This window comes from Perognathus longimembris, chromosome 1, assembly GCF_023159225.1.
Source record: "Perognathus longimembris pacificus isolate PPM17 chromosome 1, ASM2315922v1, whole genome shotgun sequence".
Classification (NCBI taxonomy): domain Eukaryota; kingdom Metazoa; phylum Chordata; class Mammalia; order Rodentia; family Heteromyidae; genus Perognathus; species Perognathus longimembris.
In genome coordinates, this window is record NC_063161.1 from 123988406 (window position 1) to 124060494 (window position 72089).

General features: G+C 36.1%; 1 protein-coding gene and 1 pseudogene across 1 annotated transcript; both read right to left on the reverse strand.

Annotated features, from left to right (window-relative positions):
- Positions 1–12971: 12971 nt before the first annotated feature.
- LOC125352751 lies at positions 12972–32697 on the reverse strand (annotated as a pseudogene).
- An 8138-nt stretch (positions 32698–40835) lies between these two features.
- Positions 40836–43427, reverse strand: Tusc1 (tumor suppressor candidate 1). Its single transcript, XM_048359084.1, has one exon. It carries the CDS (start codon positions 42080–42082, stop codon positions 41477–41479), a length of 606 nt encoding a protein of 201 aa, XP_048215041.1. The 5' UTR covers positions 42083–43427; the 3' UTR covers positions 40836–41476.
- Between the last annotated feature and the right edge of the window lie 28662 nt (positions 43428–72089).

The following is a 72089-nucleotide window of genomic DNA, read 5'->3' on the forward strand; positions in this document are numbered from 1 at the left end:
AGTCCAAAAAGCCTCCCATGCCCCTAGATTTAAGAGCTAGAAAACCCATCTTAAATCCCAAATATTGGACTTGGTATTTGGGGCCCTACAATCCCGTCCACAAAAGAGAAACCAAAGAAACATGGACTCTATGGTCTCCCTTATAGGGAATAATTAGCACAGGTTTAGGCAAATCACAGCAGAGGTTCACAAGAGCCCAATAGCTATACCCTTATGAACACATAAGATGATGCTAAGTGAAATGAACTCCATATTATGGAAATGATTGTTATATCACTGTTGTAACTACTTTCAATGTGCTATGTGTACCTGTAGCTTCTATTATTGATGATCTTGTATCCCCTTCCTGTGGTTGTACCTACACTATCTCTGTATCTTATCTGAGTATATTGGAAACCATGTATACTGGTATTAGAACTAGGAAATGGAAAGGGAATACCAAAATCGAGAGACACAGGGTAAAAAAAAGACAAACAACTACAAAAGCAATACTTGCAAAACTGTTTGGTATAAATGAACTGAACAATTCATGGAGGGGGAAGGGAAAGGGGAAGGAGGGAATGAGGGACGAGGTAACAAACAGTACAAGAAATGTATCCAATGTCTAATGCATGAAACTTTAACCTCTCTGTACATCAGTTTGATAATAAAAATTTTAAAAAGAGAGAGAGAAACCATTAATTTCCACCATAGGCGAACGTTTCTATGAGACATATATGATAAGAAATAGGATTTGGAAGGCCCCTACAGGAACAGCAGTTAATGGGAAAAGGTTGTTGACCACACTTAGCCTGGAAAGATTTTGAACAGGATATTGTGATTATGAGGGGAAAAGGAAAGTTAGGATGAATGGCAAAACAGTGAGATGCACAAATGTTTCTATGTAGGACAGAATAAGGTGGTTTGGAAAGCCATGGTGCACAAATGACTTAACATAAAAAGTAATAATGGGTAAACAGTTACAATAGTGCTTAAAGAAGGAAATGTGTGCAGGAGAATATCCACAAACAAGGTGTACTTATGCCTATCTTAATCCTGATAGTAAAGTGAAAGAATAATGGATTTTAAAGCACAATTACAAATGAGATTTTACAATTACTAACCATGTTAAATATTTAGTTAATTTACTTGGCATTTGGTAAGATAAAGAATAATTCAGAAACTGCAAGCTTTAATATAAAGACATGTTTCACACTTCTGACCAAAACTTTATTGTGGTTGGAAACCCAATGTCTAGTCAGAGAGGATATGTTAAAATAACTATAGACAGCTGAGCAATATACAATTGGTTAGAGTTTACTGGAAAAGAACAAAGCCTTGGAGTCATTCATGTGTGAAAGATGTTTGCTTTAAATAAATAGATGCTTTTATGTAACCATTTTGCTGCTTAAAAATAGTATAAATAAAGACCTCTAAGCTATTTGGGCCAGAGACTAACTCATCACTTTTGACTCTGCGTCTCTCACGCCTGCGCCGAATCCAAGCTTCTTCTTGGTACCCCAGCCGCAGCAAGAAGTCCTTCACATCTTTGGATATGTTAATTCTTAGATTTCTTTTTTTAGGCTATTAAAAATGGAGTTACTTTCATTATGTCATTCTCAATTACCTTGCACCAGAATCAATTCAAAATGGATCAAATATAAGGCCAGCCACCATTAAAATACTATAAGAATGAGTAGAGAAATTCTAGGGTCCTAGGCACTGATGGAATCTCTAAGTAAAGATAGAATCACAACAAATCAAAGAAAGACCCCATATAAATGTGACTACATCAGACTTCTGCATAGCAAAGGATACAGCTGACAAGATAAATAGAAAACCCGAAAACTGGGAGAAAATTTTCACCAGCATCGCACAAGGGTCTAATATCAAAATATACATAGACCTCAAAAATTAAATCCCTCCCAAATAAACCCTCAAAGAAACAAAACCACAATTCAAAATGGGCTTAGACTTAAAGAGATATTTCTAAGAAGTAGTTAAAATGGCCAGTAGACACGTGCAGAAATCTTCAACATCTCTGGCCATAAAGAAATGCAAATCAAAACAACCATGGGATTTCACCTCACTCCAGTTAGAATGGCCAATATTCAGAAAACTATGAGTAATAAAGTCTTGCAGAGATGTGACCAAAGGGAAATGTATTACCCTGTTGATGAAAATGCAAGCTTGTTCAATTACTCTGGAATGCAGCATGGCTTTTCCTTATAAAACAAAACAAAGAGCTACTTTGTGACCCAGCAATTCCACTCTTGGGCATTTACACCATGGAGCACACACACGCAAAAAAAGCCACACTAAAGCTACCAGCATAACCATGTTCAAGCCCAGAATCCCCTCAATGGATGAATGGATCAAAAAAATGTGGTTTATATACACAGTAGAATTCTACTCATTCATCCAAAGAATTATAGCATACCATGTATAAGTAAATGAAAATATTTGGAAAAATTACATTAAATGAAGTAAGCCAAACCCATAGAAACATAGGTTGTGCATGGTTTCTCTTATTTGTGGCAGCTAGTATGAGCCTCTAAATCTACAAGTGAGCATACTGGGTGGTTAGCAGGAGGGTGTAGGCAAACTAATTTCCTGAAGTGTAATAGACTCTACAAAGAGCACAAATAGTATAATTCTTTCAATAGATTACATCAAGTTCAACAAAATAAGGAAATGGGTATATCTAAGAGGAGATGATGGGACCAAAGGGAGAGAAGTAGAATAAGTAAAGTGGAAAAGGGTAGAATGCAGGCAAAAATTCATTGTATATACCACAGAATTGAAAAATATAAGGGAAAGAGTGGGTTGAAGGAGATTAAGGTATTTAAGTGGTGACACAGATCAAGATGAATGGTACACATAAACTGCTTTGTTAAACTGCAAAATCCAATACATAACCTACAAATAAGCTAAGTAAGGGAAGGGGTGGGTTATGAGGTGTGGGTGAGAACATTGATCACCATGCACTGTATGTATAAACTACTTTGGTGAATGGCAATTCATTGGTACACTACTTAAAGATAGTAAAAAAAAATTTGAAAATAAAATTTAAGGCAAAAAAAATCTATAAAGTTATCCAGTCAGGAAGATCTGCCACTGTCTCCCGCACCTAGTGACACTGTAGCCCTACAAGGACTCCTTCATTTATCCTTCTGTTTTCAAAGGAGCTCTTAATTACTTCCATCTCTATCCAAGCTATAAATGCTTCATTATTGCCATTCTTTCATTAGAGTAAATCCTCCAACCTATTCAAGGACCTGACACTTCTCTGCTGATTTACAAGTGATTCAGTTGTATTAATCAAATGCACATCCTAGCTTTGGGAAACCTGAACTACCTGCTGGTAGCTGTTGATGAAGGATCCTCTTTCCTCCTCCCTGTGTCTCCTAGAAAACATTCAGGGACATGTCTAGTGTTTTCTTTGAGACAGGCTGCAACTTAAAAGAACTAGCAATGGTAGAAAATCTTGATGTTGAAAAAAGAAATTATTTTACACCACTGTCTTTGCAAGCTATAGTGGCCTTGGGGATGTGACCTATAAAGGACTTTCTGAAATTTTCCATTAGAAATTAGTTTTTCGTGGATTTCAAGCTTACTCTGCATATAAGAAAAGTATTCTCTTTAAAATATATTAAAATCACCTGGAAGATTTTAAGAGCTATTATATAAATATTTGTAAATCCTGCATCTATATATATTTTTTTCTCTGTGACTGAGGTATTCCACAAGCCATGTTACATAATAATAATAGAGGTTCATGTAATGTTTCTATTTCTGTTACAAGTTTTTGAACACTTGTGAAATACTAAATTACTGGAAAGATAAATTATGCTGGGCTTTCTCTTTTTATTCCTTTCATTTGTTGTATTGTTTCTGTATTCCTTGGCAGTACTGGATATTGAACTCAGGTCCTATCATTTTTAGGCAGGTGCTCTACCACTTAAGCCTGCTATCCTTTTTACATTGGTTCTCTTTAAGGTGTGGTCTCATTTTATACTTGGTCCAACCTAAGATGTGATCCTCTGATGTATCCTTATACCATTAGGTTAAACATGTGCGTACCACTTCATTCAGCTATTGATTGAGACAGAAACTTATGAACTACTTTTTTTTATGATTGGACTGCCCTCAAAGCACAATTCCCCAATCTACAACTACTACGTAACTGAGATTACATCCTAGAGCCATGACAGATATAATTATATAATATGTTAGTTCTGGTAAGATGTGTTGTCTTTGGTAGAAGTAGGCATCGTTGACTCACTGGAACTAACAAAAGGTCTAATAACTCAGGTATATATTCATAATTAATATGTATGGACACTATAATACGTACATATCGTATACATGCCCTACTTAAATTCATTCTAATATATTATATTTTATAACGTTCACATAAATACCATCATAATCAACATGTCTATAATCAGTAAGCCCTTCTTTTCCATACACTAACCATGATTCACTGTCTATTTGCACAAAATGATCAAAGACTGTCATAAGTGTACTTGATATTTAGTCTAACCAAGACAATATAACTTCATTCATATTATTTATGCACAACTCAGCACAGTGATTTTTATTTTAAACATTTTGTATAGCTCTTGGTAGTCTTTCTGGGTTGAGAAGAGATTTTTGGCCTATAAACAAAAGCAATGCTGATTCTGTATTTCATTACCTAGTGCAATTGTATATGAGATGACTTCTGGAGTACTTGAAATTTTGAATTTAATTCGTAATAATTTGTCCCTTCCAATGAGTATGTAGTATCTTATTCTACATTTTAGTGTATTTGTTCCCCATATTTGTGATAACTTTACTTGTCTTGATGATGTCTGTACATTGCTCTCATGTTTGTTGGTGTTTTGGGGGGAGTGAGGGTATTTTCAAGTTTTAGTCTTCCTTTGTGAAATCTTAAGCTTCTATTAATCTCATTTGCATACTAGTTTCTACCTCAGTTTTTAAAATATATTCTGAGTAATCTCTTAAACATTTCCTCTAATCTACCTCTCTATCTTCTGAAATATTACATATATTATGTGGATTTTCTCAGTGTAGTTTGTTTGTTATTTGTGTAGGCCTTGAAAATACTTATCAAGAAAATCAATCTAATGTTGCAAATAAGCTACTGGCAGCAATGCTCCATGATTTCTGTGAGTTCTCAATTAGTTTTTCTTTTGATCATTGATTTCTCTCTGGACATGGTGACATATTATTTAAGTCTGAGTCTCAGTTTAGATTCTGTATTAGTCCAGATGTTGTGCCTCGAAAAATGTGGTTTCAGAGAAATTGTGAACAATTTGTTCTAGGGGCATATGTCTGAGTCAGGAGACATATCAGCATTAAATTATTTGTAATTGCTCACAAGTATCAGACTTTTCCAAGAATTTTCATGATTCAATTTTTCAATATTTTCATTTCCCTATTGTTGTTGTTTTCTTGCACACTGCCATTGCATCTTGTATCTTACACATTCCTAGTCTTCTCTTGGGTAGAGAGTTTTGTGCTTCTTTAATTGTTGTATTGGACTCCTAAGATTGCTGTAAGAGTATCAAAAAGCTTCTTCTACAAACAGCCTCCTTGGAGGCTGTTGGGGAGAAGTTGTTTCTTCCTTCCTGTTCCAGCTTCGAGAGCCTGTCTTCATTACTTGGAAAGTCCATGGTCCCTCTCTTCATCTTTTTTTTTCTTATTTATTGTCAAAGTGATGTACAGAGAGGTTACAGTTTCATATGTTAGGCCTTGGGTACATTCCTTGTACTGTTTGTTACCTCCTCCCTCATTCCCGCTTTGCCCCTCCCCCTTTTCCTGTCCCCCCATGAATTGTTCAGTTGGTTTACACCAAATGGTTTTTCAAGTATTACTTTTGTAGTCGTTTGTCTTTTTATCCTTTGCCTCTTGGTTTTGATATTCCCTTTCACTTTCCTAGTTCTAATACCAGTATATACAGTTTCCAGTGTACTCAGATAAGATACAGTGATAGTGCGGGTACAAACACAGGAAGGGGATACAAGAGGATCATCAACAATAGAAGCTATGGTTTCACTTGGCATGTTGAAAGTAATTACAACAGTGATATAACAGTGATTTCCATAACATGGAGTTCATTTCACTTAGCATCATCTTATGCATTCATAAGGGCATAGCTATTGGGCTCTTGTGATCCTCTGTTGTGACTAGCCTAAACCTGTGCTAATTATTCCCTATGAGGGAGACCAAAGAGTCCATGTTTCTTTGGGTCTGGCTCACTTCACTTAGTATAATTTTTTCCAAATCCTTCCATTTCCTTTCGGATGGGGCAATGTCATTCTTTCTGATAGAGGCATAAAATTCCATTGTGTATATGTACCACATTTTCCTGATCCATTCGTCTACTGAGGGGCATCTGGATTGGTTCCATATTTTAGCTATTACAAATTGTGCTGCAATGAACATTGTTGTGCTGGTGTCTTCATTTTTAAAGTGAGCTGTGTGCCATTTTCAAGTTCTCCTTCTCTTTTCTGAAATCTAATGCTATCCTTACATCACACCCTTGGACTGTGATCTCCTTGCTCTTATACTAATCAGTGATTACAGTTGAAACAATTGGATAATTCTGGATAATCTCAAAATTTTACCCTAATCACATTTGCAAAGCCTTTTGACAGTAAAAGTAAAATTCACAGGATTCAGCTCTTAGAATGGAGACATCTTTGGGGCTAATTAATTTTACTATAATAAACATTGGTATAGATGTCTTAAATATTCATAATATTTTCTTCTATAGCATCTTATTTTGTCTTTTTTTGTTTGTTTGTTTATTATGACAGAGTCTCAGGGTTACATAATTATCCTCTTGTCTCTGCCTCCTCCAAAGTAGAATTACAGATATGGGCTACTGTCCTCTAGGAATTTGTTTTATTTTGTTTTGCTTTTTGAGAGCAGGTCTCTTTGTGTAGCTAAAGCTGACTTTGAATTTGAATTTCATTGTGTTGGGATTATAACTACAAGCTACCATTTCTCTCTCTCTCTCTCCTCTCTCTCTGTCTCTGTCTCTGTCTCTCCCTCTGTCTCTCTCTCTCTCTTTCCCTCTCTCTCTCCCCTAGAATTGTTTTAAGACATTGGAAAAATTATGTGATTCAATTTTTCTATAAATCAAAATATCCCTTTATATAACTCCTTAATAATAACAAAATTGTTTTTCAAAGAATTAGATCTCAAAATACTATAGGAATGTTTCCATTTTCATATTTCACCTCTTTGCACATCGAAACAGCTGTCTCCTGCTATTACCAAATAATCAGATGCTTGAGAGTGTCTGATAACTCTTACCAATAACCTACTAAGAAAACAGAAGAGGAGTAGGTTATGATGTGGAGCTAGAGCTTCTATAATTAGAGGATAAGTCCTTTAATCTTGTGAGGTTTTACTCTTATTCTAAAATCTTAGCTACTTGGTTATAGACTCGCTTATATATAACAGTATATAGTTGATAAGACGTGCTGTCCTATACTTCCTTCATGAAATGGAGGAAGCATCTCTTTAGTTTGAAGCAGATGATGTGCTATAGTCACAACCAAGATATATCATAGTTTGTGCACACAAAAATTCTAATAAAACCTCTCTCCATGTAGTTCAGCCAGCTCCCCTTCCAAAGTATAGTAGAATCTGTTAATATCTTTCAATGTCCACTATAATTTCCCTCGTTCATATACTACATCTTCATCTTCAGTGTACCTGCAACAGGTCTTTCATCTTTTTCCCTATATTTCTCTGCTCTCATCTCTAGGCTGGACCATCACCAAGTTGTCAGGGTTTTCCATGAACTGTTCTTTATTTTTTCATCAAACTTTACATTTTCCCACTCACATACTTGTGTGTGTCACATGTCACAGTGACTACCTGTCAACTCTCTACACAATGAACTCCTACCCTCAGAAACAACATTTACCATTGCTTTTTTTTCTATCTAAAATTCTATTTTCCAAAAAAATCTAAGCTTAAGAAACACCTCTTTATAGTGAATTTTTCTGACTACCCTTTCTAATTTAGTGTCTCTCTACTATAATTTGTGATTACTTTGTATATTTCCCAATTCCTTCATAAAATATTAATTTCATTATTTCTAGATTTTTTCCTTTTATCACTGTATCTGCATCATATAGCATAGTTTCCAGTATATCATAAGCAATCCATCTATATTTAGAAATAATAAAGAAAGAAATAATAGAAAGAGGTCACAACTATCTTGCTTCTCTCATGCCCTGATTTTTATTTTCATTCTAAATTCCCAAATTTTACAGATGCAAAGCAGTGTCGGAGAATGATAAAGGCAAAATATGAAACAAAAAAGAATGTCCCACAAAGCAGCAAAAAAAACCAAAAAGTAATTTCCAAATACTTTGCCTGCTAGTTATAACATTGCAATGAGAGAAAACTCCTATGCAAATTCAGTCATGCAAGCCCCATTTAGCACAGGAAAATGTGTAGAAATTGATTGAGTGAGCAGCTGGTGATATTGTAGTCAGGCTCTCTGGAAGTTAATTGGGAAGCGTTGTGAAAAATCCTGACATTGTACATGTAGCTCTACTGACTTCCATTGTGCCCGAGACACTCATCACACACAGTTGCTCTCCACTATTACCAAATAACTGGATGCCTCAGAGTCTCTGATGACTCTCATCAATAGCCTGCTAAGAAAACGGAGGAGGAGGAAGTGATGAGCCGAAGCTAGAACTTCTATAATTGGAATGAAAAAGCCCATAATCTTCTGGGCTTTCACTCCTGCCATTAATTTTTTCACCTACAGACAAAGGCAAATTCTTTCTTTCAGGGCCTCTTTTTTATAATAATCTCATGGGGAAAAATAAGACATGAAATTAACTTGTTTTGCTTTCGGGTGTTTTTATTTATGTGTCATTATCAAATAAGGTTGTTATGAAACAAACATAATATTTTTTTCATCTTAACACACCCAGTGGCCATTTATTACTTCCTACAATTGAGCTTAACAGTGTTGTTTTTCCAAAGTGGACTTGCTCTCTTGTCTGATAGGCTGACAGTTTGAACCTTGGTACTAGAGTAGTTTTACCTGAAGTAGTATGACTGGGCACTTCTTACACCTTCAAGTCTATTTCATCCTGGCATTGAGCTCTGCGCCAGAGATGCAGCGACCCATAAAACTCTTTGGCCTTGAAGAGTTTAGGGACAAAAAAAATGTCAATCGATAAATAAACAAATACTATTTGTAAATGCCTTGGGCAAAAAGAGAAAACTTTGTGGCATATAGGAGAGACAGCAGCAAGGAAATAATCCTAGGTAGAGTGAGAAGGAGGAATCAGGAGTGGCTGTGTTAAGATGTTTTTTAATACAAATCCTAAAACGTGAGAAACATTTGCTGGGTCTCTAAGCTAGGAAATAGGATTGTAAGCAGAAAGGGCAGTGGAGCAAAAGCACTGGTGTTTGAAATATGCAATATTTTACTGGAGCAGAAAAGTGTTTGGTATGATTTGTCTATGTGGTTGAGGAACTATGAATTCAAAACTGAGTCTGAATTTATTTTATACATCAAAATGATGATGATGATAATGACAATGATGATGATGATGGTGTTGGTGGTGGTGGTGGTGGTGGTGATAAATTGCCACCAGAGCTTTCTGTGCTTTCACTATGAGCTACAGGTACCACCCTAAATGTTTGTTGTTGTTTTGGCCTTTATGATACAAGTATATTGCTATTTCCATCTGCAAGCATGACTACTAAGTAGCAAAAGATATGGTAAGTGAATTAAATATAAGTAAGTAAAATATGATTTATTCCTGTATTGGCTAGTTTAAATTCATAATCCCTAAGTTTATTTTGCCTCTATGAGAAAGAAAATCATCAGATTTGAATTTTATAAGTGCATCTATTTATAGCACTGAAAGATTATAAGAGATTGGAGCAGAACCATTTAGTCAGCTATGAAAATATTCCTGGTTGGGAATAATGAACATTTGAAGTTAACCATTAGCAGTGCGGACTGAAAAAAAAAAAAGAAAGAAAGGCGGGGGAACCTAATTTCTGTTTAGGGTACATGTGGATATCAGTCAAGATGTATAGCACCTAGGAACTGATTTGTTGAATGGTAACCCTTTTATACAACTACTTAAAAATAAAAATATAATTTAAAAAACAGAGTATGTGGTAGCATATTGTGCTTCATGAGGGAAGGTCCTAAAATAAATTCAACAACTGATTCAATAGAAGTTGCTGATAAGGGAACTTATACAGAATTCAATCACTTTTCAGTCAGAGAGACTACCTGAATATAGCTCTTAGCTCTTCAACCTGGCTAACCTGCCTAAAGAGCAACACTTTCTTCATAGTGTAACAGAGTAACATCTCCCTCAGCAAGATGTTGTGAATAATAAAGTGTTTGGCAACATACTTAGTATAAAATTAAGCTCAATAAAAGAAGCTATGCAGCAGAAATTTGAGAAAAGTGGTGAGTAAAGTCTGTACATGTACAGTATGAAGCTCACCTGGATCAATAGGTCTCTAGGGTGCAGGAGAAAGATCTATGATGAAAAGATAGATTTGGAAGTCATTGGCATACAGGTAATTCTTGGAATCCTGAGTAGTTTGGGGAAAAAAAGAAAAACAATAGGAAGTTGGTATTTAAATGAAGCTATGACTGACATTAGACACCAATAATTGGTGAATAAAGATTTGAACAAAAATGTTTTGATGCGTCTAAATTACTAGACACCATGAAATGCTACAAAGGTTAAGTAAGATGTGAATAGTTAACCTACATAAAAGAAGACCTGATACTTTTCCATCTATTTCACTAGTCTCAGTAAAGGGGACTGTTCTTCCCCCATGGGGTCAGGTGCTAGGCAATACTCTTAATTATTCTTCTTTCTAATTGACTTCTTTCTTTAATTCTGCAGTGATCACGCCTTTGAACATTAAATTAATTATTTTCTTTATTTAATAACCTATACTGCTAATTCCTAGACAATGAAATACATAAATTTTCCATCCTATTTACCAAATACATAATATTAAATAAAGTTGAAAACTTCATGATGAACCCCCAACTTAGCTGTTTGCTTGCTATGCTTCATGGCCTATAATAGAGTGTTGAACTAATAAAAAACATACAGGAAATACTTGCTGAATTTAAATAAGCCAATTTATCTTATCATGATGAGAAATAGTCTTTGTAGCCTAGTTAATTTGAGCCATACAGTATTTTGTGAGTTTTACCATAATGCTAAACATTTCTAGAAGGAAATACAGACTTTGACAGATTCAGCATGCTTCTTAAACATCTTAATTAATTGCTGTGTTTCTGTTTCCATTATACTGAGGATATTTTCTGTCATTCAATACATCCTGATACAACTGATTTATATTTGTTTATATATTTCTTTCCCCTACAGAATATTGTTTCCACTTTATAATAACTTCAGTGTAGTTTTCCCTCTTGATTCTGTCTTCAGATAACTGAAAGATATATGTAAATCTTATTACCTGCATTGACCTATTTTGAAATATGTTTTCTTCACTTTGATGTTATATACTTTATCAATTTATTATAAGGAAACAAATTATTTGCAGAAGAGGCAAGTACATCAAAATATATCAGTTTTAAGTCCAAGAGATTTATTTTTCATGGATCAAGACTGAGACACATGATTGATGGAAGATAATTTTGTGACAGCTCCTTGATAGTTCTGTGGGCAGATAGGCAGTGATCTCATAATTAGTGGAGGGTGCTCAAGGATATCTAAAACGGATAAAGAAAGGACTTCGTTAATGACCAAGAATACTATTAGAATAAAACTAGCACACTATGCTTTGGTGGTGGGAACACGGTGGCATATGAAAGGATGGAGGGAGAGTGAGCAAAAATAGTTTGTACAGTTCTGTATGTTATATAAAAATTGAATGATAGAACCTGAAGGTAGGGATGGGAGGGAGAATAATGGGGGAGAATAAAAAGAAGGAGTGACATAGATCAAGATTCAGTGATCTAATCACCTGATCTAATGGACTGTACCTTCATTGTACAACTAATAAAAATTTAAAATTCTGGTCTGAAAATATTTGTAATAACCACTCCAACTCAGTCTGCAGGGAGCACTAAGACATCCTGAGAAGAAGAGAAGTATGTGATAAAAACTTGTTACAAGTGTCACTACCTAATAAAGAAGCTGAATGACACAATAGAAACCCATGATGTGCAAGTTAGAAAAAGGAGTGAAGAAAAAAAAACCGGGGGGGGGGAGGGGAATGAAGACTTGAAGTAGGAATGAGACAGTGCAGCAATCTATCCAAATAGATTTCTCTCTTTCTCTCTGGGAGACGGACTAAGAGGCCTGTTTAGGAATTGTCTCTAAAGTTTTGTCATTTAAAAGAGGAGTACTAACTCAGCAGAATAAGGGAAAGACCATTAAAACGAGTTTGTGTAGAAAGCAAAAACAGTTAAAGCCTATAGGAGCATTATGAGGATATATAGCAAACCTCTTAGTCCTTAATTTGCATATAATCATTATCCCAGAGCAACCCAGCATTTCTACTTTCCTATGAAAATGTTCTAGTAATGGTCACTAATGGCCTGTTATCATCAAGTTTAATGGATTTTTTCAGTCTTTTATGCAGTTTATTCAACAGATGTTTATGCAATGCTTGCTAAATTCCAGGAAGTATTCTAGGCACCTGTTACATAAACAGTATTTCAGTAGAGAGGTTAGGGAGACAGATAATTGAAATTGTTTTGCATTACTTATTTTCAGTTAGTGGACTTGAGATTCCTAAGTTTCTATAATAAGTATGGATGAGGCTTTTATTTATTTAGTTTTATAGGAGACCTAAAGTTAATTACTTCTAGCACAAACCACATTCACCCCTCTTTATAGAATTCCCAAGTGATATAAATGAGACATGAATAACTATAAATGGAGAATAAGAAACAACTAACCCCTTTCTTTTCTTTTCTTTTTTAACATTTTCCAGGGAATATTTAATAATAAACAAGTTAGGTAACATATGTTTATCTAATAGTAATTTTATACCACTGCGAATCAAAACAAAATATCCTGCTCCTTGGACCTGCTTTATGTGTATGTATTCAGTACAATTTTTAAAATACTGTAACTACAATTTCACAATGTCATAATTTGAATGGGTGTCAAGTATCCATTTTTCAGATTCCTTTGAAAATTATATGAAGCTTGGAAAAATGTTCCATATCTATCTTCATCAGCATCATCCTGTAGTCAAGATTCCGCTATCAGAGGCTTCGATTCAACCTTTTAGAGAGGACATTCCAGCTCGCATGATCTCCTCAACTAGTAGAATGTTGGTGGCAATCACAGTGCAGGAGTGAGGAAGCTGTTTCTTCACACAATAGTTAACCCATATGCCTGCCTCTGCTGCTACCAGTGGTTCACCTGTGTTCAAGTCCACACCTACGAGTTGACCTGAATCTGAATGTTCTGCTTGAATTTTAACTAATGTTTCCTAAAGGTCAAAACCAGAGTTCTGAGCAAGAACCTTGGGAATAATGAGCAATGCATCCGCAAATGCTTGGACTCCAAGCTGGACCCTGCCTTTTACGCTTAGCTTGTATTTCATCAGGGCCTCGGCCATTGCCACTTCCACTGTACCAGTACCCGGGACCACACAGCCATTATCAATAGCATTTTTGATGTCCCTCAAGCCATTTCTTATTGCATCTTTGATTTGAGTGACTGTGTGCTTATTTGGTCCTTTGACCAATAATGTGACAGAACGGGGATTGTTACATTTCTCAATAAAGGTGAACTTCTCTTCTCCCAATGTATACTCATAGACAAGTCCTGCATGTCCCAAACAGTCAAGATTTAGGTCATCAAAAGAACTTAGAGCTACCCCACCACAAGCAAGAGTTAGTCTCTCCATATTTCTTCTTTTAGCTCGGCGCAGAGCAACTATGCCTTCTTTTGCAAAAGCATCTAAGGAAGCATCTAAGCATCTAAGGCGCCATAGCTGCCACCGGGGAGGAACAGGCCGAGAGCAGCGCTCACGGGTCGCAGCCCAGCCACCCCTTTATTTTCATGTAGGTCCATGGCCAATAATTTATTATAAAAACTTCTAATGCTGTGACTCAAACTCAAAGCCCATGTCAGAGAGCTCTCTCTGCACCTAGAACCATAATTCTAAGACATTACTTATTTATAAGGGTGCACTTTTGTTCATTTATGAATGTCATGATTTACATTGTTTTTCCTACTATTAGCTTTCATACTGGTTACATATTATAACAATTATCAGCAATGATATGAAAGACAAGCATTCTATAAGAATCTTTGTATACATTCTTCACTTGTTCATTAGGACAAAATGCATGAGAATTAGAACTAATGGGTCATAACATAAACACATTTCTAACACATAGACAGTCAAGATACGTTCATAAAGTTTGTAAAGATATATAATTCCAGAGGAGAATATGGAAGTTGTGTGCATCCTCTCTATTTTCATAAACTCCAAGACACTAGTTTATGTTATTTTTCTTTGTAGTTTGATTGCTAATTTTTCTGGTACCAGGATTTGTGCTCAGAGCCTCACACTAGCTAAGGTCATAGCTTGCTTTGTGCTGCTCTGCCACTTGCTTCTGTTCTGTTGCTATTGCTATGCCAGCTACTTCCCCAGCTTCCTGGACCTTTCAAGCTGGCCACTGGTGCCTGACTACTACTCTGCATTCCTGTGTTTGTGAGTGGATTAAAATTAGTCTTAAGTCTACAGGAGAGAAGCAAATAAATATTCCAAGACTAGATATACACCTATTTATCTTTTATTTAGAAGAAATTTAAAATTCCCAGCTAAAATATTTTTGTAGGCAACTAGTCTTCTCTACTATTATAGGGACTGTGCTGGTAAGAAATAATTGAAAACAGGTAACATTTTCATTTAAATAAACTTAATATGTCACAGAACAGTAGAGCTAGAAACCCAAATAGTCTCATTCTTATAGGATTTCTCATCCCAGCTTCCTTCTGGCTATTAGTTTTCTCCAATTCTTGAGACTGGAGTTAAGATAAACTGAATTTTCTGATTGCAAATTTAAAAGTTACCATCATGTTTTGAATTTTTAAATGTTCTAATAAATTATGAATAATTGTCCGTGGATTGTATTTGGTTAAAGGAATTGGATACTGCAGTAGGTAGTTTTCACTACAAAACTGATCTAGGGGTCTGGGGATATAGCCTAGTGGCAAGAGTGCCTGCCTCGGATACACGAGGCCCTAGGTTCGATTCCCCAGCACCACATATACAGAAAAAACGGCCAGAAGCGGCGCTATGGCTCACGTGGCAGAGTGCTAGCCTTGAGCGAGAAGAAGCCAGGGACAGTGCTCAGGCCCTGAATCCAAGGCCCAGGACTGGCCAAAAAAAAAAAAAAAAAAAACTGATCTAGGATGATTCTTCCCCCTCAAAAAAAAGATCTTATTTCCAATTGAAAAGAAAAATGGTCTCTATTCCTCCAAAACAAATCCCCAAAGAACCAACTTTCCTCTCAACAAATGGGCTAAAGACCTAAAAAGAGACGTCTCTGAAGAAATGAGAATGGCCAAGAGACACATGAAAAAGTGCTCTTCATCACTGGCCATAAAGGAAATGCAAATCAAAACAACATTGAGATTCCACCTCACCCCAGTAAGAATGTTCATTATCAGGAAAACTAACAATAACAAATGCTGGAGGGGATGTGGCCAAAAGAAAACCCCACTAAATTGTTGGTGTGAATGTAAACTTGTTCAACCACTCTGGAAAGTGATATGGAGGTTCCTCAGAAAGCTAAACATAGAGCAACCCCAGCAGCCCCAGCAACCACACCTAAGCCACCAGCACAACTATGTTCATTGCAGCACAATTTGTCATTGCTAAAATATGGAACCAATGCAGTTGCCCCTCAGTAGACAAGTGGATCAGGAAAATGTGGTAAATTTACACAATGGAATTCTATGCATCTATCAGAAAGAATGACATTGTCCCATTCATAAGGAACTGGAAGGACTTGGAAAAAGCCATACTAAGTGAAATGAGCTGGACCCAAATAAACACAAACGCTATGGTTTTCCTCATAGGGAATACTCAGTACATGTTTAGGTTAGTTATAGCAGAAGATCACAATAGCTATGCCTGTAGGAATACATAGATGATGCTAAGTGAAATGAACTCAACGTTATGGAAACATTGTTATATCATTGCTGTAATTATTTTCAACATGCCATGTGAAACAGAACCCGGTATTTTCTCCCTCCCTCCCCCCAGTATTCCCTTCCTATGGTTTTACCCCTGCTATCACTGTTTCTGGTCCTAGTACCCTGGATACTGTATATGCGTGTACTAGAACTAGGGAAGGGAAAGTGAATACCAAACTAGAGTGACAAAGGATAAAAAGATAAATCATTCCAAAACCAATACTTACAAAACCATTTGGAGTAAACAACTGTACAACTCATGGAGGGAGAAGGAAAGGGGAAAGGGGAGGGAGGAAATGAGGGAGGAGGTAACCATTTGGATAAAAAATGTACTGCCTTACATATGAAACTGTAACCCCTCTGTACTTAACTTTGACAATAAAAAAATTTTAAAAAAGAGAATTGATGCTTAGATAATGAATATGAGGTTTATCTTTCCTCACATTCTCCCTTCTTTCATCTCCTTATCTCCCCTCCAATCTCTTTTTCTTTCTCCATTTCCCTTTCTCTTTCTTCCTGTCTCTCTCTCTCTTCTCTCTCCTTATCTCACTCTTAATTAAAAAACAAACAAACCTGTAAGTACATTTATCCTGATTCAGAAAAAGTCTTCACTTTGTTTCTGTGGAATGACAGACCCTCAAGCAAAGAAACCCATCAGTATGCCCATCAAGTCTTCCCTAGGATGACTTGGCAATGATGCCATGGGCAGGAAAACTTGAATCACAGAAGTTCTACACATATGTACAGCTACACAATCTTACAGCACCTATCTTTCACCTCTAAATCCATAAATACTCTATGCAATTCATTTTATACTTGAAATTTATTTTCTTTGAGCTCTGAACTCACTGCCTCAAAAGTACTCAGCTCACTAATTCCACTAGCACCACACTACTATCTAAGCCATGCCTACATTCCTGCCTGCTGTGGGATTGTTTGTTGTTGTTGTTATCCTTGGGTTTGTATTTTGCTTTTGTTGTTTTATTTGAAAGGGGGTCTTGTGGATTTTGTGGCATTGGCTGACTTTGTACTGTAAATTTCAATCTTCTGGATCTTGACCTTCCGAGTAAGTAGGATTTCAGATGTCATCACCAGCATCTAGTTCTTTAGTAAGCCAAATTTAATGCCTAGTGGACTCTTGTGCACCTTTTTCTTCACATATGCATGGATATTTTCCTAACTGGTCAAAAGAATCAAAGTTGATGTTAAAATTTCATAGGGAAGTTTTCTTTAAGGGATATATGGCACAATGGTTCAGTAAAAGAGCCATAGATGGGCCAGGGGAATAAGATGATTCAGGATATAGTTCTAGCACTAAGATCTGTAAAGATATATACATATATTTGTATGCTCATTGATGACCTAATACACGGATATTTTGTTATAATGTAGGAATTGTAAACCAGGCATGGTGATAAATGCCTGTAATCATAATATTTAGGAAATTAAGGCAAAAGAATCATGAGTTTGATGTCAGCCTAGGTCAAATAGCAAATAGACTGAACTGTGTAATGAAAATTTGTCACCCAAAACTTAAAATAAAGTGGAGAAACTCCAAGTTTATATTTCCAGTATATAACTTTTGGTCTAGGGTTTACAAATTTGGTTCCACCCTATATATGATATCTTGACATTCCACTTTAAGGCCAGTGGAATAAAGTCAACAATGTGGTGGTAGCTTTGAGAGACTCTACTGAAATTTTTCTCTTCTTCATTTAAACATCTGTATAGAGAATGTTTTATCTCTCTTTAACTAAGAATAATCTAATATACTATAGAAAAGGCTTTTTACTGAAGTAATGATCAGCCCTCTCTCTAGAGATCAAATTAGAAATCAGAGAAAGGAACCAAAAACCAGCCCTGCTCTCTGTTCATATAAATACAAATAATTTCACTTATTTTTTTGCCATATGATACTTAGATAGAAAATCTCTTAGTCTGTTTCATGTGTCTATCTGAAAACAGAATAGATTGGATCCATTAAAAAGAAAAGGGGTTAATTTAGCTCACAGTTCTGGAAGTCAGGAAGTTTAAGATTGGGTGACTGTACAAAGGGGAGGATTTCTTGCTGCACTGTAAATTAACAGGTGGCATCATATGGCAAATGCACATATAAGAGCAGTGAATAGCACATATTGAAAAGAAAAGGCAAGAGAGCAAGCTAATGAAAGTAATTTTACAACAACTTGCAGGCATAGTAACCACTGTAGTCCCAAAAGACAGGTATTGATCCTTTCTAAGGTCACTACCCCCACAATAACCTAATAAACTTCCATTAGGCTCCACCCCTTTAAAGTTTCCATATCTCTCAATTCTGCTATATCAAGGACCAAAGTATCAGTACATAATCTTTCAGACGACAAACCATTTCAAGCCATAGCAAACAATAACTCATTTTACCTTATTTATTTACCCATAACCATTGAATATTTCAAATATAAATTATTTCACCACATTAAATAGTTTTCTTAAAGTAATTTACATGTTTTTTAACAAGATTCTTGGAGAAATTTCATTTGAAAACTTATTTCCATTCCATCAAGCATGAGGATACAAATCACAATAGAAGATGTATATACCATAGAGCTCATCATAAAATAAGATTCATAACTAGATAAATAGTTCTAAAAATGTGACTATTTACCATTTGGAGCTATGTAAATGACTTTACTGAGAATAAGTGAACTATTGGGGAAGAATTTTTATTGATCTACTGAATTGAAACACATACTTTCATACTAAATAACATTTTATTTATTGTAAATATCATTTATACAAGGAAGTCTTTGCCCAGTTCCTAATAATTAACAGTAAAGTACTGGTAAACATGGAAATTCACTGATTCTAAGAGTTCCTCTGTTAGCTTCATATGCAGTCATCATCTTTCCTGTTTGTAGTAATAATCCTCAAAGCAGAGTGAATCCAGAAGCTTTATAGATTCTGCTGGAATTTACTCAGAATCACTTTCATACTTGGAATAGATTTTATCTTAAAAACTCTTGATACTCTTCTGAATTTGTTACTCTTAAATGTTACTGTCTACAGATGATATTATTAATTTATGGATTAAGTATACTTGAGAACAAGTTATAATTAGTGTGATAGAGGCTAAGGATGTAAAGAAATGGAGAAATGAAAAGTGGATGCAAAGCAACATTTATACACAGATTATACACGTTAATGAAAAGTTTCCATAATGAACAGGGAGGATGAGAAAAAATTATCTATACATGGAAAATGAAAAATATTTTTGTCTGAGTTCACCCCTTTGGTACTACCTTAGTAGCCTTCATTTTCTCTTGTAGTGTTAGCCTAGTAGTGTTAGGAGGAAGCAAAAATCTGGATTTTCTTTTCTACATAAGGGTGACTTACATCTACAAACTTAGCTACTCAGGAGGCTGAGATATCTGGATCAAGGTTTGAAGTCACCCTACACAGAAAAATCCAAGAGAATCTTATTTCCAATTAACTGTACACATTCTCTCTCTCTCTCTCTCTCTCTCTCTCTCTCTCTCTCTCTCTCTCTCTCTCTCTCTCTCTCTTTCGTTGAAGTATCATTGTGACTCAAGTGCCAGAGAGCCAGTCTTGAGCAAAAAAGCAAAGGGTCAGTGCCTAGGACCTGAGTTTAAGACGTGCCAACACACAAACACAGAGACCGGGGAGAGGGAAGAAGAGAGGGAGGGAGGGAGGGAGAGAGAGAGAGAGAGAAAAACTCATTCTGAACAGTAGATGTGTCATAATCTGCTCCATGCTTACAGATAATGGTATCTAACTGACTATCACATCTCACTCTTTTGCTGTACTACAATTTTCCATTCTAAGTTTTTCTGTGCTAATTATTCTTTTGGTCATGATACAATAGCTTTCCTGCTATGGTACATTGAATATCTAGAAAATGTACACTAAGAATGTCATTGATATTTTCAAGAAAACTTTCTTCATGTTCTTTTATGCTTTCCTTTAAGATCCTGTTCTTTTACATCAGAAGGGAAATTGGGGGGGAAAAAGCATCAAATCTTGTTAAAAGTCTTAGAAACACAAATTCTGCTGCATTCCCAGAACAAAACACATGTATAAAAATTTTAATGTTTTCATGTTTCACCATGTGAAGCTTAGATTGATGGCATTGATTTGAAATGAAGGAAAATTAGTAACCATGTGTAGTATCCTTACTACATTGTGTGCTATCATTTCTAGAGTGAAAAACCATGTCATCAAATTGGAAAGGATATAAATTATACAATATGTATGCACACACATATATTCTTATGAGATATGTGTGTGCTAATATTTAAAATATCACTTCTTAAAAATGTTGTCCACAGGGGCTGGGGATATAGCCCAGTGGCAAGAGTGCCTGCCTCGGATACACGAGGCCCTAGGTTCGATTCCCCAGCACCACATATACAGAAAACGGCCAGAAGCGGCGCTGTGGCTCAAGTGGCAGAGTGCTAGCCTTGAGCGGGAAGAAGCCAGGGACAGTGCTCAGGCCCTGAGTCCAAGGCCCAGGACTGGCCAAAAAAAAAAAAAAAAAAAAAAAAAAATGTTGTCCACAACAATGTTCATCGCAGCGCAAATTGTCATAGCGAGAATCTGGAACCAACCCAGTTGCCCCTCAGTAGATGAATGGATCAGGAAAATGTGGTACATAGACACAATGGAATTTTATGCCTCTATCAGAAAGAATGACATTGCCCCATTTGTAAGGAAATGGAAGGACTTGGAAAAAGTTATACTAAGTGAAGTGAGCCAGACCCAAAGAAACATGGACTCTATGGTCTCCCTTATTGGGAATAATTAGCACAGGTTTAGGCAAGTCACAGCAGAGGATCACAAGAGCCCAATAGCTATACCCTTATGATCACATAAGATGATGCTAAGTGAAATGAACTCCATGTTATGAAAACGATTGTTATATCACAGTTGTAACTACTTTCAAAGTCCCATGTGTAGCTGTAGCTTCTACTATTGATGATGTTCTTGTATTACCTTCCTGTGGTTGTATCTACACTACCTCTGTAATCTTATCTGAGTATATTGGAAACCGTCTATACTGGTATTAGAACTAGGAAATTGAAAAGGAATACCAAAATCGAGAGACACAGGGTAACAAAAGACAAACAACTACGAAAGCAATACTTGCAAAACTGTTTGGTGTAAGTAAACTGAACACCTCATGGGGGAAAGGGAAAGGGGGAGGAGGGAGAGGGGAATGAGGTAGAGGTAACAAACAGTACAAGAAAGGTATCCAATGCCTAACATATGAAACTGTAACCTCTCTGTACATCAGTTTGATAATAAAAACTTGAAAAAAAAATGTTGTCCACAATCAAGTACCCGTGGCTTAACCCTCTGCTACTCAGGAGGCTAAGGCCTGGATAATTTCTGGTTGAAACAGAAGAGTCTCCAATTAATCAGCAAAAAGCTAGATGGGCAGCATCACTCAAGTAGTACAATGCTAGCCAAACAAGCTGATTGAGAATATGAGGCCCTTAGTTCAAGTCCCTTCAAGTTCATAATAATAATATAGTATAAACTGGTTATTGTGTTTTTAATTCTAATTTAAAAATAATATTTATTGTAAAATGCTAAAAACAGGGGTTACAGTTGTGTAAGTCAGACAGAGTATATTTCTAGTGTTAAGAAAATAAAATTGTAAACTGAAGATGGCAATTTTTGCTTTATTTTAAAGGTTATATTTCATATAATGATATTTTGAGAGATAAATTTTGGTCATTATATCTTATTTACTTTTATATTTAAGTAATAAGAAATTTCATCCCATTCCCTACTTCTACTTTTAAAAAAAGTCATAGTTCATAATGATTTTATTATTTTGGTGTAATAATCTTTACTTTGGGAGTGTTTTTATACATCTAGAAACTGTTTTTTCAAGGTACATCTTTAAACATTTCCTTAACAGGTTGTTAGTGGTAGATGCATATAATTTGAAGTTTTAATCTTGTGAGTACACAAGTGCTTTACTGGGAGGTACTTAGTAAACCCTCATTAAAATTTGAAATCAATATATAAAAGTATCAAAACAAATGTAATTTGTGAGTGGAGATGGAGCTCAGTGGTGATGTGCTTACTAAGCATGTTAAAGGCCCTGGAGTTGATTCCTAATATCTGTCAGTGCAAAAATTAGTTTGTACATATCTCTCACCCTATTAACACAAAAATCCAGAATTTAATGGACTAGATAATATCTGGATGAATTGTACTAATATTCTTTCTACATTAACACAAGTAGCCCTTTAGAAGCTAGGATTTCAATTCTCCTAGCTCCTTGGTATATTACTTTTTAACACTTGCTATTAATTTTAATGAAAATGATTGAAAGTAATATTCACTAAATGTTTTGGAAATTTTCCAGTTTATGTTACTACTTAATTGAAATGTGCCTGAGGCACTTAACATATATTAGCTATACACTGATTGCTGTTTGGTTTTGCATAGGAGTAAGAAAAATTGTAAATAACAGCAGTGCCTTTGGGCAAGGAGGCTGGAAATTACAATTCTAAGGTTAATGAAAATGACCTTTATATACAAGTGTTACTGTCAGAGGTATAAAGAATGAGTTATTTGCTATTTATGAAAAATAAACAAAAAATGGAGAGTACTCCCATATCTCATTCCTATTTTGCAATGTCTTGACCTTTTACTTTTTCTTTAGGATGTATTTGTTTTGCACAAATTCTGTTATAACATATAGCACTGCACTTTTATACTCAATTTACTAGTTTTAAATTTCTTTTAGATGTGTATGTAATACAGTCATCTATGAGGATTTATTTGCAAGTAGTCCTGCGAGTCCTGATAAATTCTGTATTATTCTTTATATATAGACAATTAAGAGAAACAGTGATATGTAAAAATGGGTGATTCTCTGTATTCTTAGGAATAAAGTCAATAAATAACCAATTTATTATTTTGTCTAATGTCTAAGGTGTTGGGCTGATAGACTGCTAATTTAAAAACTGATCTCTGACAATAATAATCACATTTTAAAAAGATAAATACAAGATACACATGGAATCAATAAGAATCAGCTAAAATTTTTGAAAAATACATAGCAAAAGACAAGTAGTTTCCATTAAAAGACAAAATTTCTTTCTTGCTTGCTATGACAAGTTGTCTTAAATCCTCTCCTCAAGTTTAATAAGTTAACAAACATAGTATTATAGAAATTAAAACATATGAATTCTATAAGACTTTCTCAATTACCAAAACAAGCTTCCCAACTAAAGATTAAAGTCACAAAGCTCTCATTATTGTAGACATGTGCTGTTTCCTAATTGTAATAGAGGAATTAGGAAGTTTTCTCTGGAAGACACCCGGCATACATTTAATTAGAGATGTTTGGGTTCATTTGAGAAATCAGAACTCTTGTTAGCAAATCTTTTGTGCAAAGAACAACTGTGGTTACAACAGAATATAAAATTGTGTACAAGTCACTTGAGAATGAATTTACAAAGATACATTAAATTTAAAAGGGACACATATGTTGTAGAGTCTCTTTTCTGATATAACCACAAATGACAAGGACAAAGGTATACAAAAAGTGGGAATATATTACACACACTAATTGCACCATTCACTTCCACTGAAGCCTAAGGTAGCAATGGCAAATTTTATGCACAGATATCCTTAATTCCCAGTCCAATTTCTCTCATTCAGAAGCATTTCATTGTCCTCTTCAACACTGCAGTGTTGACCACCTTTATACTTTTTCCCCGTCATGGTTCTAATTTATTCTGCTCTTCTGGCTTTTCTATCCGCTTGCTGTGCGCTCTGCTTCATTGCCTCCCTATACTTCTCAGCTCTTCATTGTAGTTCAACTCTAAGCCTCTGGAATCCTGCACTTCTTTCTTCCTTTTCTTTCCACAGCCCAGTATGTCCTTTCTGTAGCTTCAGTTATCAATCTCTCCTCAGTAGGCGCCAAATCCGCTTTTACAGCTCTGAGTCTATCCTCAAATGTTAAATGGGAATTTTACTTCACTCTCACCTTATCCCTTCACCACATTTTAAGTGAATACTTTCAAGGTCTTTCCCTTGACTCCTTCCTCCATACTCTCTCTTCTGGGGTTAAATGTGACATCCTTCTACCTTCTTGTGCCTTAAAGATAGATAAGTTGGATACCTCTTTTTAGTAGACTAATCATAAGTCTCAGTTATGATTGTAGTTTATTTCTGATTGTTTTGGGGTTTTTTTGTGTGTGTTTTGTTTAGTTTTTTTTGCTAGTCCTGGGCCTTGGACTAAGGGCCTGAGCACTGTCTCTGGCTTCTCTTTGCTCAAGGCTAGAACTCTGCCACTTGAGCCACAGTGCCACTTCAGGCCGTTTTCTATAATGTGGTGCTGAGGAATCGAACCCAGGGCTTCATGTATATGAGTCAAGCACTCTTGCCACTAGGCCATCTTCCCATATTTCTGACTGAAAAGTATTCTCATTCCTTAAACTTCTTCAGAACAATACTGCATTGTAGTTGTTTGTCTTCTATAAGATTTTCTTTTGCTTCTCTCATTTCTCTTCAAGGTATTTGTTCTCTGCTTTTCCAAGGTTAAGATCTTTGAATCAACTCAATTTCTTTTGCTTCCTCATTCTTAGATTGAGTCGCTTACTACTGAAGCTTTTCACTAGCAAGGCTTTTTGGTCCCGTCTTTCAATATTTTATGTTCCCCTTTTCATGCAAAAGGTTCCTCATCTTTCCACAAAACCTCAACCATCAAGGTCTTTCATTGCTATCCATTGCCATCTGTGCCCACATGGTATGTATTGTGATTCAGGATATAATAATGGCACATTTTTTTCATCTCAATTAGCTATAGCAAGACCAACAGTAAAAAGTAAATTATTTAATGGATAATGGAGTATTCCTTTTTAGTTTTTTTAGTATCTGTACCTATACAATTAGGATGAGTATCAATGGCACAGGAATGGACAATGAATAAGATCTATCTGCCTTGTCTGAAAACAGAATAATGAAATCAGCTGAAATTCTGTTAAGAAGCAGAGAAGCATGTAAGGGAGGATGATAGAAGGGGTGGATTTGATTAAGATAAATGGCATGCATGTATAAAAATGTCACAACACACCCTCTCTTGTAGTACTAATATATGTTATAACAAAGTCACAAAAAGAAAATGGCATGTATATAAATTCCCTAATAATATTCTTTTCGTTATACAAGTAACATGTACATTTTTTTAAAAAAAAACCTAGCAAAACTAGGCTGTTTTTCTTTCTGTTGTCTTAGGACTTGGTGAAAATATAAATAGAGGTAAAAATGATTGCATTAAATTATGAAATGATATTTGATAAGAAGGAAATGATTTACCTGTTCTTTGTTTTCCATGGGTAATAGCAGCAATATATTATGAAAAACAAAATAGCATATTATTAAGTATTTGACAAGCTTGAGTTCTAATAAGGCTTGAGTCTATTTTCTTTCATAAAAGGGAAAAAATATGAGCAATTGTAGCAAACACAAAATTTAGGAGAATGCAGACTCTTTGGTTTTCTGTACCATTCTTATTTGCTAGAAGTTAAGAAAAATAAAGATCCTAATCAATCATAATTCCATAATCCAATTCCTTTATCATCTGTGCCTCCCTTAATACATCCTTCAAACCAATGAGTTTGCAAAACTCAGAAATCTCAAGGATAAATAACGTAAGACCCCTAAGACCTTAGAGGACCTTTTGCTTCAATCTATCAACATAAATATAATGTTAATTATTTGACAATAGTCAGTGAAAATTCTATTTTTACTATGTCAGTGAATTTTAAATCTAGTTTGAAAGACAAAAAATAACCCATGACCTTTGTTTATACATGAACCACTGAACAACCTGTCTTGAAACACTGAACAACCTGTCTGCTGACTAAATCAAATCACTCCAAAAAATAAGGTCAAGTCTTGACAGGGTTGGAGTCACAAAGCCTTATGTTAAAAATTCATACACTCAAATCAAATATCTAATTTTTGACCCTGAGAAGTTAAATAAATAAGATCAGAAAAGATTAAAAGAAAGTAGAACTGTTAAACCATGCTGTCATGTTTAATATATTTTACACAGAAGCTGAATCACTAGGTTCTGAAATTTTATTTACTTATAATTTATTTTAAAAGAAGCTTAATTAATATTCATAGCTTTCTTATACTGTCCTTTGTTTCTAAATTTAATACAGCTCTAAAATGGGAACGCTTATGTTTGGGTAAGAGCTTAAATCTATGTTATTTTAAATTAATGCAAAATCAACTGGAAAACTACAGATAATTATCCAAATAAATCAACCAAAAGCAGAGTTCTGCAGCACTCATATTTAATGAATAAATGAAAAAGATATTTTAGGCCAAAAAACTTTACAGATGAAATTTATGTAATTTTTTTATTTGACAGGTTTAAATATGGGCCTGGTACTTAAACTTTAGGAGAACAAGGGTAGTCAGATTAAGAGTCCTTCAAAGAAGTCTACACTTTTAATTCCTAGAATCTGTGAATTAATTATGTTACATGGCCAGGAAGATTAGTGTTATAGTTGAAGTTGAGATTACTAATCAGATGCTCCCGAACTATGGAGATTAGGCCTGATGATAAATTGCATTATTCTCAAGCAATGTATTACCTGTTGTCCTTACACATGAAATAGGGAAATACGTGGATCCATGACAGAGTAACAACCTGAGAAAGACATATTTCTACAATAAATCTATTCTGTGTGTGTCTGTTGTATGTGTGTGTGTGTATGTGTGTGTGTGTGCCAGTCCTACTGGTTGAACTCAGGGACTGTATGCTGTCACTGAGCACTCAATATTCAATAGGAGTACTCTACCACTCGAAGAATTGTTCCACTTCGAGCTTTGGGATGGTTAATTGGAAATAGTCTCACAGGTTCTGCTGCCTGGGCTGGCTTTAAACCATGATCTTTAGATGTCAGCCTCCTGAGCAACTAGGATGATAGGTATAAACAATAAATCTACATTTTAATCAACACAATTTAAGAGTTTCCCATGATTTAGCTTAGCAGGAGAGTACTTCTCTATGGAGTGCACATTCCAACACTTTAAACAATATCTTCACAGGAGATGTGAGAAGATAAAATATCTCAGAACCACTCTCCTTTCCTATGAAGAAATTTCTCATTTCTCACCTATGTTTCTGCCATTTCTGTCAATGCACAGGAATGTTCATTCTTTACACATGTTTAGCATTCATTTCCTCAATTTTCACTAAAAAAAAAATCTGAAGGTACTATCACACCCCCATTTTGCACATGATAAAGCTTAGTTGAAGAGAAATTAAGTGACCTGCCCAAACTCACAAAACAAGTAAGCTGAAATTGACAACGTCTAGCCACCAAGATTTAATCACAATATCCAGATGCCCCATTGGCTTTTTAGGGATCAATTGTCTCATCCAAAGTAGACATCCTGTAAATTTATAACAGAAGTAAATAAGGTTGAAATGTTTTACATGCAAGTAAGAAAATAAAACAATGAAATCTGTTAAAATTACTTGAAGAATGAGGATGAAGGGATGAGGGAGAGGAAGAAGGAATGACTTAATATACACATATGGACAGAACACAATGAAATCTCTTTATACAACTAATAAATGTTAATCAAAATGTAAAATTGAAACATTCTCAACATTAATAAAAATATTTCTAAAGAGCTTGTTCTGAGTGACACTGAAATAGAAAATTCTAAAAATGTTATGCCACAAGTAACAAGAATCAAATATATAATAAGATCTCACCACATTGAATGACACAAAATATTGTGAAAACTAAATCCTTCTCCCTTAATTTGTTGTTAAGATATTTGTGAGGATCTTTTTTTTTTTTTTTTTTTTTTTTTGCCAGTCCTGGGGCTTGAACTCAGGGCCTGAACACTGTTCCTGGCTTCTTTTTGCTCAAGGCTAGCACTCCTTGAGTGACAGCACCACTTCTGGCCTTTTCTATATATATAGTGCTGAGGAATCGAACCCAGGGCTTCATGTATGTGAGGCAAGCACTCTTGACTAGGCCATATTCCCAGCCCATTTATGAGGATCAATAATATACATATCCACTAAAGTTCATATGCTGCTTACATAAATAATTTAGGTCATAACTCCATGCCTATAATCCACTTTGATTTTAGTTCCTTACTGTGCTTTTCACCCAGAGCAACCAGATGAATGGTTTAGAATGAGAAATGAAAAATGCATTGCAAGTGCTCAAAACCATGACTAGATATCATACTCAGAGTAAAATACACACTCCCCCCCCCCCAAACTGTGGGAGAATAACTTCTCTGACCAGTGGGAACTTAGCCTCTGCACAGTTACTCGGATGCCTTATTAGCAAACTAATAGGCCTATGGGGGAAAAAAATCTCCATTAAAGAAGTCTCCTGTGTTTCTTGGCCAAAGGAAGCCACTTTTCTTATGAGACTCTCCCCTCCCCTGTAGAGAGCCTCCCTGGGGAGACTTGCTTGCCCAGCTGCTTTAGCAAAAGCTTTTCACAGTAAATAGAGAAGTCTCTTCTAAGTAAATAGAGAAGCCATGGTCAAAGATAATTAGTATCCAGGAAATAGTAGCTAGGTGATAGAGTTCTGCTTTGATTGGTTTAATCTTTTTAGTATCAACAATCTTTGTAGTAGCTAAGTCCTTTGTAGTAGTCACCCTTTGTAGTAATGGAAACCTTTGTAATAGCCACCTCCCTCAGTAGCTCTGGCAACTTTTGTATTGATATGGATATCATTCTGTATTAATTTTTACTCTTGAAGTTGTGAATTGATTTCTAACCCTATATAAACTCTGGCCCTCCTGAAATAAAGTGTGCATTGGTCCACTTGCCTCTGCATCCCCCGTGTCCTGACTATGGTTGCAGTTACCCTGGTCCAACACCCACCCCCAGTTTAACAAGGCAGAACTAGCTTTCAACTGCCATTCCTACATCAGTTCTAACAACTGTTTTCTCTTACCTTCCCCTACTAACTTAAATGTTAAATTCACCATTTAGATTTCATGAATGCCATTCTGTGTATGTGTATACAATGTCTCATTTCAATAGATAGTTCATGTTGCCTTTTCTTTTTTTTTTTTTTTTGGCCAGTCCTGGGCCTTGGACTCCGGGCCTGAGCACTGTCCCTGGCTTCTTCCCGCTCAAGGCTAGCACTCCGCCACTTGAGCCACAGCGCCGCTTCTGGCCGTTTTCTGTATATGTGGTGCTGGGGACTCGAACCTAGGGCCTCGTGTATCCGAGGCAGGCACTCTTGCCACTAGGCTATATCCCCAGCCCTCATGTTGCCTTTTCAATGGTTAAAATATTAGTTTCTATTTGGACTATAAAATTTTCAACTTAATCTCAAGTTATGATTTTGATTAACTCAATTCCTATGTTCCATTTTTTGAATAATTACTTGTTTATTGTCAAATTGATATACAGAAGGGGTACAGTTTCATACCTAAGGCAGTGGGTACATTTCTTGTACAATTTGTTACCTCTCCCTCATTTCCCCCCTCCCGCCTCCCCCTTTCCCTCTCCCCCCATGAGTTGTTCAGTTAGTTTACACCAAATGGTTTTGTAAGTATTGCTTTTGGAGTTATTTGTCTTTTTATTCTTGTCTGGTGTTCCATTTTTGATCACTTTTAGTATTATGGAACATTCTCTTCCATGACTTTTGAAATACCTTGAGGAATATGATTTTAAAAAATCCCTTTCCATTTTCATATATATCATTGTTTCAGCTCAAAGACACAACTCTACAATTAAGACTACACGTCTTAACTCTGATAATGGCCTACAACACCCTTAGATTCTTCAATCTGATTTCTGTTAACTCATGGGAATTTCTTTACCATTTTTCCTTCACTACACATAAAAATTTAGGGGTAGTATGATTAAAAGTGAGCCTTCTAATAATGGGTAACGCTGAAGTTCATTTTTACTCTACAATGAGTTTCAGATCATGGTTATGCCTTCTTCTCTAATAAATGCATAGCTAAATGACTAATTGATTACAAAAGTTAATTTATCTGAACATTCTATCTATCAAGAGATGATATCTATCTTGTCTTGTTTTGTTACCATTTGATTTCATTTCAGCTGATGAGTTTATATTAATTGTAACAGTTGAAATAAATGTTTTGGAAATAAGTGGAACACATAACTTTTGAGATATAAATAAAATTTTGTGATTTTTTTTAACTGTTTATCAGGAGTTCTCCAAGAGAAGAACTTATAATCAAAGCAGATGAGTTCAATACATACCTAAGCTATGAGGGATACTATCTAAATATCAGTGAATTTAATCTGCCACTAATAAAATGTACTCTACTAAAGGAGAAAAATATCCCAGTTTCCCATAGTTACTACATAGTACTACTTAGTAGAAATACAGGTGAAGCTACATATGTGCTTTTAAATATTATTGTAGTAAGAGTAAGACAGTAAAAGGGAAACAAATGAAATTAATTTTATTGGTATATCTTTTCTAAAAATACATTAATAATTCTATTAATACTTTTATTCCAATGTACCAAAGTGTTTATGATGTCATTAATACAAAAACAATACGATATTTTAATTTTTCTTAGATATTTTAAATCCAATGTGTATTTTACCCATAGGGCTATTTTCCACTCAGACTACACTTCGACTGTGCAAGAGCCACATTTAACTAGATGCCTTCATCTTTCCAGTGTAGTGTAGACCTTATCTGGAATTGAATAACCAGTTGGAGACATGAATGAGTTAAAAAGATATCAGATGCTGGTTCTGTATTCCTGGTCACTTAGGAGGCTGAGATCTAAGGACTGAGATTTGAAGCCAACTCCGGTAAGGAAAGTCCTCGGAGAGACTCCTTCATCTTCAGTTAACCACCAGAAACTGGAAGTGGATCTGTGATTCAAGTGCAGTACAATAACTTTTGTCAGAAAAGCAAAAGGAGATCATCTAGGCCCTGTACTCAAAGTCCAGTACTAGGACACACACACACACACACACACACACACACACACAAATACACACACACAGAAGAGGATATCAGATGAAGTGAAAACCACACTGCCATTATTTAAAATACATAGAAACTTTAAATAATATAAACAGAGAGGAAATACATTCATTTCCTGTGAACACTACTTCAGTAATTCCCCATAATAAAGCATTTTAAATATTTCTATTCAAATCAACATGATTTTGTACTTTACCTCCTGCTGCAACAACTCTAAAATGCTGCATGTAAAAAGCAGCTAAAAATTACAAATTACCACCTAAGCTTCCCTGTCTTCATGATGATAATTAGTCCTATTTTTAAAGGACCACAAATTATTGCCAAACAATTAGATACATCTCTAGGAAAATCCATCTCCTTCCCTTCATGATACATTTTTGGAAGAAGGGAAAAGAAGTCTGTTTCCATTTAGAGATGACTTTGAGATTCTTCAGAATGTCTCTAAAATGAAACGGTTTATGAGAAACTGCAGATCAAGGTAACAAGAGGGGAAGAATTTGTGCGAAGATTTGTGATCCTTATACTATTAGAATACAAACTATGAGGAACATTTTGTTTTTCTTTTCCTGCTTAAGATAGCAGGAAGAACAAATCAATGCTCAAAGATTATGTCGACTAGGTGTCTGCTTCAACAACCATGCAAACCAACAGAGCAAATAATGTTCATCATAAAGGACTTCCAATAGCACAAAAGGGATAACAAAAATAGTTCATATTAGAACTGAATGATAATAATGGTAAAACTAGTAGGGATGTAACTGAATTGAATTTCCTTTGGAGAATGTTGAATACATCTGATGAAAGGATATATTCAAAAATTTTATAGCATGTAACATTCAGGGTATTATTTAATCCTCCTTGACAAAAGTTTTAGATCATTTGAATCATTTTAAGACAGAATCAGTGATTTCTTTAAATCAATAAGACTTAGTCTTTGTATCATTTAAAAGTCAATTTTAATAAAAGTAATCTTGAACGTTGCTGTCTTTAACTGTACAAATTTTCTCTTTCATTTTTGTAGAGTTTTAGGGTTCCAAAGCAATTTTTTCTCAAAAATTGTATAAGTTAACTTTGCTAGGCTGCAAAGACAGTAAGACTCATTGATTTTTTTTTTTTTTTTTTTTTTTTTTTTTTTGCCAGTCCTGGGCCTTGGACTCAGGGCCTGAGCACTGTCCCTGGCTTCTTCCCGCTCAAGACTAGCACTCTGCCACTTGAGCCACAGCGCCGCTTCTGGCCGTTTTCCATATATGTGGTGCTGGGGAATCGAACCTAGGGCCTCGTGTATCCGAGGCAGGCACTCTTGCCGCTAGGCTATATCCCCAGCCCTCATTGATTTTTTTTTTTTCTGACTTCATATTACAGAGTTAAGTCCTAAAATACTGGTGTAAGAGATCAGTCTTCAAGTTTACCTTCACCTCATCTCTTGCCTCTCCCAATGTTTTGGACCAGCATCTTGCAGACACTGAGACAGTTTGCATCGCATCCACTTCACTGTACTAATGTTTGCCTGGTACGAACAAAACAAGAGAGCAGATTGTTTTCATAATACTTCATTTTGGTATCTCATATTTCTCTATCCACTCTAAATCAGGGCCAAAGAGTCTCCACATTGTTTCTCTCCTTGATCTTAAACATTACAAGCTCAAAACCATGAAATTCTTAAATTGCCTCCTACATCATGTCTATTGAGTCTTCCCTATCCTGGAACAGGCAATTCAATATTTATAGGAAATGGAACAACATCTTCAGAACTGACTGATGAATAAATAGACTTAGTGGAAGTCACCTTTAGAAGTAAAGAGCCCTCTGGTGCATCTTCAAATTGTTTTAGGATTGTCTCTGGCATGCTTTGTCTTCGGTAGACAAAGTATAATTTCATCCTTTAGTATTATGTTTCTTGATGTCTAGATTCATTTGAGCCGTCAAGATCACTCAGCCAGCCTTTTACTTATTCCCCATTTGACTGCATTTTCAATCACTTTCATCAAGTCTGAAACTTTTCCCTACCATTAGAACACCAAATCAGCTAACTTAATTCAACATACATTTTCTTGGCTTTATTGAAAAGATATAACACAATCTATTTGTCTTCAATCTATTTTTTTCCTTTATAGCATCACCTGTTCCTTTTTACCTTTCTCTTAAGAATATTTTTTTTTCCATTTCCAAACTCTTCTAAAATCTGTCCTTCAATGTGGTAGTTAATTCTCACTTACTTTTAGATTATTTACGTCTCCCTCAACACAGGCAAATCTACTTCCTAAAAAAAAAAAAAAAACAGAAAGAAGTATACAATAGAAATAATAACACTAACAGAAAACCATCAAAATATTTATTGCTCATTTCCTGGTAGTGTCTTAATAATTTATAAAACCTAAAAAATTGGGCACTGGTGGCTCACACCTATAATCACAGCTAGTCAGGAGGCTAAGAGCTGAAGATCATGATTCAAAGCCAGCATGGGCAAGAAAGTGCATGAGACTTTTATCTACAATGAGCTTCTAAAAAAGCCAGAAGTGGAGCTGAGGCTCGAAGTGGTAGTGTGCTACTCTTAAGCACCAAAGCACAAGGACAATGCCCAGATCCAGAGTTCAAGCCCCAAGACCTGTATACATACACACATGCCCACACATGCATACATGTGCGCACACACACACACACACACACACACACACACACAATCTTACAGCTCGGTTTTTAACATCGCTTTATTGAATCTGCTGTAAGAAAGATTTTTCCTCAGTGGGTTACGTATCACCTTGAAAGAGGCTATCTCAAAATATAGGAACTACTTTTATCAAGAGAGACACTGGTTTATTAAACATATGAAAACTTCTTTTCAGTTTATAGGCAGTCAGATCCATTTTTCTGTATTTTTAAGAAATTCAATATGTGCATCAATAATATGAAGAAAACAAAACTGTAAAAGAGTGGATTCTGAAATATTTTTGATTATAGCTTTCTGCTTGAGTACATAATCAACTTCACAGTGAGATATTTTCAAGTCTTGGAATTATTAGTTATTACTGATGTTCCTTATTAAAAGCATCAAAGTGCTTTTATTCTTCTCAGAAAATGTTATAAAGCACACAAATTCAGTAATATAACCTTTGAGATTTGAAAGTTAATTTGGTAGTTGTCTTATACTTGAGAGGTTCAAACATATTCTAGATTTTCAAATGAAATACATAAAAGTCAAAGCAAAGATATACACCAAAAAATTCTAAGAGATTATTCTCAGGTCCAAGAAGCAAGAAAACAAATAAAAATGCAAAATAAGCTGGGCACTGGTGGATCATGCTTATAATCATAGCTACTCAAGAGGCTGAGATCAGTTCTGAGTATTGCAGTTCAAGGCCAGCCAAGGCAGAAAAGTCCCCCTGAAAGTCTTATCTCCAATAAACTACTCAAAAAAGGCAAAAGTGGTGCTGTGGCTCAGGTGGTAGAACACTAGCTCTGAGCACAAGACACAAAGGGACACAACCCGGGCTCTCAGTTCAAGTCCCAGGACCTGAAAAAATAAAATAAAGTAATTTTACTGACTAATATTTTTGATGCATTATAAAACCAAGGAACCTGTGCAAATTGTCCTTTAGAGAAAAATTTCTTATCTGACAGTGTATTATACATGTAAGCACAAATATAATATCTATTTTGATTTGCAAGACACTATTTGTGAACTCTGTAGGACACAATGTTACCTATTTTCTATGTTCCAAAAACATATGTATCAAAGAAACTCAATAGTATTGTAAAAGTCTCAAATTTTTGAAAGACAATCATAAAACTGGGCTTTCTTTCTAACAGGATTCCTACAACATTGCTAAATACTTTCTAAAAATTAGTATATCATTTACTATACTCAGAACACTATAAAACACATACACAGAATAACTTTTAAGATAACGAGGTTAATATAAATGTAAATTCAAAATCTTATATTTTATACCTGTTCTCCAACATACCTAGATATTTTGAAAATGATTGACGTATAAAATAGTCCTCAGTTTAACCTCTGCATTAAAATAGATTTGCCTTTCTTAATACTCATATTAAAGCAAATCCAGAGGACCAGCCATGCACATTGTCTCATACCCATAATCCTAGCTATTCAAGAGGCAGACATCTGAGGATAGAGGTTTGAAGCCAGCCCAGTCAGGAAAGTCCATGAGACTCTCTTTTTTCCATATCTCGTAAAATGGCATTTCCTCAAACTAAATAACAAGGTCCCACCAAGATTTGAACTTGGATCACTGGATTCAGAGTTAAGAGTGCTCACCATTACACCATGGAACCAACTATGAGACTCTCATCTCCAATAAATGACTCAGAAAAAGCCAGGAGTGGCACAATAGTGGTTTGCACTCAAGTGGTCGAGTGCTGGCCTTGAGCAAAAGAAGTTAAGGCCAGCACCCAAGTCCTGATTTCAAGTCCCAGGACTGGCCAAAAAAAAAAAAAAAAGCCAGAGGACCTCAAACATAACTAGCTGCAAATGATAAAAGAGGAGAAAAAAATTATATACAGAATTTTAATGCAAAATTAAGATTTGATGTTAGATATAAGCACCTCACTAAAGAAAATATTCAAAAGATTTTGAAATACATTCATTTATTTTTGATTCTCTGAATAGGGGACTTAAGACTATTTAAATTATGGAATACAAAAAGTTAACAGGCAAAATTAGTTTTATTTTTTATATTATTATTAATTTATGCATCTTTTTCTATATTTATCATTGATTTTCATCTAATATAGAGGATTTTTAAAGGTTTTTTTTGCTAACCTTTTTCTTAATGGATAGTTTTTCTCTTTATCATTGGCTTATAGGAGATCTCAACCTTTTTTTACATTAATGAGATTTAATTGGTAGACTAATGTGAAGTTCCATTTTATATATTGCTTTATGTACTTCATATATTATATAAAATAAAATGTGTATTATATATTGATAATGCACATATTCATGTGTATTACATAGTATATGTGTATATAAAATATAACATATACTATATACTATATATTAATACATATGTGTATATTTAGATCTCAACCTTTTTGCCCAGTTCTTATTTTCTAATTACCTTCTTCCAGTTAACATATACAAATCAATGTGTGCCTATTTTTTGAGGAAAAAGTTTCTGCTTTTTTTTTTTTTCCAGTCCTGGGCCTTGGACTCAGGGCCTGAGCACTGTCCCTGGCTTCTTTTTGCTCAAGGCTTGCACTCTGCCACTTGAGCCACAGTGCCACTTCTGGCCGTTTTCTATATATGTGGTGCTGGGGAATCGAACCCAGGGCTTCATGTATACTAGGCAAGCACTCTTGCCACTAGGCCATATCCCCAGCCCCTGAGGAAAAAGTTTCTTATTTTAATTAACCAATGCAACAATCTCCTGCTTTCTGCTATTTATTGTTTAAGAAATGTTTTACCATTGTTGGTCATAACTTATTCTCTAAAACTATTTCTTAGAATTGTATAAAATTGAGGGAAAATAGGTCTCAGAAATCCATACCAATAAGCTCAGATCAGTTACCACACTGTGACCTGGGGAGATGGGGAGAGGGTATCTTGTCTGGTTAAAATAAACCAATCATAATTTGACAAATTGCTAAGGGGGGATGGAAAAGAGGGGAGGTACAATATAAAACAACAATCCAGGACCACAAGGTAGAGAACCAGTTTCTGGCTTCCACTGTTCATTCTTATGAGTGGCATTTACTTCCTGCCTTGTTTAACAGACTGCTCCTTCCACAGCTGCCTTCACAGTTACTGACTTTTTTTCTACACCCTCAGAGAACAAGAACCTGCCATGCAATTGTATCAGTTCTAACTTCTTGTATAATAGATACCACCTCCTTGAGCTTCTTTCCTGTCAATGTCTCTATTGAGTAGTAGTATCTAGTTTATAGAAGAGACAAGTTTTTAACTTAAAACTCTGAGGAGTAACAAGTTGGATTAGATGTACTCACTGCCTTACATATGAAACAGTATCCCCTCTGTACTTCACTTTGACAATAAAGTAAAATAAAATAAAATAAAATAATAAAAAAACTTTGTATGAACATTAATAAATTGAATTGCAATGCAAAACATCATCATTATTTGCGCTATTTTGCCAAAGAGGGAAAAACAAAATTGTTCCATGAAACAAATATAATTATAGCCAAGATAAAAACCAAAAATTAAAGAAACTGAAGATTCTCACAACAAAATAAAGCCAGACAATACTATTTCAGTCAACAACAAATTACTTACCACTTACAAGTATTTATTGTAATATTTTCCCTGGAAAGATTACCCAGTGAAATTGAGCAATAACAAATATACAAACCAAAGAAGAAAAAAGTATAAAAATTTGGGGGGCGACTTATAAATTCTTCCATGTGTGGTATGCATGCATTAACATAAATATGTGTTGTGGTACCATGGGAAGCCCCAGGGCTCTGGCTTGTATAGATGCAAGAATGGCTTTGGTCCCTATTAAGCAAGTTATTTTGAAATGCAGGTTTGAAGGCATGGTAATACAGATTTTCATTGCCAGTTGGTGAGATATATTTTAATACTATCTTAGACTCACCATGTTTTTAAAAATAAGTCTAGATGTACTGCATATACCTTGATCTCTTAAGGGGAAAATGAAGATAGAATTTCATTAAATATATTTCCGGTGAGAATAAGTACTTTGTGTACTGCTTAATATCATTCTATACAATAGAGTGATTTTCCCCCTAAAATTCATATACTGACATGCTAATCTGCAATATAAGTGATGCATAAAAGGTCTTTGAGATGCAATATTAGTTCATGAGAATGCAACTTGTATGGAAATAAGTAAAATAGCATTTACAGATACTTTTCATGTTTTCGAGTGCCAATTCTCACTAAATGAACATATATATGTTTTCAAAAAAATTATTTTTTTTTTGGTACTGTGGTTTGAATTGAAGGTCTCAAGCTTGCTAGACAGGCACTCTTCCAACTGAGCCTTCTTGCTTCAGTTATTTTTAAGGTAGGGTCTGGGTCTTTTTATCCAGTTTCGCCTTGGATTGAGAACTCTATCTCTTCCAACCCCTGAGGTAAGATTATAAGTGCACTCCACCACTTCTGGCTTGTTTTTGATCATGCTAAAGGCTTTTGACTCGGTTAGCCCAGAACCACAACCCTATCTTTCTTCTAAGTAGCTAGGATAAAGGGGGAGGCTACTGCACTCAGTTATGTACATATTTTGAAGTAGGCATTTTCTTTATATTAAGCCCTCAACATTTGTACATTTTGAAGTAGCTCTTATGTTCATTGAAATGAGTAGAAAAGTAATGCCTAGAGAAATTGATGTGAACTTTACATTAATTTATACTTTATTCTTTGATTCTTAAATTCTACTGTCTCCTAGAAATGTGTTTTGTTTTTTTAAATTTTTCTCCCTTAAGAAAATGATGCAAAGGGGGCTGGGAATGTGGCCTATTGGGTAGAGTGCTTCCCTCGCATACATGAAGGCCTGGGTTCGATTCCTCAGCACCACATAAACAGAAAAAGCAGGAAGTGATGCTGTAGCCCAAGTGGTAGAGTGCTAGCCTTGAGCAGAAAGAAGCCAGGGAAAAAGTGCTTAGGCCCTGAGTCCAAGCTCCAAGACTGGTAAAGAAAAAAAAAAAGAAAGAAAGAAAATGATGTAAAGTAAGTCAGGATGAATTTCCATACCTTTTCTAATAACAAATTTATTTTCATATTATTTTGGCTACAGGGGAAGATTTCAATATTTACAATTCACGATCAATTACATACAAGCAAAATGGAAAGGCTTTTCAAAACTCAGAACAACATTCTGGATGAGTAGACTGTTTAAAGTCATTTTTGGCTGGGAGATGCAGGTGAAAAAAATTCTCAATGCTTTGTGTAAAAGAAAAGAATAAACTAGAAGAATCAGTATAATACTTTCCTGCAGCCTTGTTTTGTAACGAATATTTGTAATGCATATTTGAAACATTTGTAATGTCATACACACACACAGCCACACAACTACACACACACAAAATCAAAACAATTTTTAATTCTCTAACAACCCAATTCTTTATACTGTTCCCTTGATGTGTTTCCATTACTTAAATGCTTTCTGCAATCCATGATTTCGGGGGACTTATAATAAAACAGTAGTATAAAGAATAGTGCTTTGAAGAACAGTGGAATGGTCTCAGAAGCAATGTCTCTTTCTAACCTTCTCCTGTCCATCTTTCACTACTTTCTCTTTCCCTGAGGCAAGCTGCAGAAACTGGCATTCTCTTTTCCCAAGGTAGATTTTACTAACTAGAGCCCTTTTCCCACAAAGACAGCTATAAAAACTAGAAATATTACTCTAACCTTCCCATGCCTTTCTGTTTAAGAGATAACATAAAAATTTTTCTGCCTTACACTATCTGATAATAGGTTATAAGACCTTCCTTCTAGAAGAGATCCTGCCTTATACAGAAATATATAACCCCAAGGCTTGCTAGGCTTCTTTCCCCTTTCAGTCAATTAGCATTAAGTGATATGCCTTTTAGCCTAGTCACACTTCTTTCTTTTATTTTCATTACATTACTTTTTATTGGTTTATGTCATTTATGTTGGAGGTGAGTACTTCATTGCTACATATCCATACATGTTTACATGTTATTCATCAATTTCACCTCTGTATCACAATCCCTGCAACTAGCCTTCCTTCTAAGAATTAGCAACTCCAACCAGATTAACTTGTTCCAATCACACTTCTACAAGGTGGCTCATTTATATAGCTTACATGCATCACATAAATTTGCTTGTACTTGTGTGCTTAAGTCTTAATTTCCTTTTCAGGGGGAGAAGGGAAGTGCACATATCAAAGTTCCAACTTTAGGTGATCAATTCATGTTGTGTCTCAACTTCCTTGCTTTTTCAGTGCTCTTGCACTTGAACCACACCTCTAGTCTGGTACTCTGATAACTGGAGATGGAATCTCAGTCTTTCCTGCCTAGGGTGGTTTTGAAACAATCCTTCTGGTCTCAGTCACCAGGATAGCAAGGATTACAGGCCTAAACTAAGTTTACCATTTCTGAAGGCTCACATGGAACTGGATGCTTTTCTCTTGTTAACCTGTTTGTTCATGTAAGAGTACTAGCCACCAACCTCGTGATTGGTGAGGAACGATATCACAACTTTCCTCTCCCCCAAGTTTTGTCAGGCACACTGGCATTCTCTTCATTACTTAATAGGCAGATATTTTACCAACAAAATGAAATAAAATAATTTTAAAATACTTGTTAAAACTGGTTACATTTTTCTACCACTAAAATAACATAAATTACTCTGATGGTTTTCCTAGATAAGTGATTTGTAATTTATCGAAAGTTGTTAAAAACAAAGTGAATTAGCTATTCTGCGATAAAGTTTTGTTAATCTAAAATGTAGTACTGGGACAATGTTCAGAGAGATCTTTAGGTGGTTTAAAAGATCACTGACATATAATGCAAACAAACAAACAAAAAAGGCTGCCCAAAAAGGATAACCAAAAGACAGAGATGAAGATACAGATCTCTCATAGCAACATGCAAATCAGACATACTTCAAATTATACCATTGGGAAACTTTTAGGTTACTTTTGATGCACCAGATTTTATTCACCAGTTCAAAACAATCACCTTATGAGCAGATTCCTTAAAAATTCTCCATGGATAAATCAGTATGTATGTATAAGGCGTGTGTGCATTGGAGTTATGAGCAATCATAAGTTATAAATGATCTTCATAAAATAAAGATGGATACTTCATTGGACATCCAATTAATACCAATCTATAAAAAATATGCAAAATGTCTGCCATGACACATAGTAAATAACTGGAAGGACTGAAGAATGTACAATACACTTAAGCAACTCACTTTTCGAGTCAAAACTAGAGAAAACAAAGATAAAGCAGTTTTCACAACACTTAGAAAAGTTGAAGACTGAAAAAGTGCCCATCAGAAGCCAGTTCCGGTTGTAAAACCCACCCTTGCATCATTAGGCCTCTGGTCTGTAGAGCACCACAGTTAGATGCTCCACTTGTGAAGATGCACCAGAAAGAGTCGGCGGGAGGGGCCTGCCGGGAGGTGGGCGTGGCGTACGCAGAATTGGGCGTGGGAACGCCGAAGTGGGCGGGGCGGACACAGCATTCTGATTTTCCTAGACTGAGTGCAGCCTGGTTCTGCGCGCTCAGGGGGCGGGGCCTTCACGAGCCCCGCCTCCAGGCTCCGCCCCCAGCCAAGCTCCAGGGCTACAGCCAAGGCCCAGCGGGTTCTGAGTCCCCAGCATGGAGGTAGGCCTGGGGTTCCCGCGGAGGCGACTCGTCCTGGTACCCGCGCGAGGCCCGAGCCTGCTGCTGTACGTGCAGCTGCAGGAGAACCCGGCGGTACATGGCCTCCAGTTTCTCGAGCCGCTCCCTCAGGGCCCTGGGGCTGCCGGGCTCCTCGTCCTGGCCGCCGCCACTCGCCCCCCGGTTCGTGCCCGCGTCCTCCGGGCCGGGAAGCGCCTCGGCGGGCGGGCAGTCGCCGCCCTCGCCGGGTAGCCGCAAAGCCTGACGGAAGAGGCTGCGGTTCTCGCGCTTCAGCCTCCGGTTCTCCAGCCGCAGTCGGGCGTTCTCCTCGCGCAGCCGCGCGTTCTGCCGGTCTCGCTCGTCCCGCGCGCGGATGGCCTCCAGGTGGCTGGCCGCCAGATCGGCGAAGCGCTCCTCCAGCTGCTGGCGGGAACCGCCCGCGCGGCCTCTCCAGCCCACGCCGCCGCCGCCGCCCTCAGGAGCCCGGCCCTGGCGGACTGGCCTGCGGCCTGCCCCGCCGCCGCCGCAGCTCCCGCGTCGCGTGGTGCCACCACGCATGCGCCACATCCGTCCGGTCCCGGCCGCGCCGCCAGCGCTGGGTGCCTGGGGACCGCGCCTTGGAGCTGCCAAGCTTGAGGCCTGGCGATGGCGGAGCTGGCGAGGTGGCGGACGGCGTCTGGCTGGCGTCAAGCCAGAAGAGGCCGGGTGTTTGCCCAGGCTAAGGCGTGTCCTGTCTTTCCTCGTGGAACTGCCCCCTGAGTCCTGCTGTCCCTGAGGCCGGCTCGCACACAATGCGCCTGGGGGAGCGTCAGGCGGCTCTGCGTCCTGGCCGCCCGCCGCGCGCGGCCTCCAGCGAAGGCCCCCAGCCGGGTCCGCCAGCGAGTCCTCCAGTCTTGGGCGCAGCTCGCTGGCGCAGCCACAGCAGCCACTGTGCCCAGTACGTGGCAGTCTCCCCTACTCATCCAGTGATACATTCTGGGTAGGACACACAGGGCGGGAAGTTGAGCAGAGGTGATGACTGCGGTTTACAACCCACCCCTGTTGAAATGTAACTTTCAAACATTGGATTGCGATGGGCTGAGCACCTTTTCCTGGGGTTCTGGAGCTCCAGACAGGTAATGCTGGAAATAATTTTGGCGAGTCTCAGGAATCCACTTAGTACATTGTCTCAAACTTTATGGAAATTAGTATATTCCCCCCCACCTGCCAACCTGTGAAACTCAAGATGCCGGCATTTGTACCAAGTAAATTCCACAATGTAGGAGCCAGTGGTTATAACTCCTAGAATGAATCGATTGTCTTTTTAGAATCTCAACGGGTAAAATCAGTAGATTATCGAAAAGTAAATTAAGGGTAAGGTACTAGAGCCAGAATCTTGGGGAGAGAGTTGGTAACAAGAATCTCTATCTTCTTGTCAAGAAGGGAGCTATAGACTGCTCGGTAAGCATGCACGAACTCATTGGTTTAATCTCTAACCCTACAAGAAGACAGCCTTAAATTTTAAAGTCCTGGGTAATTCTTATATTTAATAAAGTTTCCAAGCCACTGGAGCAAGTAAATTAATAAACAAGAATTTCTGAGAAACCAGGCTTAAGGATTTAGGACTTGTTATCCACCACACCAAATGGGGAAATACATTTATTACTTTACTTTTGCCAAGTAAGATCCTGAAATACCACAAACACAACAATTGTCACAACTATTGAATGAAGTAAGTCGTGAGAATTTCAAAAAAAAATGTAGTGTAGTATTATGAAAGTCCATGTCATCTTTCATTTCCAAGAAGCTTTATGTAAACTTTGTTGCAGACAGGAACTGAATCCTCTGTGAACTTTTGAACCAAAATACATTGTTTCTCTTTTCCTTACAAGGAAAGATGATTAACTCTCAAGTGCAAGCATCAAATTTTAGAAGCCTGTGAAATAAAAGATGGACATGACTCATAATCTGAGAAACATGTGGCACTAGGCAGTCACCCCTTGAAATAGGAACTGAGTACTATTGTATTTTAGGTTTTTTTCACTCTTTCCTCCACCTCTACAGTTATCACTTTATAGTATTTTTATTGCTTCCTAAGTTAGAGGTATCATTTTTCTTGTAGAATATCTTCTAAAATTTGTAACTGTTGCAATGAATCTGATTTCCTAAAAAAAAAAAATTAGGGCCTAATTGAGGCCCAAGTTCATGCCTTCCTCTCTGTGTTCCACTTAAGTTTCAAATATGTTCTTTCATCTTGATAATGAAGTAGTGTGAAATGTTATATCATGCAGGTACAACTGATTAAGCGAAAAAGATCCAGTAAAATGGCCTGTTTGATGTATTTTAATGGCAAATAAAATCTGCATTTTTTAAAGCAAGGGCCATTAGTACCAGCAGAAGTAAGGCATGTGCCACATGCAACTTTTTATTAAAAAAAGGAAAGGAAGGAATAAAAGAAAAATGATTAGTACAACAAAATGTGTGCAATCTTAGCATTGTTTTAGCAATGAATATTTCTTTAGCACAGTAGTGATAAATTAATATCAATGTCAATAATTTGATAATATAATGAAATTCACTCCTATGTCTCCAGTTGTTGATTTTTCTTAGACAAATAGATAAGCAAATAAACGTGAACTTGACTAATTCTTGGTGTGGGTGTGGGTGTGGGTGTGGTCAGGTGACTAAAGGAAGATGAGGAATGGCAGAAGAAGGGAAGAAGTGAGAGAGGGAGACAGTGGGTTGCTGAGAGACAGGGAGACAGATGCAAATAGTTCTTGAATGAGTGGAATGTTGAAAACGGTTTTCACTTTCTCATATAATCTAAGAGAAACACTTTAACCATGTGAAATTGCTAACATTTAATAGTGAAAGTCTATGTAACAGATGAGCTAAGTCAAAGTCACCAAGAGGACTAGGGATGTAGCTGAAGGCTAAAAGAGTTGCCTAACAGATATGCAAGGCCCTGGGTTTAATCATAGCACTGGAGAGAGAGAGAGAGCGAGGGAGGGAAGGAGGAAGAGGGAGGGAGGGAGGGAGGGAGGGAGGGAGGGAGGGAGGGAGGGAGGGAAAGAGAAAGAGAACCTTGGATAAATAGAATTTTTTTTCAAAACCCACTAAGAAAGGCTTGTAGGATGCTGTCAACCACTTCCTTATTAGCAAACTTTAGTGACTATTCTTAATATTTAGCCAATAGTATATGGTCTTAAAATTTTATGAATAAGAAGTCCAGGTATGGAGTCAGATGTATCTGCAAATTTGACAAATACTACACCCTTCCCAACCCAGACATATGGCTTTATCCAAGCTCTTGAAGTCAAAGTTTACGCATTTGTTTTAAGGAAGTTTACTCATTTATTTTAACTCATTTGTGTTTATTGTCAAAATAGAGTCAGCCAATAAAGTTGATTTTATTTTACATGCAGGCATTTATAAAGTGACTTGTGAATAGCCAGTGCTATTTCAAATTCTCATTTCAGTTATTTGACTAAGGAACCACCAAATAAAAAAAATGTCGTTCCTTTGGGGATATGATTTTTATTTCTTGATAGTTCTCATTAAGTGTCTGGGTTTTAAAATCCATACTTTGTAAGCCCCTTGTGATGAGGAGTTGGTTAATCACATTCTGAACTTTGTGTTTGCTAATATTCTTTCTAAAGCCCTAGATGAATATGGTTTATTTTCTGGAGGCAGATTTATTAGGGCAATGAAGAGCACATATTGATGCTTGGTAGCATGAATATCTCTTTATTGGAATAATTACTAGAGAGTTAGGAATTGAAAATATTGATTGCATTTATTTAGTCTTTTGATATGGACAAAAATATTAAAGGCCATCAAACACTAGCATTGCCCTTTGACAGCATTATTTAATTCTAGCTACAGGGAATATCATAAACAAAAGCAACATGACTTATTTATCTCAATTATGGTTCTTCCTACATGATGGGAGGGCTACCCTCCCTTCAGACATCAAATAAAGTAATGTTTAATATTATACCCCCCTTCCTTCAAAAAGTGTAATACAAGAAGCTATTTGCAAGATAGATTCGTAGAAAACAGTGTACTACACAGAAAAGCTATCCACACAAGATAGACAAGATGCCTAACAAAAATAGTAGCCCAAAGTAAACTGCTTAAGGTAGGATACGTCTTTGTTAGTTCTACAATAGAGTTTCTGCGTGCTGTGTTTTTATACATGCTTTTAGTAGTCATGTGTAGCTTAGAAGCTAGGATGTTGGATTAAAAGAGAGTGCGTTGCTCTCAGCACAAAAGATTTTATAGGACTAAAATGTAAAATTCATATATCACAACGTTAATTATTATTAGGTCTCAGCCTGCAGAAACTATGTTGAAATTGACCATGAAAATCTTCCTGTTTTTTTCCTCCATCCTTTTCTGAATATACCATTTCATCACAATAGAAAATTCTTTCAAGAGCCTTATACATACAGAGCTATCTTACTCTTCAATATATGTAAATTAGTGATTCTCTCACAATTTGAATTTGCATTTATATCATGCATGCTTATAAATTCTGCTAAAAATTAAGTTAAAATTATGAATATGTATAAATATAAATACATATAAAATTTATTTACTGCCTTATTTTTTTTCTAGGTAACGTTCCATAATTTTAACCAGATCAGCCTTGGACTGAGGTCCCCATGTAGCTGAAATCACACTTGGTTTATTGTTTGACATAGAGATTACATGTACATTTTTGGCTAGGCTATCCTCAAATCTAGAATCTACCCATTTCTGCTTCTTCAGTAGCTCAGATTATAGGCACGACCCACCATACTTTGCCTATTCTATTGCTTATTTAAGCAAACTAATATTGATCCATCTCTTTTATTCCCAAGCCTAACAATTCACTTGTGATTATTTAAGTTTTTTATGACAATATGTCTGGATCACTGTCACCCCATTCATCATTCTCGTACATTCCTCTCAACCCACCCCTAAGTTTTCTTGATTTTGTAGGATATACATGAATTTTTACTGCAGTCTCCGCTCTTCTCTTTATTGTCTACCTCTCTCCCCTTGACGCCATTCTACCCCTTTCAAGTATCCATTTCCTTGTTCTTGTTTTGTTGGACTATGATTTTGCCTCTCCAAGGAATTACACTGTTTGAGCTCTCTCCCCTGGATCTATCCAATTTCAATCAACACATTTGTGTATACTTGCATAACGCCTAAGGTATTTACCTACGTATTTATAACCTAATTCTAGTTTCAACATCTGATCACCTTTGCCTCTTTGGAATTCACCTACTTCACTTATTTTTTCACATCTCCTTCCATTGCTTTGCAAATGATGCATTATCATTCTTTCTAACAGGTGAGTAAAATTGTATTGTATATGCATAGAGGTGTATAGGCTAGTGGTGTGGTTTATATGGTCAAGCACCACTTCACATGCAAGAGAAGGAAGCTTGAGGCCCTGAGTTCCAATTCTAATGCCGACAAAATAAAGAAAAAAAGAGTTATCTTTATTTTTTTTTCTCAGCATCTCTTCAGACACATCAGAGTACTTCAAATGACTACTACCCATTGCCTGGTTTTCTAGTGTCTTAATCTTTGCCCCTTCTAATTCATGATATAATGTGGCCAGTGTGATTATTATTGGGTTTTTTTTTTTTTTCTGTTTCTCATGGGGCTTGAACTCTGGCCCTGAGCTCTTCAGCTTATGGCTAGAGCTTTACCACCAACTCTACCATAAACTTTTCAGGCGTTCCCATTATATTTCTAAGAAAATCTCAAACTTTGTTACATACCCTTTTGCAGGGCTACAGATTCTCAATAATATGAATTCTAGGTTGTCTTCTAGGCTATAGTGTGTCTAGCTTCTTGAATACAGAATGTAAAATTTAAAAAGCTAATGTTAGTAATCACTATGGTAGGAACAAGTGTAATGGTGCTCAAATGTGGCCTTCAATAAATAAACTAAGGAGTCTTTTGTTTTGAGGTAGAAACCAGTAAGTTTGTTATGGCACCTAATAGGATAGCTGCCCCTAAATTTATTATTTCAATAGTTGAGTGTGAATCAGTAGAGTACTGATCATTTATTGAGTCATTCTTCCAAACAGTGGGTAAGAATAAAAGGATATAAAGACTTGTTTTTTTAAAATATATATTTCTATCATTTGGTTAAGTCTGAGTTTGTCTAATTATTGTTGAGTAGAGATTAATCAAATTGTTAACTAGATGGTTAGAATAGAAATTAGAGTATTTAGGAATGAGATAATTAATATAATATCATTACTCTTTATAAGTGATGAGAGGCAAATCAATTTTGATTCATTTTTTCATCAAGGGGCTTTATGTTTAATATTTAAGTACTTTTAATGGGACCTAGTAAGTTGAGATTTTAAATTGGAACAGAATAAATAGATAGAAATAGAATTATTTTAACAGTGACAATACATTGTATTAGTAAATATACTGGCATTTCAGTAATAAAGGTATTAATGATATCAGTCTTTAATTTTATAAGTTAATGCTATTTTGTTTCACAGTGATGTAGCACAGGTGGTGATCAGTTTTCAAAGTGTGTCAGTGGAACTATGCCAGCTATAAACAGTATTTAACTATAACTGGATTCACAAATTGCTGAAATATGCCCCTGGTATGGGCATGGGTATGTGAGTTTTGCTATTCAGTTTACATGCCTGGAATTGCATTTGTCTTTGGATATAAAAATGAGACAATCCCTGATTGCATGCTCCTTCAGATAGCAGTGGACATTTCATAGAGCACATCATACTGTCTCCCACCTTGGTGTTTTGAACATTATTTTCAATCTAATTGCAACATATTTTTTTCTTAACTCTGTCTTGGCCCACTACCTTGCTTACAACTCTTTAGAGTATTCTTACCATCATTGCCCTCCTTGATGATTTAACTATCTATGCCCTCTCTTTATTTCAGAATCTTAAATTTTAGTTTTAGTTGCATTTCGTTTCTTTTGTATTGATCTTTAAGCTCTACTGAGACACACTATTTTATGTATTGCTCTAATCTGTAAGTTACATGAAACAAACTATCTGATTTGTTTATCCCCTTACACTGCCTAGCACAGTGTAGATACTCAATAAATATTTGTTGGATAAATGAATGAATCCTAGGGTGATCAATAGCTCTTTGTTCAGCATAACAACCCTTGATTGTTAAAAAATGAAGCTATTACTAAATCTTTGCCTGAGATTATTTTTTCAAGAAGGCTTTGGAAATCAAATGTTTATAAAATTAGCTTAGATTAATCACATTTGTAGGACATATCTTGATTTAGAGAGATATTGACCAAGGGAGATCTTAACCTATATAATTAGTAAAATCTAGATGGATCAAAATAACAATGCTTTGGACAAAATATCACAAAATTGACTAAGCAATTTACAAGATGTTTGAATGTGAAAAACTGATTCTACACAATGTTTTCCTAGTCCCAAAGTAACTATAGCTTTAAGCAAAACAAACAAAACTTTGTTTATGTCTTAATCACATGTAAGTTCTCTATCACTGAAGGCGCTCCATGATGAAACCCAAGCCAACTATTGACTACAAACTTTAGCAAATAGGCAGATGAGGAAGAAAAAGCTAGAATAGATTTTAAAACAGACAAACCATTAATGTTGAAACAAAGAATTTTTTTAATGTGGTGTAAGTGCAAAGGGAAACTTCCACTTTCTCTGCACTGGCCATGGCTCTTCGAGAGTACTGCCAAGCTTAGCTGTATATTCCAAGAATTTTATCTAGCGATTACACTAGGATGGACACAGAGGTTCAAAGTAAATGGCCACTAGAAGGGATTAAAGATAGTCCAATAAAACCTCAGTTCATGATCTAATCAAATTTCCTAACTCCCTGCCTTTGCCCCTGTGTCAGAAGAGCTATTATTCCCTCTTCTTCCTTCTACTACCTAGGCATTGTTCTTTTATTATATTTTTTTCTGGAACTTGGACTCAAACTCTTAAAACCTTTTCAATGTAATGCTCCAAGTGCCTGTACTAAGGCATGAAAGATTTGTTTCTGTTATTTCCATAAGAACTGAGAAAACAAGTTGAATTTGGTTTTGACTCATTAAGGAAAATACTTGTAGAATTTCCTAAGTCATAGTTCTTGACTGTTGCGAACCACTATTTTAGCTCTAGTTAGGGGAGATAGTTTTTTCCCTTGTTGGGCATAAATTCCAACCAATGTTTTTAGGATAAAAGTATTGAATATATTCCATACTATAATCAGATCCATAATGGTAAGGCCCATCTCATAACTCAGATGAGACATTAAAGTTCTAAGTGAGTTATTATTTTTAATGCATAGGATGTTTCACACATGTATGAAGCATTCATATAATTTTTTTAATTTTTTGACTGCCTTTGAACTGCTAATCCTGTGTATCTTAGCCTCCTGAATAGCTAGGATTACACGTGTGTCACTACTGTTGACATAAAAAGGTCTGACAAATCTAGGAAAGGAAATTTACTTTGGGACTTATATTATGAAATGGCCAGGTTCTGGAAGAGCTCATTATTACGAAGGAACTATAGCTATTAGTTACAGTTTCATGATCATGTTGTATGATAAGTGTAAGAGGCACCATAAGAATATATAGATCGCCAAATGTCAGTTGCTCATACCTGATGTGTGTATTTATAAGCAAGTATCCACATATCTTTATGATTTCACGTGGTAAAAGTAGAAAGGTATTGATTTGTTCAAGGTAATTTGAGTTAGCTATAACAAGTACAGGATACATTTTTGGTTATAAGCTTCCCTTTAGTTACTTCTTACTGAGTGGCATACTATAATTTGGCAAGCTCTGTAGTGCAACATTAGTGATGTTCCAATGAGAAGGGTGCATGGAAGCATCCCAATGACCAGCCCTGTTCTCAAACCAAGCTCTGCAAACTTTTGTTTGAAAGACTAAAACAGTCTTTTCCTTATTCTTGATATCAACAAAGCAACAAACAAAAGCCAGCTCTTTTAGAAAATCCTCTTAAATGTCTCAGATTAGGTCTGTCAGCTGAGCCTATTGTTGCTTGGAGATTTAAAGGTTTCAGGGGAGACTCCACAAGAAAGAACACTGTCTGCTTTAACAGCTTTGACTTGAAGAAAACATTTCTTTTTCCCCCTCAGCCACCTTCACAAGCAAGAAACATCTGTCTGTGGATGAGACAAAGGGTGTCAGACCAGAACTATCTATCAGAATATGACTTAAGGAAAAAGGCTATTCATATTGAGAAAAATAAAATAACTGAAGTCTGTGGAATGAAAACAAGGTACACATCCTATATGCTAAAGGACTAAGAATACTGAATAGGGAGTTTCTGTAAATGCAAATGTCTTCCACATTCCTTTCCCCAGGGAATGTGCTGATTGATTTTCATGCTTATTTTTAAATGTAGTTTATGACTGCACAGTGGTTTTCATTCTGGTCTGTTTCTTCCTGTTTTAGCATACATGGAGGGCTACTGCCTAAGAAAGTGGAAGGCAAAATCATGGCTTCTAGAGGACCTGTGTCAACTGTGGCTTCTAGGCCTGTCTGGCTTGGGCAGGATGGGATGGATTATGGGCCACCCACAAACAATGTTTTCCTTGCCTGGTCAGAAGGCTGTAGTTCCTGGTCACAATGTGTCCTACACTGTCTGTAAATAAGATCTCAGTATCCTTTTCCAGTATTGTTTCTATTTCAAGGACATGAACAGTAGCCTTGGTGTTAACACTTCTGTAACTTTTGGGCTAGCTCTCTCTTTCTGGTTGTCTCTAGTCAGCAAAAGACTATTTCCTTTGCAAACCATCCTGGACAGTTTTAAAGAGAAAGGAAGTGAGTTAAGTAAGATGAAGTGTGCTCTGGCAGATGAAGATATGATTTATGGCCAAGTTGCATGCAAATTAATATTTTCTATGTCACAGGCACTGAAATGCTGCTTTAGCTGAAAAGCACTGACTGATTCTACTTGAGCCCAGGAATTATTCAAAAGCAAGATAAAAGCTAGGCATTTCCTCCTCCATTTTGTAGATGTGTCTTTTGCTCTGAGACATTTCTCCCTGTGCAAGCATATTGGAATCCAGGGAGGACCAGACAGAAGGCAAAGACTACCCATCAGGCAGCACTTACTTTTAGTGTAACAAGGGTCTCCAAATACTGAACCAGGCTACCTCTGACCTATCATGCTGGAGAATCAGACTTCATTTAGACCTAAAGCAAATGTCTGCAATGTTGGTGTTACTAAAAAGTTATCTCAAAATATCTTCTTTGGTCTTTGTCCAATAAGAGAAGACGTAATGTATAATGAAAGTGAGAAGAAAGTTTTAAGGAACATATGGCCAGCAAAGATTCTTGCATGTCACTGGAGTTTCTTTTTGCCATGTCTAGGGTACATGCAAGGATTATAGTGTTACCATGTTAGAATCTCAGTGACAGGGTCATCAGGATCTAGGTCCTAGTTCTTTTGTGTCCTGATTAAAGAAGTGAGCAGGTAACAAACAGTACAAGAAATGTATCCAATGCCTAACGTATGAAACTGTAACCTCTCTGTACATCAGTTTGATAATAAAAATTTGAATAAAAAAAAAGAAGTGAGCAGGACATAGACAGGAACCACAGAAACATATCAAAGCAAAAATATGATCTGCAAGAAAATGCAAAGACATGTTATGTAAAGGAGATACAGTAAACCATGATAACATCCCTTCCTGCTTTTATGAGGGCTGTCTAGAAAGATGCAGGCATTGTTGTGTGAGGCTAGGCAGTGATGAAATACTGTTGAACAAGTTGATTGACAGGTGGGGATTACATAGCAAACAGGTATCCAGATTTGCTGGACTTGTCAACTGAATGTGTTTGTTCTCCTTGTATAAAGTGAGCAGTCTCTAAGCTGTATTCTGAATGTCATAGTACCTAAAGGTCATTGTGGTATTATTGTCAATATTACCTATGTTGCTGAAGGCTCTGTCTTGCTGGATATTTCTTGGCATGCTACTAATTTCTCTAATTGAATAATTTTATTTATTTCATTTATTTGTTTATTTATTTATTTATTTATTTATTTCATTAATTAGTTATTTGGGCTATTCAAGACTACCAGCCCTATAAGAACAACTGATACAAGACTTAAGAATTTAGGAAACCTGAGGACTGAGAATCATTACTCAGATGTTAATAAAGAATCACATCTCAGACTGCTGACTTTTAGCAAGAACAGCTTATGACATACATTAGGGTATTGCCGACCTACAGTACCTGGAGCCCACAGAAAATAACAGCCCCAGTCTCTCCATCAAGGTCAAAAACATTCCCTCACCTCTACTTGACATGTGATAAGAGTTGTGATGCGTAGTTTGACCTCTAAAAGCACTAGGAGTGGTACAAAACTCAGTTTTCTAAGACTGACCACCCACATACCAAAAGACATTGAAGAAAGTTTGAGATTTTCCAACCGCTAGAATAGTGTGTAGAGAAGGTTTTGTTTTTACTTTCAATTGCATGAACAAATCTGCTCCTGGTAACTTTTTCTCTGTATCCTTTCTTTTATAAGAAGACATTTTCTAGATAAAATGGATTTAATACTATAAGATAAGATTCTATTTTAAAATATTGTTCCAAAAAGACAACAAATCCAACAGGATAAAATAAAAGAAGTGTTATAGAAAATTTCTAATCAACTATAATTAAGCAAGACAGTCTCCATGTTGTCTTGACAAAATTATAAAAGATTCTGGGAAGACTTCTAAAACTCTGATAAATCTGAAACAGAAAAAGAGAGTAGATCTTCACTCTAAATCAGTGTCTTCTATAGAATCTTGGTTTTCTTTCACTTAATAAACTTTCCTGTTCATATAAACTTCTTTTTAATTGCTCTCATTATGTTTGTTATCTTCTGTGTATCTTTTGTGAGAACAAAAGAACTGAAGACCTTATCCCTTATTTTACTCCCACTAATATACATTATGCTTTGATTATTTATTGCATTTTACCACTTTATTATAACATCTGGCTTCTAATACTTAGACCATATGTTAAGTCTGGACATATTTAGGAAAATTAACATATTCTGTTATTTTAAAATAACTTGTTTATTTTCCTGTGTTTTTCAGTGAAAAGTACCACAGATTACCTAAGAAACCAAAGCAGAAATATGAAATAATCTTCTAATTAATAAAATTACAAAATCTACCAATGACTTTCTTTGATAGGTTTTTCAGTTATATTTTCTTCTGCCCTTTCGAACTTCCTCACTCCTCTTCCCTTCCACTTTCCTTCTTCCCTTCCTCTTTTCTTCAAGTATGTTCCCTATGTGCTACCTTAATTTCAGGTACTTGTGATGTAGCAATAAACAGCAACAAAAATATACATCCTGCCTTTAAGGAGTTTATACTCTATATATCCCATTCTATAAAGTTATTGTTCCTTGGGACTTCACGGTATTACTGCCATCAATTTCAAACCTATCAAATCCAGTTTTCATATTATTCTCCTAACTTAATAATATAGTTTCTCTACCGTAAGTTTTGATTTTTGTCATTCTTTTTGTTAGGTGTTTTGTTGTCTGGTGCCTACATACTTCACTGCTATCTATCTTCCACAAACTCCTCCTCCCTAAGTATTCCACATTACAAACAGAACCTAAAGGAAGCACTCCCTCTTTCGATTCTAAAACAGGCTCATTTATTGATTCCATCTGGTCCATCCTTCAGTTTACCTTTGTCTGATTAACAATTATGCTCAAGTTTTATATTCTCCAAGACTGATATTCCTAATTGTGTCTCCTTTTACAGAATTTTGAAATCATTGATAAAACTGCATGATTATCATTTTATTTAGATTATAAACTCTGTAAGCTCAGAAACTTAAAAATTCTCTTATTTCTCATTAATATGAAAAGAAATTAAAGTTTACATTCTAATTTAAAATTTTGGATTCTTGGACTTCATCATCTGGAGCCTCAATATATTAATGCTGGTGGATCATGACTGGAGTTAGAAAGACTGCATTTTAAAAGTACATTTCTTTTGAGACAAGTTTGGACATGCTCTCAGTCAGTAGAAAAATTCAACTTGATGAATTTATTTGGGCATGATTTTATAGAGTCATAATTCAATATTGATTTAGCTCTGTACCTAGCCACCATTCCAGGGATTGGGATTCTTTCAGAAGCTGTACTTAGGGGACTAGATTTAGTTATAGGAGTTGTCAAAGCTAGATTTTTTTTTTTTTAAACAAAGTAAACCTGATGCCCCCAGAGAGGTAGACTTTAGAAGGTCCTTGAATTATAGGACAGGATGTGCTCAAGGACTGGATTTTTAGTTAAAAATATCAAAATCTGAAGTAAGAGAGCCTTCAATGAGGCAGATTTTAGAGAATTTCTTGCACAAAAGGATTAGCAGAGCCAATATATGCAGGACATTTGTTAAGGATATTGTCTTGTTTAGCTACCTTTTATCTATACAGCCATGAAAGCTTGGGAAAGGAAGAAAGAATTTTAGACTGCATAAAATAATGAATAGGTTAAAATTAGATGTAGTAAGAAATTACTTACAGTGTGTGCTATAAAAAGCAATATGCATTGGATTCAATGTAGGGGCCCACTAGAGGGCAAAATTAGAATTAACATATGTAATCACAAAGGGGAAAACTAACTAAAATTAAAGTATTTCCTAGTAGTTACAAATGTCCCACTAGGGAATGGTAGACTGTACTGCCTTTGATATGCGTACAAGGCAATATACTATCCATCCATCAGAGATGGATTATCTATCCATCAGAGAAGTTGAGTAAGGTTTCTGCTCTGAATTGGATAACTTCCTGTATTCTCCATGTAATTTAATTCAACAGTGTGCATTCTTTATCTCCCAAGTGAGAATGTTACTTTTGAAAGTTAATTCCTACGAGCATCATGTAGAAAACTTTTTATGAATAATTAGGTATATCTTCAGCCTCTTAGTGGTTGAAAAAGTCGAAGGAAGATGGTATACCTCAGCATCTCCTTGTTTGAACAAGCCAATATTTTGAAAGAGGAATGCACAGAATTTTAAAAAGGACAAATCATCCTAAGTACCCTATTCATCAAATGTGTAAGGCTACATTAAAATGTCTGAAATTGACCTCTATATTTTATTTCAAATGACTATATTTATTTTGGTCACAATTCCATTAGATGTTCAAATCATATTTTTAGTGACTCATCAGACATCTGTGGCAAGTAAATATACAAAGTGTATTTTTAGAAAACAAATATGCATGTTTGCCTTTATAGTATAAACAAAATTAAACTTGAGCTGAAAAAAAAAACTGAATTCTTCAGCCATGACCATTATTGTGCTATTTTATACTTAGAAGCTCCATTCCATACTACAATTTTCAAATCATCTCCCACATTTCAATGTCAAACTTAATGGAAACTTGTCATTTTTACTGCTTGAGAAGTCCTCCTGCAATGTTGAATGCTGTTAATTGCTGTTTGTAGTTTTAATAGCTTCACATTACTTTTAAAAATAGATATTGTTTACATATCTACCTTAGGGTTTCATCTAAGGGATGTTCTGTTGATGCAATTGGTTTCTGCTAAAGCTGAGATTATAGTAAAAAGGCTCAAACTGTATGTGGATAATAAAAATCACAAATATTTTGTTGTACATTTTAAAGTTATTTTATTCATTTCTGTCCTCTGCTCTTCATAAACTGTAATGTGGGTGTCAAACTGCTATATTAACAAAAACAGAAATGAAAAAGATAGTATAATATTTCAGTGAGAAAAAGACAGATTAATGTAGACTTATCATTCATTGATTTAGATTTGTGGTATTCAGGGTTGTTTGGATAATTGAGAAGTTCTCCTTTCCGAAAAATTAGACTCCCTGGGACAACTGATCACATGATCAGAATTTTAATTCCTACAGTGATAAAAATGAGGCAAGATGGGCTGGGAATATGGCCTAGTGGTAAGAGTGCTTGCCTCATATACATGAAGCCCTGGGTTTGATTCCCCAGCACCACATATATAGAAAACAGCCAGAAGTGACACTATGGCTCAGTGGCAGAATGCTAGCCTTGAGGAAAAAAAAATGAGGCAAGATGTAGAAAATTAAGGAAGAATGTGTGTGTTGTATGTGGGTGTACTTTTGTGTATATGTATATCCATACAATTTTTTTTCTCTTCCCTTTAATGTATATGTAGTTTTAAACTGATCAGCATTTCCTGAATCTGGCCTTAAATAAATCTTAGAAGACAGTTTATGTTTCATTTATTTTCAAAATTACTTTCCACTTCAACCAATTTTCATGAAGTGAAACATTCACTATAAATAGATAAATTTAATCTGGAAGCTGCTTTAATAATACCCTAAGTGAACAGAGAAAAACATTGAATGTTATAGTCAAAAAGAAGTGACTCTCTTTTAAAATAAACTTATGATAAGCATAAAAAGCCTAGCTTCATTCTTCAAATTGTATAACAACCAACTTATCTTCTTTAGAGTATGTAAATGTTGCAGAAAAGTTAGAGACAAAAGATAGTGTCTAGGGTAAAGTCAGCAGCTATATTAAAAAAAAAGTTTTAAATCAAACTTTTCCATCCATTAATTACCATTATATCACCAACTTCATTACTTCCTTAGAGTGGCAAAATGCTTGACTTAATGATTGATCTTCTAAACTCCATGATCATTTACCTAATAATTTTACTGATATGGAAGTGAACCTCCACTGAAGGTCCAGCAAATGTTTACAGGCTTGAAATTACACATACAATAGACTTTTCAGGCACAATATCCCACAGATTATAACCAGCAGGACTAAATAATGTTGTAGTCGTGGTGACAGTTACAGTTCAGTGGAAAGGAAACTGGTTCAGCATCTTCCAGGCTTTTTGTAAGGCTTTGGCATAGGAACTATTGTTTGGTTCATCTCTACTTAAGAAGACTGACAAGCAATTTGAAAAAATTGGACCTCACTATCACAGGGTAGTTGATATATGTTGCACTTATTTTCCTGTATTTTTTAGATGATAGCTTCTAAGTCTGTACAAGAAAACTCACTACCTATATAAAATTGCTCTCTGTCTTTCAGCATGTTTTAAATATACTGTCCATGAGCCAGATAGACATTATATCTCCCCAGATATAGCAACTGCCTTTATTATATTATTTATTATATACTCTCTTGTTGACAGGTTCATTGCTATAATTTAAAAGTATATCCTCTCCCTAAAAAGTCTGTAGCATGAGAATATTAGAGAACATCAAATGTTGTTTACTAAAGGGAAAATAGCTTTCATTTGTAAATGTATCCATAATGAAATCATAAACACTGTTTAAATATCACATTTGATGTCTTTCTGTCAGTATTTAGATTTGAACTCAAGGCCTTACAGTTGTTAGAGAAACACTGTAAAACTTGAATTGTAACAATACAAAACTTTTTGTCCTTTAATTGACTTTTCATATAGTTTCATGCTTTTGCCTAGGCTAGCCTTAGAGGATGATCCTCCTGCCTCAGCCTCCTAAGTAGCTAGGATTACAGGCATGAACTATTATGCCAGCTTGATATTTAATTATTTGATAAAATGCCTAATTCAGATACAGTCCTTATAAATTATACCTGACTGAATTAAACAAAAAATCGTTACATTTAGGGCATACATAATTAAAATTTATTCTTTATCATGAGCAGCTTCAAAATCTTGATTGTCCTCAAAAAAGTATATATATTTCAAGAGGAATGAAACAATGGACAACATTTTATAAACTTATTTGATCAAAACTAGCATTCCCTTTCCTCAGAATTTCTTAAGGTCTAGTTCTCTTGGCAATATATTTTTTGGAATATATACTAAGAAAAAAGAAATGAACACCATGTGATCATAATATGTAATGAATAATAGTAGAACAGGAAAAGTCTTTGTGTTTATAATTGGGCTGGGAAAGAAAAATTAGATATCAATAAGAGAATAAATAGCTACAAAATATAAAAGTGCCAAATAATGTGGCTCAGATTATCAGCATCATAAGAGAAATTAAGTTATTTTGAATCAGTAGTGGAGACAAAAAAGAACAGATTTGAGCCAAGTTCAAATGGGTGAGTAGGTTCACATAGGTACAGAGAATTGCATATATAGAGTGTTCTACACACAGAGGGTGTTTATTAAATGCTTGTTAATTAACCAACTAGCCTAAACTGCATAGCTCTCAAAGGAAGCATGGCCTGGCTCAATCTGGAGAGGAGCCACTAGTAAACTTCCCATCTGGCTGTGCTACAGTAGAGGAGCCTGTGCAGGAAATTCATTAGAGCCACTTTGAAGAGATGGCACAAGGACTTTCTCCAGCAACCTGCAGTGAGACCATTCAGGATGCTATGCTTGTCCTGGAACAATTCCTTCCGAGATAAAAGCTTGGCTGGAATTGAAGAGCACTTGAGGGTGTAGTCTATCATCTCCATCTGTCTCAAATATCATGTATTATTATGTCCCTCCTAAAGAAGATCTAGCCCATACAATTATGGATATGTAGCTCTCCTTCTACTTCAGTTCTGCTCACTCAAAAGCACTAGAAGAAGCAGGTCTCATAAACAATACATGAGGACACATATTAGAAGAGATAGAAATAGTTTAGTCAATCTATCTGGAAAGAAAACAGGTCAATATATACTTTATGGACACTTTCTTCAGTAAGGGGTTTGTATCTTGGCCATCTCCTAGTCACATTGCCACACTAGCCCTCTTGGTTTACTCACAATCAGTTATGCCATGGTTTCAGTAATTTGTCCCGGAAAAGAAATAGTATCACCTGATCATAAATGATTAAATTGCTTAAAACAAATTAACTAATGAGAAAAGGATATTTCTTGGTTCATAGTTTCAGAGCTTTCTATCAGAAATGATAAAGAAGGAAGAAGTCGCTTTGACAACACTTTTGACATGACACTTTAGAAAGCATGTTTCCAATAACCTGAAAACTTCCCATTGTGACTCACCTTTTCAACGGTCCAACGTCTCCTAATGATTCCTTGAGCACAAAGAGGCTCAGGGACAATGCCCAGGGCCTGAGTTCAAGCCCCACAACTGACAAGAGAAAAAAAAGAATCTCAGAGACTTTCCTGCCTGTGCTGGTTTGAATCACAGTCCTCAGACTAGAGGACTAATCCTTTATTACCATGGGTACATTTTAGATCCAGACTACCACTATGTAGAAGATAGAAAGTAGAAAATTAGCTAGGCAAAGGTGGTTCCCACATGAAAGCCTAGCTATTTGAGATGATGAGAATGGGATGACCATGGTTTGAGGCAAGCCTAGCCAGAAAAATTTGTGGGGCTCCTTCTCAATACCTGGATGTGGTGATATGTACCTGTTATCCCAGGAACTGTAGGAGGATGTAAGTAGATGGACTGCATCTCTTGTGAGAACCTATCCTAAAGTAACACTCAGAAGAGCAGGGCTCATAGCATATTTACACAGGCAAAGCCCCTATCTACCAAATGCAAGGTGCTAAATTCAAGCTGCCAAGGGCCAAGGATAATAAAGTTAAACTTCTAGTGAGTTTTATAATGCAGGAGAAATTAAGAAATACTAAGTAGATTTATTTATGTTAACTCATGTATGAGTCTCCTTGGCTTATGGTTTTGCTTTTCAGGGAGTCTGGTATGTGTAGTCACCTTTTGCTGGAAGATATTCAATGGGATACCTCCCCACCCCCAAATAAATAATTCAGAAGTTTAAATAACTTTGATTATATTATACTGTTATAACTCATTTAATTTATATTGTTTTATTTATTTAATTTCTTCTTGTGTCTTTATCATATCATACTTCTGTATATGAAACAGAAAACAGCATGGACAGGCATTGGTATCCTGTACTCTGCAGTTTCAAGCATACACTGGGAATATGAGAAAGAATCCTTCATTAGGAAATGTGAGTTTGTCTACTCTATGTGATACACTTGGTAAAATATACAAGTAGAATTCATACATTCCATTCCATAAATTCCAAAGTTTTACAGGAATAAAAATAAGGAAAGAAGTACATTCGGCCAGTTTCTTAAGGAAGACATGATAAAGGGGAAAAAATTAAACAAATGAATTATAAGTAAGAAGCACTTTAAAAGCAGGTGGTTGTTGTTAGTAACCACAATATGTAGAAACTGCTTACTCCTTCTTTTAAAGACAATGCTGCCCAAATGATTAGAAAAGAAAATCCAGCTCATCGTTTTATAGCACAAAGAGTTCTAACCAAATACATCTGTTAATATGGAAAACTGAAGAAAAAGGGATTAAATCCAGAAGCACACATGCATGAGCCCACACATAAAAAAATTCCAGTGAAATACTTAGAGAATCCAGAGTAGCATTTTCTTTTTGTCATATGACATATTCAAATTAGGAAAAAAAGAGCTCTTTTCAAGAAGGCTATTTCTTAATGTTGAAGTAAAAGACTCAGGACTAAGCTATAGCCCACCTGTGTCTGCATGTGCCTGTCATCACAGTTTTTTATTGTATCTATTTTACTCCACTTGTGCTGCTATAACAAAATACCCAAACCAAGTAATTTGTAAAAGGTAAAAATTAATATCTCACAGTCCTGCATGTTGGGAATTCTAGGATCAAGGTTCATGCAGTTGTGGTATCTGGTGAGGACTAGCTTCCTGCTTCCAAGATGGTGGCATATAACATATTCTTCCAGGAAAGACAAACATTGTACCCTTATGTGGCAGAAGAGAGGGAAGCACAAGGCCAGGCACTCTTTGAAGCCTTTTCTTTTCTGTTTTCCTATATGGCATTGATTACACTCATGAGGACAAATACCTTAGTGAATTAAACACTTTTCAAAAGACTCCACCTCTTAATACACCACCCTGGAGTTTAAGTTTCAAGATTTGAATTTTGGAGGAATACATTGAAACCTTAGCAATAAGTGTAGAAAAACACTAGAATGTGGTAAACTTCTAAAGTGATTAGGGAAGGTTCACAGCTCTGTCTCAAAACTAAAAGGCCGATTTTTTTTTTTTGAAAGAACTCACATTGCTTACCCTACTGTGGTCAGGAATAACATTTGAGCTAGATCTCCAAAGCTAGGGAGAAAGTCTTGTGAAGAAAGTCAGTGGAGATTCAACCACTCTGGAGATCTGTATGGAGATTCCTGAGAAGGCTAAACATAGAGCTCCCTTACCACCCAAAAGCACCACTTTGGGCCATCTGCCCAAAAGATTACACCCAAGATCACACTAAAGCCACCAGCACAATTATGTTCATCACAGCACAATTTGTCATTGCTAAAATATGGAAGCAACCCAGATGCCCCTCAGTAGACAAGTGGATCAGGAAAATGTGGTACATATACGCAATGGACTTCTATGTCTCTATCAGAAAGAATGACACTGCCCATTTGTAGGGAAATGGAAGGACTTAAAGACAATCATACTAAGTGAAGTGAGCCAGACCCAAAGAAACATGGAGGCTATGATTTCCCTCATAAGGAATAATTAGTACATGTTTAGGTTAGTCATAGCAGAAGACCACAATAGTCCAATAGCTATACCCATATGAATACATAAGGTGATGCTAAGTGAAATGAAATCCATGTTATGAAAGCAAGTGGTATATCATTGTTGTAATTATTTTCAACATGCCATGTGAAACAGTACACTTTTTTTCCCCTCTCATATTCTCTTCCTGTGGTTTTACCCCTGCTATCACTGTATCTTATCTTAGTACCCTAGACACTGTATATACATGTATTAGAACTAAGGAAGGGAAAGAGAATACAAAAATCGAGACACAAAGGATGAAAAAACAAACCATTCCAAAAGCAATACTTACAAAACCATTTGTTAAAAACAACTGTACAACTCCTGGTGGGGACCGGGAAAGGGGGATGGGAGAGGCGGGGGAAAAATGAGGGAGGAGGTAAGAAGTTGGATAAGAAATATACTCACTGCCTTACATATGAAACTGTAACCCCTCTGTACTTTACTTTCACAATAAAGAAAAAAAAGAAAGAAAGAAAATCAGTGGAGAAAGCAGACTTATAAAAAAAGGACTTAAAACATTTAGGCCAAAGGTATAATTGCATCAATATATCCTGTTTTGGTATTTAGAGTAGCTTTCTTTTAAAAAAAAATTCTGTCTTTTGATAAGTAAACCACATTAAAATTCAATATTGCTACAATCCTTATGAACAGATTTATCTTAGTTTACAAGTGAACTGGAATTTTAAAAATATATTTCTATTATCTTTAAATATGTATATAATGTAGTTGCCAGTCAGCAAAGCAGTTCATAAATATGCTGCATCTTCATGAATGTTACCCCTTTCCTCAATTTCCCCCATCCCATCCCTCCCAGCCATACCCCTTCCCTCAATTTTTTTAAAATTTTGTAGGATATGCACTGGAATTTAAGATTATATTCTTCCCCTCCTCTTCATTCAGCTACTCCAATCCCCTCACCCCACCCCTACCTTTCAAGTATGCATTTCCTGGTGTCCATTTTGTTCGATTGTGGGTTAGTTTTTCTAAGAAATTACACCATTGGAAAAATTTTAAAAGATACTTTGATATAGGCCCTATGATATCAGATTTTATGATAGTCTTTTATTTGTAGACATAGCCAAAATAAATGAATTTCTATATATTTGTTTAAGTACAAATTTTTAAGTCAGTATATTAACTTTAATCTTGCATTCTTAACTCAGGTTGTTAAATGCAGACATAAATCCATGATAATTACATTGTATCACACTACATAAGCTCCTTGTACTACAGCTATTTGTTGAGCTATTTACTGTTACATAACTCTTGGAGTATCTAGTAAAATAATTGATAAAGTATTATTAACTATCTCAACCGATTATAGCCTTATAGTTTAGTTTTTTTTTAAATCTGTTAAGTAAGAACTTTTAATTAAACTTTGTGCATGCCATTTGTTTTTTGTGCTCATTCTTTGGCCACTCCTATTTAAACACTCTATCCTAACATCTAAAATATGAATGAAATAAATATTGCCTCAATTCATGCATTAATTAAGTTATGACAATTATATATTTATAAGTTACATTATCAAACTTTTCAGAGGAGATACTTCAAACTTTCAGAGGAACTTGATGAGGTTTCTGACAGATAATGACTATTGAACGAACATCAGGAGGATTATTTAGAATGTCAAGATTCCCCTAGGGAGAAGGGTCAGAACAGATCCACCCCCTGCAAACTGAAAGCAAGTCAAACCAGCCAATCAGGAAAATAGACTGCAGACCATTGCAGGGAAAGACCACCCAAACAAGGAGGACTCCATTTTTTTTTCTTTTCAAACATTTTTAAAACTTTAAAAAAATTTTTTTTAATTTTTTCACTTCTGAAATGTCGGGTTTTTTTTTTTGTTTTTTTTTTTTTTCCATTTTTACCTGTTTGTTTTAGCAAGTTTTTTTTTTTTTTTTGGTGTTCCTTTTTCTGTTTTTTTCTTTTTCTTTTTTTATTTTTTAAATAATTTTTCTCTGTTTCGTGCATCTGCCTTCCAGTACTTTTTCTTTATTTTTCTCTTTGCGTTCTCTTTCTTTAAAAGTTACTTTCCTATGAATAACACCTCCACTCTTTTCTGCTAACTCTCCATTGTCTATCATTTTAACCTTGATCTTTCTACTGATTCTACTCTTCTCCACATTTCCACGTCACTGAAACTGAACCAAAATCATAACACACACACCCCACCAATACATTTTACTCTATTCTCTTTACTACTTCTTTTTTTTTTTTTTTTTTTTTTTTTGGCCAGTCCTGGGCCTTGGACTCAGGGCCAGAGCACTGTCCCTGGCTTCTTCCCGCTCAAGGCTAGCACTCTGCCACATGAGCCACAGTGCCGCTTCTGGCAGTTTTCTGTATATGTGGTGCTGGGGAATCGAACCTAGGGCCTCGTGTATCCGAGGCAGGCACTCTTGCCACTAGGCTATATCCCCAGCCCTCTCTTTACTACTTCTAACCTACCCTCCTGACTTAATGCCAGGACCTCCAGGTTCCATTGACTCCTGGTTATTGGATAGAGGGTATCCCTACTTAATCCAAGTGAATCAAAGGGGTTCATAGAGAAAGCCAGTCCTAAAAGAACTTAATATAAGAACAAGAATTGCTCATAGGGTTGTAACAGTAAATAACTAACTACTGAATACAGGGCCCAGGATCGGTTGTTATATTGAAATTGTATTCTTTAGGAACACCAAATCTTATTATATAGACAGGTATACAAGGTATCTGTATATAATTGTGAACTTATAAGATTTACACAACAGTGCTTGGTAAGAGCTGCTTTGGTTCTTAAATGATGCTCACAGGTGCTTGTAGATTGGCATTCCCAATCCAAATGGGCAGAAGAAACACAAGAAAGATGGCAAACAATGGAGTCTTTTCTCCCACTCAAAAAAAGCAGGAAGCAGAGCAGTCAATCAAAGACACAGAAGAGGACCCTCAAAATGCTCTACAAAGTCTACTGATAAAGATGTTAAATGAAAAGTTTGAATCAATACAGCAATCCTTCCATAAAATAATAGATGATTTCATGGCCTCAACAAATAGAAAGATAAATGAAATTCAAGAGTCAAATGAAAAGATAGCTACCCAGGTAAAAGATTTGAGAGACAGTACTCAAAACCAAATTAATGAAGTAAAGAAGTCCTTGCAAGACCTAGGAGAAGACATGGAAATCATCAGGAAAGACCAGTCAAAAGGAAAAGAGATTAGAAATCAAGTAGCTAGCCTATGGTCCTGACTAACTGAAGCAGAGGATCGAATCTCAGGAGCTGAAGATTCCCTAGAATCTATGGAGAAAGATAAAAAATCAACAAAAATCCAGTCCAATCAACAAAACAGATCACTACAGGAGATGCAATACAAGATCAGGAAGCCCAATTTAAGGATAATAGGTATTGAGGAAAACTTGGAGAAAGAAGTTAATGGGATAGGCAAACTATTTAACAGGATATTAGCTGATAACTTCCCAAATATCCAGAAGGATAGGCCTATACAGATTCAAGAAGCATTTAGAACCCCAAATCGACCAGACCAGAATAGGACATCCCACCGACTTATTGTGATCAAAACAGGATCAGTAGAGTATAAGAAAAGAATCCTTAAAGCTAGGGCTGGGAATATGGCCTAGTGGCAAGAGACCTCGCCTCGTATACATGAAGCCCTAGGTTCGATTCTCCAGCACCACATATCTAGAAAATGGCCAGAAGTGGCGCTGTGGCTCAAGTGGCAGAGTGCTAGCCTTGAGCAAAAAGGAAGCCAGGGACAGTGCTCAGGCCCTGAGTCCAAGCCCCAGGACTGGCCAAAAAAAAAAAAAAAAAAAAAAAAGGATCCTTAAAGCTGTTAGGGAGAAGAAAACAATCACATATAAAAGAAAAGCAATCAGAATTACCCCAGACTTCTCAGCAGAGACCATGAAATTAAGGAGAGCTTGGAATGAAGTATACGAAACACTAAATAAAGATAACTACCAACCAAGAATACTGTACCCAGCCAAACTCTCATTCATAGCCGAAGGTCAAATAAAAGTCTTCAACAGTAAGAAAAAACTGAAACAATATATCTCCACCAAACCAGCTTTACAGAAAATCGTCAAAAATGTACTATACAAGGAAAATAATCAAGATCTCAATACAGACAGAGAAATGAACCCTAAATAGTAAACATCAGATCAAGAAATGGGAAGACGGCTGGGGATATAGCCTAGTGGCAAGAGTGCCTGCCTCGGATACACGAGGCCCTAGGTTCAATTCCCCAGCACCACATATACAGAAAACGGCCAGAAGTGGCGCTGTGGCTCAAGTGGCAGAGTGCTAGCCTTGAGCAAAAAGAAGCCAGGGCCAGTGCTCAGGCCCTGAGTCCAAGGCCCAGGACTGGCCAAAAAAAAAAAAAAAAAAAAAAAAAAAAAAAAAAAAAGAAATGGGAAGACACAGCATTAAACAAGATAGTGATAATGAAAGGAACAAACGATCATCTCTCAATCCTAACTCTCAACATTAATGGACTTAATTCTCCAATCAAATGACATAGGCTCATAAGTTAGATCAAAAATCAAGATCCATCTTTCTGCTGCCTACAAGAGACACATCTATCCAGCAAAAGTAAACATCTTCTAAAAGTGAAAGGCTGGAATCAAATCTATCAAGCAAATGGCCCCCCATAGCAGGCTGGAGTTGTAATCCTAGTATCAGAAAAATTGACTTCAAATTAAAAAAAGTAAGAAGAGACAAAGAAGGTTACTACATACTAGGGATCTCTCCTACAGGAAGATATAACCATTCTAAATATCTACACACCAAATGCAGGAGCACCCAACTTCATCAAACAAACACTACTGACTCTAAACACTCATAGACCCAAACACATTGATAGTAAGGGACTTTAACACTCCACTATCACCTCTGGACAGATCAACACACCAAAAACTGAACAAAGAAACCACAGAACTAAATAATTACATAGACCAACTAGACTTAACTGACATCTACAGAATATTCCACCCAGCACCAACAGAATAGATATTCTTCTCCGCAGCACATGGAACATTCTCCAAAATAGATCACATCTTAGGGCACAAAGAAAATCTGTACAAATTCAGAAGTATCAAAACCATTCCCTGCATTCTCTCAGACCACAATGGAATAAAATTAGAGCTCAACTCAAACAGCCACCACAGAAAATCCTACAATTCATGGAGATTAAACAACACACTGCTGAACCATCAATGGGTCATTGAAGAAATTAAAACGGAAATTCAAGTGTTTATGGCACTCAACCAAGATGAGGACACAAAGTACCAGCTCCTTTGGGAGACAGCAAAGGTAGTACTCAGGGGAAAATTTATATCTCTGAGTGCATACACCAACAAACTGCAGAAACAGCAACTCAATAATTTAAGGAAGCACCTTAATTTCCTTGAAAGAGAACAACAAGCCAAACCCCAAGTCAATAGACGGAAGCAAATAATTAAAATCAAATCAGAATGGAATCAATTAGAGACAAAAAAAAAACATCGAAAGAATCAACAAAACCAAGAGTTGGTTCTTTGAAAAAATCAACAAGATAGACAGACCCCTGGCAAAGCTGACCAAAAAATAAAGGCAGTATACTCAGATAAACAAGATAAGAGATGAAACAGGTAACATCACCACAGAAATAACCGAAATTCAGAAAATAATAAGGGAATATTTTCAAACCTTTATGCCAACAAATTCGAGAACTTGGATGAAATGGATGATTTCCTAGAAAAAAATCATATCCCCAAACTCAACCATGAAGATTTAAACCTTCTAAACAGACCCATATCCAGTATTGAAATAGAAAAGGCAATAAATGATCTCCCATCCAAAAAAGCCCATGTCAAGACAGATTCACTGCAGAATTCTACAAGGCCTTCAAAACAGAACTCACACGAATATTTCTCAAACTCTTCAATGAAATTGAAAGAGAACGTTCACTACCAGACACATTCTATGAGGCCTCATCCCAAAACCGGGCAGGGACTCATCATGGAAAGAGGACTATAGACCGATTTCCCTGATGAACATAGAGGCAAAAATTCTCAACAAAATTCTGGCTAATCAACTTCAACAGGTCATCAAAAAAATCATACACCACGATCAAACTGGATTCATCCCAGGGATGCAAAGTTGGTTTAATATACGCAAGTCAATTAATGTAATCCACCACATCAATTGGAGCAAGGTAAAGAACCACATAGTTTTATCTCTGGATGCGGAAAAAGCGTTTGATAAAATCTAGCACCCATTTATGCTAAAAGCCCTGGAAAAACTGGGATTCCAGGGAACATTCCTAAATATAATCAAGGCAGTTTATGACAAACCAACAGCAAGCATAACTCTAAATGGTGAAAAACTAAAGCCATTCCCTTTAAAATCAAGAACAAGGCAGGGATGTCCACTCTCTCCCCTGCTCTTCAACATAGTACTAGAATTCCTAGCCAGAGCAATTAGGCAAGAAGAAAATATAAAGGGGATCCAAATAGGAAAAGATGCAGTTAAACTTTCTTTCTTCGCAGATGATGTGATCCTTTACCTAAAGAATCCCATAGACTCTACCCCCAAGCTACTAGAGCTGATCCAAAACTTTGGCAAAGTTTCAGGATATAAAATAAACCCTCAAAAATCAACGGCCTTTCTCTATGCTAAGACTGAGGCTGAAATCAGGAAAGCAAGTCCTTTTGAAATACCCCCCAAAACATAAAATACCTAGGAATAACTTTAACCAAAGAAGTGAAAGACCTCTTTGATGAGAACTTTAAAAGCTTGAAAAACGAAATTAAGTCAGAACTAAGGAAATGGAAAAACCTCCCATGCTCCTGGATTGGGAGGATTAATATAATCAAAATGGCAATATTGCCAAAGGCTATCTACAAATTCAATGCAATACCCATTAATATCCCAACACCATTTTTTAATGAAATAGAGGAAGCAATCCAAAAATTCATATGGAACAATAAAAGACCTAGAATAGCAAAAACAGTCCTAAGCAGAAAGAACAGTGCTAGAGGAATTACAATACCCAGCTTCAAGCTATATTATAAAGCTATAGTAATAAAAACAGCTTGGTATTGGTACCGAACAGGCCTGAAGACCAATGGAACAGAATTGAAGACCCAGAAATGAACCTACAGAACTACGCCTACTTGATCTTTGATAAAGGAGCTAAAACAATAGTTTGGAAGAAAGATAGCCTCTTTAACAAATTGTGCTGGAAAAACTGGCTCAACACATGCAACAAACTAAAACTAGATCCTTTTTTTTTTTTTTTTTTGGCCAGTCCTGGGCCTTGGACTCAGGGCCTGAGCACTGTCCCTGGCTTCTTTTTGCTCAAGGCTAGCACTCTGCCACTTGAGCCACAGCACCACTTCTGGCCGTTTTCTGTATATGTGGTGCTGGGGAATCGAACCCAGGGCCTCATGTATACGAGGCAGGCTCTCTTGCCACTAGGCCATATCCCCAGCCCCTAAAACTAGATCCTTATATAACACCCTGCACCAAAATCAATTCCAAATGTATTAAAGACCTCGAAATCAAAACCGACACCCTGAAGACACTAAAGGAAAGAGTAGGAGAAACACTTGGGCTCCTTGGCGCAGGACAGAACTTCCTTAACAAAGACCCAGAAATGCTACAAATCAAAGAAAGTTTGGACAAATGGGACTGCAACAAACTGCAGAGCTTCTGCACGGCAAAAGACATAGCTCTCAAGATAAACAGAAAGCCCACAGACTGGGAGAAGATCTTTACCGGCCATTCAACGGACAAAGGCCTCATATCTAAAACATATGCAGAACTAAAAAAATTACCTTCCTCCAAAACAAAACCGCAAAGAACCAATAGCCCCCTCATCAAGTGGGCTAAAGACTTACAAAGAGACTTCTCTGATGATGAAATGAAAATGACCAAGAGACATGTGAAAAAGTGCTCTACATCACTGGCCATAAAAGAAATGCAAATCAAAACAACATTGAGAATCCATCTCACCCCAGTAAGAATGTCATATATCAAGAAAACTAACAAGAACAATTGTTGGAGGGGATGTGGCCAAAAGGGAACCCTACTTCATTGTTGGTGGGAATGTAAACTGGTTCAGCCACTCTGGCAAGCAGTATAGAGATTCCTCAGAATGATAAATATAGAACTCCCCTATGACCCAGCAGCCCCACTTTTGGGTATCTATCCAAAAGACCACAAACAAAATCATAGTAAAGCCACCAGCACAACAATGTTCATCGCAGCACCATTTGTCATAGCGAGAATCTGGAACCAACCCAGATGTCCCTCAGTAGACGAATGGATCAGGAAAATGTGGTACATATACACAATGGAATTTTATGCCTCTATCAGAAAGAATGACATTGCCCCATTTGTAAGGAAATGGAAGGACTTGGAAAAAATTATACTAAGTGAAGTGAGCCAGACCCAAAGAAACAGGGATTATATGGTCTCGCTTATTGGGAATAATTAGTACAGGTTTAGGCAAGTCACAGCAGAGGATCACAAGAGCCCAATAGCTATACCCTTATGAACACAGAAGATGATTTTAAGTGAAATGAACTCCATGTTATGGAAAGATTGTTATATCACAGTTGTAACTACTTTCAATGTCCCATCTGTATCTGTAGCTTCTATTATTGATGATGTTCTTGTATCACCTTCCTGTGGTTGTACCTACACTGTCTCTGTAATCTTATCTGAGTATATTGGAAACCGTCTATACTAGTATTAGAACTAGGAAATTGAAAGGGAACACCAAAATTGAGAGACACAGGGTAAAAAAAGAGAAACAACTACAAAAGCAATACTTGCAAAACTGTTTGGTGTAAGTGAACTGAACACCTCAGGGGGGGAAAGGGACAGGGGGAGGGGCGAGGGGGGTATGAGGGACAAGGTAACAAACAGTACAAGAAATGTATCCAATGCCTAATGTATGAAACTGTAACCTCTCTGTACATCAGTTTGATAATAAAAATTTGAAAAAAAAAAAGTTTCCCCTAGGCCCAGAGTAGTTACCATTTATAGAAATGCCAAAATAAATTTAGGATCTTTAAAAAACAGAATTTGATTGTGCTGTACAGACCTGAAACAAGAACTGTGGTATAAGTTTTAATGTTGTTTATCCTATAAACATTTTCTAGGACTATTTACAATAGCCTCTTTTCTGGGTACTGTTACCCTAAAGATCAGAGAACTTTGTCTACATGTTCATTATTTCCTTCTAGCTTCCAAATCTTATAAACTGTGTTTTGGACATTTACATGGAGTCTATATTATATAATTGTATTCATAATTTGTTCTGAGCTGTACATAACCTGTTGTACATTACCTGAAAATTGAAATATTTTGTGTTTAATACTTTTGACAGTCTTCCCTAACACCCTTCTGCCTACAGTATTTCCCTGTAGCCTACACAAAACCCCAATTTTCTCTGGATTTAGAAAAGAAGAAGGAAGGAGCAGAGAGAAGGGGTGAAGATATGAAGGAGTAAAAAAGGAGAAAAAGAAAAAAGGAAGGTAGGCATCTAGAAACACTATAGTTTCCTAGAAATTTCTGTGTATCAAAATGACAAAGAATCTTAAAGATCATTGTATTAGAAAGAATTGATGTATAGATCTGTTCCTTCAAGAAAAAAAGGAAGTAATGTAGGAATAGAGTATTGGGTACCTAGGAAATAAAGGGATCATAGAAAAGGAATAAAAAGAAGGAAAGAAGTGCTCCAAGGCTGTAAAAGCTGTTACTTCTATGTTTTCCTCTGAGTTTACATATGGCAGAATTTGAATACACTTGAATATACTTTGAATATACTTGGATATACTAGTATTCATCATAGGCTCCAAATCTATTTTAATGAATTTTACAGATCAAAAGCACAATATTTAACTGTATTTGCAATAGAGAAAACCAGACTTTTAAAAGTCCTACTTGTCATAATTTTCTATAAATGAGAAGACATGTTTTAATGTATTTGTGGTTTTATAAAGTCTTACCAAAGGCTGTAAGCCAAAAAAAAATGTTTAAAATATATTTTTCTGCCTCCTTAGTATATAAAACTCCATGTCAC

What these genes read in the sequence shown, in the direction of transcription:
- Tusc1 (XM_048359084.1), bottom strand. Translation starts at nt 42,082, where the DNA reads ATGTGGCGCATGCGTGGTGGCACCACGCGACGCGGGAGCTGCGGCGGC.